A 71,012-nucleotide genomic window follows, 5' to 3' on the forward strand; every position below is an offset into this window, starting at 1 on the left:
AGCTCATCAGGGAATTTTGTAAAGGTATCTTCAGAGCTGCAGGAGACATTGTATACCTGTCCATTGGCTGTTTAGTGCTCATTTACAAAGGGATCAGAAAGCACAAATATTCAGTTACTTTACTTTCAATTCTCAGAACAGCTCTGTCAAAGTCAAAACTCAAAATCCTCCAAACTTATGCTTCCTTAGTGTTCGTAGGGTTAAAACAAAACAAGCTGCATTCACTTATTATGCTTTAAGCTGCAATAAACTTCCAGAAGATCTTAGATGTTTCCCAACTCTAGCTACTTTTCTCTTAACACACTGTGACTTTTTATGTATTTTATTGTATTTATGCATTTAAACTTGCTAATCTTTTTGTTTTTCTATGATCTGTTCTTTTTTTGTGTTTTTATTTAAAGCACAGACAGACATTATATTCACAAGCAGTCTGCATTCGTTTTGCAGATGATGCAGATGACGCAGATGTTACGAGGATGTCCACACATCTACCACATCTGCTCATAACCCAGGCCAGTTCCACATGTAGGCTAATGGGTAATGTGAGCAAGCTGGTTAAGACCACACAACATTTTAAATGCAACAACTTTGGAGTTACCAGGAGTTGTGTTTCTCCTCTCTTGATAGACGCTAACTGCCCATCAACTTCCAGCTAACAGCACGATCTCCCCGTTAAACACAGATCTGATATCAGCCCGCCATCAAACTCCTGGTATGACAGCTGTCAAGTCAACTCCTCAGTGGTCAGAGTAATGAAGCATTACTGGGACTATTGGGTTTAATGTAAAATTTGGAGTATTAAACCCTTACACTATTGAGAAAAATGATCACATTACTGTAATTACTGAGTAATCTTTTACTGCATTACTAATATGAAGTAATGTGTTACTGTCCAGCACTGACCAATAGACTAAACTTAATGTGTAAAAGATTTGGAATTCCTCCTTTAAGATTTCAGAGTTATTAACCACACCAACATACACTATCGAGATTTCCTCTGCATTGCAGTGAATCCAGTAAATCTAGAGTGCACTCTATGTTTTGGGAAGATATCAGTGATCAGCTCTGTTGGTGATTAAAGTCTAGTAACCGACAGTTAATGTGCTGGACAACCTTGACTTGAAGCGTAAATTTAGAAAGCCAATATTCCTCATTAACCACAATCCAAATGAAGGAGGGACCAGACTTAGCAACAATTAACTAATTACTGATCTTTTTTTTTTTTTTTTTTATCAATTAAGGACTTGTGGAGTTTAGACACTTAGAAATATAATTTCACATTTGGGAAAAAAGCTTATTAGCTTTTTTGCTGAGTTTAATGGGAAGATCGCTTATTTGTCATTTCTGTGTACCAAACATGAAGCCACACCAAGCAGCTGGTTAGCTTAGCTTACCAGAAAGACTGAAAGCAGGGAAATAGCTAGCTTGGTACTATCCAAAAAAGGGCTGTCACAAAGTCAAGTTTGAACAATTTGAACAAAGGTGTAAGTTGTTTGAACTCTTTTGAACACTACCAGTCCAGCATATTCAAGCCTCTTCGGTGTTAAGCTAGCAGGCGAGTCCTCAGACTCGTTGTCATAGAGTGCTGCAGGGATGACATTTTTTTGTAGGCCAACTAGGAAGTTAATATCACCCTGGCTCCTATTAGATTACATCAGAAAACAAGCTCTGTGATAAGTGAACATTTATGATACTTACAGTTTTGTTCAGCACAATAATCTTCACAAATGAACCACTTTTATAACGTATGAAGCCTAAATACAATCCTCTGTGGTAAAAAGCTAACGTTAGGCTATTAACGAACTACACTATGGTCGCATGACTTCAACGTCACCACCACTGAATTTCAACTTGTAGTTTGTAGCTCTGACCTCTTCTACAAAAGCCTTTCTTCTTACAGAGTTAGTGATAGTTTGCAAATATAATCACAACGAGGCTGTAAAGGTGGACTGGTGAAAAGATCGGTTTTCATTTCATTTAAACACTTGTTAGCAGAGATGTAAAAGCTGTAAGAAATCAGGACTGGGGTATTTACCGACGCATTTTATGTCGCAGAATAAACCGTGAAAATTTTTGAGCTTGTGTTAACCACAGACCTTATTTCAGCCATATAACCAAAAACCCTACGCAACTGGAAGCGCTAAAATGCTAACTCATTTATGGGCTTTACGGGCAGTAGCTTTTAACAAAGTCAGCCAACAGTGGTAATTTTATCATCTTGGTGTCACGATGGCCAAGATGACATGCAATGGGTCAAGCTGATGCATCACAAGGCAAATTACTTCAAATGTTCACTATGAACTTTGAATTCAAAGAAGACAGAGGCAGCAACGACACGCATATCCTAAAATTTGAACTGTTGCTTTAAAACTGGTATTGTACCCTAGATGCTCTTTGCTGTTGTGTCTCAGACCAATAAAACTGAGTAACCTCCCCACAGCAATCATAACTCTATTTGCTAAAAAAGCGGCCCCCCTCCTCCTCCTCAGATTTTCCAGCCTGTGGTCTGAATCTCATCACTGGCTCCTTTTCAAAACAGGCTCACAAACATCATGATTGATTCAGCCACTATCCTCCAGGATCTCTCAATGCCTGCCTGGGCTGGAGATTAATTTCCTTTTCCTCATCTTAATTTTTACTCATCGCCTCTCTATAAAAAGGCTAAATGTCAAGCATGCCTGACTCCTTCTAGTGACACGTCTATTCCAGCAGATAATTACCATAAGGAAATTGATGCTTTAGTGTGCAGAGGGGAATTTAATTTACTCTGACATCCTCACAGCATAATGCATTCCTAAAGAAAGAGAGTTTTTCAGTTTGCAATTGACTTTTTAGATAAATTGGACTATTTAATGTGATTATCAGTCTTGAACGTCTTTGACTTATTAAGGTGTTGAAACCAATTAAGGGTTACATGCTGCTCATGCTTCCAAATGTGAAACAGTGAATACTGCTTAAAGATCCATGAAATAAGAACCAGCCGGAGCCTATTGTTCGGTAGTACAGCCAGCTACGCTGCCTGATGATGTTTTGAGACTTGCCAGGTAATGATATTAATTACAGCAGCATGGCTTGCTGCAGGTTGTGGATTAACCCGAGGGAGCAGAGGGTTATGCGCGGTTTGATTTGGAGCTGTGGATTGCAGCCTGTACATGAAGTGTAATCGTAAATGCTGCAGAATTAAGTCATCTTAGAAAACTTTGAAGCCCTCTGCAAAAATAATTTGCAGGCATTTCCACATGACCAACAACCATTTACACGCTTTGCAGATATCAGGATGATTATCAGCGACTCAGCCCGTGGTGAACATCGATCCCAGTTTTGCAGTAACTTCTCTAAAATCTTGACTGAATCATTGTCCTGAAACAGTGTTTTGGCTCTCAACAGTGAGTGAGTGAAGCTGCTGTGTCACTGTAGAGGACAGTATCTCTGTGCCAGGGAAGACCCCAGTCATGATTGGACACCTCTGCGTTCGCTGATAGCGCTGAGTCACATTACAGTCCCAGCATTCCCTCTGTGTGGCCTCAGGAGTTCGCCCCATCCTGCAGCTTTTTTTTTTTTTTTTTCATACCTGCAAGTGTCAGAAAACTGCAGCCTCTCACTTCATAGACAACGCAGCGTCGGGCGCGAGGCTTTGAGGAAGTCAGAGAGCGTTGCTGCAATCCATATTATGGCCGTGAAGACACAGCACGCCACAGCACTCCTGCCCAAAGTTCCTCCTTTTGCAACCAACTGCCTGAATGTTGTGCTTCTTAGGAGATAAGGGCAGCCTCCCACGAAAGGTGACTCAGCAATCCAGCACACACAGCCTCTCCTGAGATAAGAGTGCTCTGTGGGGCCTGATGACAGTGGGATACTGGGAAAAACAGTCACAAGCAGAGAAAAGAGTGGAGTATAACCCCCAAGGAAACTGAATATAAACTCCTGTAACTCCATCAGCAGTGAATATATACAGTGCAGGGAGGGAAAAGCTCAAGCTTAATACTATAAGCTCTAACTTAAAATACAGTAATTATGGCAAAGATCCACTCCAGCAGATATTCATATGAGATAATAATGGCAGGACATATTTGAAAATGAGAGGTGAGTAGTTATTTTAGCCAAACGAGAAGTGTAACTCATTATTTATTTAGAATTTCCATCAATATTAATCCACAATTTATATTTCTTTTAATAAGTTCAGACAATATATAGGCGCCCATCGTTGTCTGGATTCTACTATAAAATTGCACAAGAGACTGACAGTCAGATTGGCAGCGTAAGAAAATTGGAAAGTAGTTATTAAACATCTTAAAAGGGTCTGTGTATAGTGATATGTGGCTGCCGCTGTCTTAATACTATCAGTATGAATGATGGGACAAGAGAGGGAGATGTATTATTGCAGCCTATCCAGAAATATGTAGCTGCAGACAGTAAGGCTAAGACGGTTTACTCATTTACATTTGAGCAGTTTCAAGTCACCTCCAAACAGTTTTGACTTTCTATTGTTAAAGTATGACATTGATGGAAGCATCTGAAACTAAAATATCTCTGATGGGTTAGGACTCACACTGTTGGTTTATACACTCCTGCGCACTAAACCAGAGGGAAAACCACATTTCAGTGAGAATAGTGCATATCTGCATGATGATCATCTGCAGGACTGAGTCTCTGACTCAGGGAGGATGCTCTCAGTTTACATGCGGCTTAAGACCTAAAGTAAGAAAGAGTAAAAATGTTGAAAAAAAAGAAAAAATTGTGGTCCAGTTCAGACATAAACCTGGTTCTGGACACCTGCCGATGTGATGATGTGGGACAGGAGGCTCTGACTCTGAAGGGAGCATCACTGGAGAGGAAGAGTAAAGATCATAGAGAGAAAACAACCTCATTATATGGGAAAGAAAACGGTTGTGTTAATTTCATGGACTGCTTCAGTGTGCCAGAACAGGTGACAGAAGGGGAGCTGTCCAATATGCAAGTGAGGAGTCCCCCTCATCAGCTTCCTCAGTGAGAATGAAATAAATAAACAATGAACGGTCCACTCTCCTCGCGCGCCTCATCCCATCTCATGCATGGCTGCCAGTAATGGTCTACTGGGTGTCAGCTTTTATTGGCACGGCACAAAGCAAGTGCCAAGGGCTCGGTGGCTCGACTCCCCATTGCAGACTCGGCCTGTGGATAAAAGCAAGCAAAATGCCTCAGACGAGCTCAGAGACATAGTCATGTTGGGCTGGAACGAGGAAGTGCAGTGGAGAGGGGAGGGACTCAGGGCGCAGCTCCATGGGGCCGCCGCGGCGCTGCGACCTTCTGCACATGGAGCCGGGGAGAGTTGGAAGAACTTCATACTGCAAACTCAAGGAATAGCAGGTAAAGTGACTTCCACCGCGCTTTTCAGCTCCACACTGATCTCAAACACATGGTCCAGACCTGTAAGACTGAGGTAGCTCGCTCTCGAGATTTTTTAGGAGACATTTGCACCTGACTGGAAAAAAGACTCCTTGTAGTTTCGGTGCAGGTGCGCTGCAGCATCAGATCCCGTTTGGTCCGCGTATTTTTCTGCTGATCAAGGACATGTAACAGATAACAGTACTTTTCAAAATTAAATACAGGAAAAACAATATTTTACCGCGATATTTGTTCCTGTAGAGCCAGTCATTTAAGAAAAATAATGGGATGTTCCTCATTTTCCATGCGTCTTTTTCTTCTGGGAACATGTGGATAAATTATTTTACATTGATTAACATTTATATAAAAATACTAATCTAATTTCTAACATGTCCTACTATTTATCTACGCTATGTCGTTATGATTTCAACCTGTTTCATACAATTTTACCCTCCTGTTGTAGCACCTGTTGCAACAGCTGTACGCACTCAGTAAAGTCAGTCTCTGTATCTGGACTTTCATTCAATATTAAACGATTTTCAGGAAATAAAAACTTTTTGATAAAATTTGTCGAGGGCCCAAAAACAAAAAGCAAAACAAAAAAAAAAAAAACACCAAAAAAAATCAAATCGAATGTGAAAATATTTCAGCGCTGCTTAAACAGGAAATCAGCACGCCCCGACTAAGGCTCCTATTTTCAATGTCTCAAATAAATCAATAATCGATAAATCTGATCATTTTGCCATACCGTTACGCTTTGTATTCACTTGTTCGAGCCACAGTCTCAGTTAAACGTCTGAACGTGTGAAGGGGTGAAAAAAAAAAAAAAAACGCGCACACACATGTAGGCAGGACTGCTGAAACTTTTTACTCTGAGGTGGAAAGTCTCTCATCAACGCCCAGACAGAAATGTTGAGGAAATTAATTGTTTGCTTCGTTTTTTTTTTTTTTAACGCGGGTAAAAACTTAAAGTTCCTGTTTGTGGACGCCTAACCTCTGTAGAAAATATTCAAAGTCCCAATTGGGCTTAAAAATATTTCTCAAATTAAGAATGAATCCCGCTTGTAATAATTGCGGCACTTGTATCTGGGTTTGTGTGAGGTGAAAAATCGAGCCAGAGAGTTGTCATCTCATTTTAAACTGTGAGACTACGAGAGCTTCATGTGCTTTATGCGGGCTATAATGTGTATTTTATTTATTTATTTTTTTTTAGAGGAACATTTTTAGTATGAACTAAAAGTATGATTATGAACTATTTAAATTTGTCATCGACTCAGTAATTTCACTAAAATCAGACTTAACCGCAAACGTTCGACAAAAGAAAACTCACACTTCATGGAGAAGTAAGTTCCAGATGTTAAAACTTGGAGATGAACCCGAGTACCTGCAAAAACAGGACTTGTTCATTGCTCAGTTGGAAAGAGAAGTACTGAAAGTGCTGCAAACCTGTCTGCAGCTACACTATCTTTCTTGTCAGTAGAAACAGAAGTAGGAGGGGGGCGGGGGGTTGCAGAGGAAGACAGACAGTTATTAAAATGATTGTACTGTCTGAATAGCAGAGTAGTGAAGTGTGTCAGATGCAAATGAAGGAAACTTCTCTCCAGCGCACCTTTACTCTCCCCTCACCCCCTCGACGGGCTCCCCACAACACATCCGCTAACGCTATCTACCCACTTACACCCATACATTTCATGAATTACTGATGAGAATCTCCATGTGCACATGAACAAAGGTGACCATGTACCACATTGCTTGGCAGTGTAGGACAATCTCTTCTCCTAATGGTTGATAAGGAAGCTGCCATAGCTTCGACACTTCTCATGAAAATTATTAAATTACTGACTCAGATATTTTCATTATTCGTCAGTAAGTTTACAAAGTGGAAACTTTTAGTTTATGATTAAAAACAATTAGAATTATGAGTCATATTGTTTGTTTGAGAATGGAATTAGAAAATTCTATCTATCTATCTATCTATCTATCTATCTATCTATCTATCTATCTATCTATCTATCTATCTATCTGTTTAAATGTTTTATTGCAGACAAAGTTAAAGTTATCATAAGCAGAAACATCTAAAAACATTTAACACGAGCCTCTTTGGTCTTAACTCACACAGTTATTTTTGTTTTAATGATTCATCAATTCATTAAAGGTAGCAGACTTAATCAAATTCTGGCTGTGGCTACACCTACTGTGTGAATATTATTTCTGTTTTTTAAACTGCAGGAATTAAGCCTCATTTAGTTCTAACTGAAACACTGAACAATAGCTGTTTTTGTTGCATCTTTTTCTGTACGTGAGTCTTCCTTCATGTGTTCCCGTATTTACTGCTCATGTTAAATGTGTAGTGTGTTTACTCCAGGGTACCCAGACTTGTGTGCTGGTGTGGTCCTCAGTATCTGTTAACGGTTTCGTTGTTTCTCATCTCCACCCTGCTCCCTGGTGTAGCTTTTGCACCTCACTATGAGCAGACGCCTCTTGACTCCCTCCCCACCCCCACCCCCCACCAGACTCACACACACACACACACGCACATGCGCGCACACACACACACACACACAGGAGAAGGACCGAGAATTCTGTCAACCCACAAGCCTCTTCCTGCCTCTCCTCATTTGACGTACTCAGACCAAAACTTTTCCAGTCCCCCCTGCACTCTGTGTCACAAGTCTCAGAAGTCTTTTCTGTGACTTCCACTTCACTGGCTCATAGATTCCACCTGCCCCCAGTTCACACACACACACCAACACACCTAGTTACAACCAGGACATGAGCAATGAGGGGTAACAATCCTGCTATTTTCATTGTTTCAGTTTGATTCAATCACATAAATGAGAAAAAAGCTCATGTGGGATGAAAAACTTTAAACTGCTTGGAACCTGCGTTTAGTAAAAAAGAAAACAAAAGTACCTTCAACTTTTGGCAAAGGTCAGTTCCAGTTCAGTTCAATACTTGGGGGCACAGTGTCTAAAGATTCAGGTACAATCACAAACAATACAGGAGGAAGTTTAACGAAAAAAAAAAAAAAAGTGACATAATAAAAAAAAGGGCACGAAAGTAGCACCACTTTCTCGAACAAAATAGCTACTTCCTGAATATTCTACGTGCACCTTACTTTCCACATGCCTACGCAAGTGGGTTGTGGCTGAATGTAGGAACTCTCTTTTTTATTTCTGTCGAAGCCCCCCCACCAACACATCCGTATTTCCCCTCGCAGCCATCTGCCCAGAAAAAAAGGGCACATGAGAATATACCTCCCTCTGTACCCGACCTCCAAACTCCAGATGCTGAAGAACGGCGCCGCAGAGTCAGAGCTCAGCACAGTGACACGCGACACCCATGTGTTGTGCTGAACAAATCATCTGCACCAGTGACCTTTGCCCCACCACCCCCTTCACACTTGCATCCTGGGCGTCTGCAGGCCGCCGAGCTCCTGACTTGACTCCGCAGAATATTGTGCGTTGCGACAGAGCGGCCCGGTCGCTTCCCACTATTTGTTCCAAATGTGTGGAGCCATCTGTCAGTAAAACAGGAAGGCCTAGGTTCCCCTTCTCCCTTGGGCTCGTTTCGCTATTTTCGGGAGCTTCACTTCTCCCTGTGTGGCTGCTTGGACTGGGCAGCGGCCCCACCGAGGGCTTCTTGAAGTGGCGGAGCTGGGGCTGAGGCTGTCGGGCCCATCTGCTGCAGGCTTGAGGGCCATCCATTATTAATGGGGCCACGAGCACTGGTGACTCCTCAGATATTCAGCCCTGGCCGGAGGATTGCTTCTGGACTCGACTGCCTCCACTTGCTAAAAAAAATGAATAAATAAAGAGAACTTCTCCGTCCCCTGGCCTGCTTTTCTGTCTCTTTTCTTTTCTTCGCTCCACCGTTCTGTTGCATTTGCTCCTCTGACTCCTTGCCTTCCCTTTGCTATCTGCTTCTCTGTCTCTACGGTATATCCATCTTCTCGCCTCTTCTTTCTTCTTCTTCTTCTTCTTCTTCTTCTTCTTCTTCTTCTTCTTCTTCTTCTTCTTCTTCTCCTCCTCCTCCTCCTCTCACTCTCTCTCCCCCTCTTTGTTTCTGATTGCGGCTTGCATGCATCTGTGCTCAGGCCGCGGGCTCAGCGATGCATGCTCAGTAAATTAGAAAGAACACGAGCACCGATCAGCTGGGCACGGCAAACACCCGCATCCTCGGTGACCTGGGGCCAGTTAATTTTCTGCTTAATTTTGCGGCAGTCAGTTTGCATTTTTGGATGATTACGTGGCAGGAAATTAACAATAAATAACAAATGTGGTCTGAAAGCTCATTCCCAGCAAAGTCGCGCCACCAGTGGGCCCCATCAGCCGGAGCCAAGCCACTTTCCAAGCCCAGTCTCTCTGTCAGACTTGTAATGAAAATGTCTGTAATTCTTTGTAATGTAATGTGGGGGACAGCGGTGTGTCTGCGGCTGTGACAAGAGCGATCTCGCTGAGGTGACGGAGTCATGCCGAGAAGTACACCTTTTACTCCACTCTAGCTTTTTATAATGTTGTTTTCTCGGCCTGCACTTGATTAAACTTACACACAAATACATCTCCCTCTCTCTCCCATTAGAGTACTTGCACCGCATGGAGACAGAGGAAGCCCAGGAAATGGCCCAGATGCCAGGTAAAAGACTGCAGCATGATTGAGCCATTGAGTGCAGAAAGTAGATACAATAGGCCCGCAGACAGGCTCTTACACCCGCCTGGGGGTAATTTTGCCTCTTCTGAATGAAACATGTCGAGGGGTTGCGCGGTGAGTGACGGGTGTTTGCTGGTGTGTGTCTCCCCAGGCAGGGACAGCCCCCCTGCCAACGAAGCATCCGAGGAGGCAGAGGAGCCCATGGCCGTCCCCGAGGACCTGTCAGCCGGCTCCGCCCACCAGCAGAACAACAGAGGGGACAAAGGTACGAGGCAAACGCACCCACGGCCAGTCAGAACATCACTGATGCTTGTGTAAATTAGTATGAGTGTGTGACTCCTACATTAAGTAGAGTGTATCCCATGAAGCGGCAATGAAAATGAGTCAAAACCACAGCGGTGCCTTTCCCACAGCAGTAATGTATTCACTCCCAAAGCATCCAAATCAGAGTAAAACGGTTACATGAAAGTAATGTCAGTATCAAAAGAATAACATATATATGTATAAAAAAGCATAAAAAGGTTTTCATAACTTAATCCCATACATGCACATCCAGTGGGAGAAATTTGCCGTTCCAAATCCCTTGGAAAAATTAATTTAAAGCTGCAAAGAGACACATTTAGGTCATTGGCAGAAAAGGTAAAAAAAAAAAAAAAAAAAAAAAGTCTTTGATCCATGGTATGTCGTTAATAAGCCGAATCTTAAGGAATAGCTAATGTGGCCTTGATTTGAGTTTGTGAGCATCAAGCCAGGGAATATCATGGTGAAAATAAGGATGAAGCATGCAAGTGGGGATTCACGTCGGCAGTGTAAATTTATCTCAAGTCCTCTAACGTGTGTGGTGAAATCATTATTGGTCATTAAAGGCTACATGGCAGCAAGACTTAACACACACAGGACAAATAAGTAAGTGTTATTTTGCTCGTTATTTTTATTGTTTATTCCTGACATTAATAGTCCATAAATGTCCAAATCCAATCCACAGTTATTGAATGAATTTATTAAATCTGTATTAAAAACAAAGATAGGCGATATATAGAATCAAGTGTGAGGAAATTCCTTTAGATAGAATATATCTTGTTTTCATCGAGACAAATGATTTTATTTCATGGCAAAAAAAACAAATAAACAAACAAAAAAAACACCAAAAAAAGAAGCATGACAGCTCAAGTTCGACGATCCTATCAGGGTTTTTCCACTTATCCGGATAACGGTGAAGATTAAGCAGCGCTCAGTCGAAAATAATATATGAGAGGAAACTGAAATAGGATGTGTAAGAGTTTCCTAAGAAGAACTTGCCATCAGACAGTTTCAACACTCCTGGAGATAAAGAGTTCAGGAAGAATGCCAAGCTGAAGAGAGATCAGTGCATCACTGCACCACATAGGTCACACACCTGCACACACACACACACACGCACACGCACACGCACGCACACACACGCACACACACGCACACACACACACACACACACACACACTGTTTTACTTTACAACTGTTGAGTTGTCATGCAGGAATTTCTGAACACTCGAGACCGAGTTCTGCGATGACATCTAAAGGATGAGACCGTGTTATGCAGAGTCAGGCAGCGTGTGTAGAGCCACGTTTCATCTCATCTCAGGCGACTGATGGACGTTTAGTACAATCTGGGAAAACGGGAAACAGTGATAACAGATGATTTAAATGTTTAACTTTCATTTGCGGCAAGTAAAGACAGTAAAGAGGGCACGGCCGGCAGCCGACTGTTCAATCCCTATTCAGTATGATCACTTCGCATGAGTGTGTGTGTGTGTGTGTGTGTGTGTGTGTGTGTGTGTACATGTGTTTATATAGGGAAAGAGAGAAAGAGCCCAAAGAGCGAAAGAAGGGAAGTGCAAGTATCTGGTACATCTATGCATCGCTGCCTCTGTGATAAAAGCCCAAATGAGTTATAATTATCACACAGGATCATGTGCTGCTCAGTTCTCTGTAATGAAAAAGGCAAAACGCAGGGGGGCTATATGTGGGACATGGGACCTCAAAGTATCGAAAGCTTGAAACCTCAAAACCCAGGTTGTTTCCTGTAGCAAATAAGTCTTCACAGCCTGGGATCATTATTGCTGCTGCGCATTCACGATGTTGCAATCCACACACGTATGACTCCGAGCGTGAGGGAGGTTCATATGTCAAAGTGAACACGATTTTCTTTTCAAAAATGTTACTGCTACTGTTCAGTAAATTGTCACAGACAAAAATCAGGTTGAATAGATTTGACTGTCTTACGCGGCTATAACACATTTGGTTAAAGTCACAAGATGGTCTTCGCAACATCCCGGTTGAACCATTTCTCTTTCACTTTCAGTGATTCAGACAGAGCCTTCGCTATTTCAGAGACATGAGACTGAGAGGGAGACTGAGCTGTCTAGTTCCCGAAAATATGGAGGCGAGTTTTTTTTTTTAAGTGTGAGGGGAAAAGCAGGCTGTTTTTGGTGTTCCTGCAAGTCGTGTTGAGTGTGCTTCTGGCGTGGTTTAACACATGTGGTTCCACTACCTTGCACATAGGGTTATTTTCAGGCAGTGAGAGCAGCACAAGTCAGTAACAGGAACCTCCAGCAGGCTCCCTGTGTCTCCACACTGCACAACTAACGCACTTGCTAACTTGCTTAGTATCTGCTATTGGTATAGCTTAATTATTTCTTCTCTTTTTTGGCCACTAATGCTATAGCTTTTTAAAAAAATATATTTGTTTGTCACAGCCTTTTGTCACCTGTAGTCTGAGGATTAGATCCAGACCAGGTTATAACAATTTTATTGCGACCTTTTTGTTTGTCTACTATGTGATCTGACAGTTGCTTCCCAAAAAGAGCTAATCAGGATGTGTGACCGTGACAAACATGATATAAAGTAAAAAGCCTTCTTCCTACTCCCAGTTTAGTCACAACTTCCCCAAATCCATGAGAAGCTTTCATGGTTCCCTTCTGTCTGCCTCAGCCGGCTGATAACCTGAGAGCCTCACTGCTGTAACAGATGTTTCAGGAACTGACAACTGCTGATAAACATAAAAGTTTTTTTGTGCATTGTTCCAACTGTTCATTTTCCTCAAATCAGTGAGAATATACAAAATGCCTCATGTACAGCACTCATCTGCTTGAGGGTTTAAACTGCTGTTAAATTGATTTTTTTGTGCTGGATCAGTGGCTGCAGCTACATGTGCAGAGAAATGCCTCTCACTAATACAGAGCAGGGCAATAGTCTGATTAAGCCTTTTTATTGATTTACATAATTTTACTACTCCCCGCTGACATTGGAAAAGTGCAAAAGTTATCCAGAAAATTGTGGCAATCAGTGGTGTTGTGGCTAAAACCAAGAATTAAATAAGGAGGGTTGAAGTGGTGTAGTTTTGCTTTCGAGCTCTGTGATATGCAAATGACCCGAACTCGATCACTTGCCCTCAAAAGTCCCTCCAGCTTAATTTTTTTTTTTCTGACAAAGACATCACTATTAAAGTGCTTATGCCTGACTGAAAACCTTAGTGGTTGAAGTGAGAAATTCATACGCATGTTTTGCAACATGTGCAAAGTAAAATCTCCGAAAGAAAAAAAAAGAAAAAAAAATGACTCTAGCTGCTCAGTGCAAGAGTAATTGTCTTTCACCTCTGCAAATACAGTGAGTAGGACACGTGCACAACTTGACTGTAGTTCACAAAATGTCATGGTAGGTGTAAATATGTCTAGGCTATGTGTAAAGATGGAGGATTAGCAAAATTCATTTGAGAAAAATAGCAATAACATTTTGAAAAGAAACAAAAAAAATCTTCATATTGAGTCACTTGAACACCATTGGTGAGAGTGTGTGTGTAAACTAGTTGAGAGAAGTTGAAACAGTTAGCTAAAAGTAACTGATAAACAGTTGAAGTAGCTAGCTAAAAGCAATGGACAGACAGTTAAAATAAATAATGTTAGCTAAATGTTAGCAGTAGTTTGCTAAAAGTAGTGTTGGATAAAATAGTTAGCTAAACGTAGCAGATAAACATATTAAAAAGTTAACATATGGTGGATAAATGGTGTAATATTTGAAAGTAATGGATAAATTACTTAAATATTTAAAGAAAAAATAAAGCGAAAGATAACTGATAAATAGTTAAAGTAGGTATCTCAAATTAAGGGGAAAGTTTAGTTTGCTAAAAGTAATACAAAAATAAGGTGCAGTTGGTGTAGATGAGTTCATGTGACAGGACTGTGAGGACAACTGATGTGAACTGTTGAGTACCAAGTCTTAAGTTATATCTGTTAATGCACGTACAACCAGACCATATGATTGCATAATAGTTTTGTGTAGACATATGGTAGATTTCCGTGTACATGCATTGTTATCCTCATTGCATTGTAATTACATCTTAGATGCACGTGTAGTATGTTTGGTAACACGGTTCTGCACCATAACTCATCGTCATCTTTTGCACTTTAACAGAATTTAAGCAGCTTTTTGTTTTTACACAGTGCAGCCTTTCCTTCTCTTTGCGTGCACAGTCTGTTTTTGTCTTATCTCATCTGCTCAGCAGAAAAACCAGAGAGCTTGTCCAAAAAGTTTCAGCAGCCGAGCAGATGAGGAGATTGTTTCTCCTGCGACAGAAAATAAGAAAATTCTTGTGTGGAGATGGATGATCAGATTATTTGATTTTGATCGGAAAAACGATTGAAAGCATCTTGTGATCCTGTCATCAAATTATGCTCCTCCTGTTGTCTATGGGAAACATTATATGTATCAGGGGATTTATGTTAGTGGCTCTCAGTGAAAATGAGACTCCTGCAAAAAAAAAAAAAAAAAAAAAACCAACAAACAAACAAAAAAAAAACCTGTTTCAGTTACAGGCTGTTTTACAATTCCTTTCCCGTGCTTCCCTTTCTGTCACTTCTCCATAATTCTTGGTATTTCAGTTAGGCAGGCCCTCTTTCTGAAGCTTCCCCTTTTCCATAGATTCCTATATTTCATGATTTCCACTTCTTCCTCTTCAGTTGTACAAACAGAGGTAGAGGCATGGGGAAATCAGGCTGCCAACATGAAATGAAAACCACATACTGGGACTTGCAAGATCAGTCAGTTCTCTTAAATGTTTCTAAAGTTCTCTGGTGGGAAAAAGAGGGAGCTAGCATTTTACACTTACAAGGCACTTCTCTTTTCTGATCACTTTGGGAACACCAGAGTAGAAACAATAGATCTTTTTTCTAATAGTTCCAGATGAGAGTTGCCATTGATGAGTCGTACAGCGTTTACTTTCTGTTCTCTAAAAAACTGGAAGTGTCAAAAGTAAGGCAGATCAAGACCCCTGTAAATGTACAAGATGGTGAACAGGCTTTATGTGCATATGTGTGTGTGTGTGTGTGTGTGTGTGTGCGTGCGTGTGTGTGTGTGTGCGTTTGTGTGTGTTCGTCTGTGTGTGTGCGAGTGCGTGTGTTCATCGCACTCTGTTGCTCTGATGCACACCGCTGTCGTCCCTAGTTTCGCACTGCTTCCTGTGTCTCTGTTTCCTGTTTATCTTGCTGTCATTTCTTTCACCAAAAAAAGTGTGATTGTGTGAGATGATCTGTGTGTTTCTTCATCTCTCATCACTGACGTGCTCAAACAGTAGAAATGCTGCTCCACCTGTGTATCCTTATGAAATCTACCATGATGCTTTGAAACAAATAAGCAGCAGCAGTGTACAGTTTAAATGTGTCGGCTGTGGGCCGATCTTATCTGATGTTTGTTGACTTTTCACAAAAATGCCTGAAACAGGAGGGGAAGGTTCTTGAAGTTTTGATGCAGCATCCCGGTAAACATGAAAAAATCGTATTGTGCGCTGAAGGAGGCCTGTCATTACAAAGCTGTTGTTGCCCTAGTTTATAGTATAGTGGGTTGCGGTGCTGTTACGAGAGAAGAAAGAGTGGATGAACAGAGCCATACTGACTTCAATACTGTGCTGAATGAATCCAAATAAAGGCATGGCATTTTTTTTTATCATAATGAGTTTCAAAGTTCAGTTTCATAGCTATAAATTGCAGTTCGAAGTCTTTATAAAATGAGTCAGTAACCGTGTAATTTATAAGTAATGAAAAATACGTGTCTCATTCAGACAAAAGAAAAAAGGGTAGGTGAGATAAAAACAAAACAAAAAACTTGTTTATCAAAGTATCTCAACAAGATAAAAGGCCAAACAATAAGAGAAAGAATAAATAAAAAAAAAAAAGTAAATTATGAAAAAGATTAAATAAGTTTAAGAACAGCTCTAAACAACAATGATAATGACTATCAAACTCAAACCAGGCAAAATGAAAAAGGGGTTCATCTGTAAAGCAAAAGAAATTCACATGCATTTTCAGAAGTGATCACTTATTATTCTCATGTCACAGTATCAATATCACACTGATAAACTGCCCATCTTCAGCATATAACATCATGAAAGAAGCATGCTCGTATTCTAAACCGTGGCCCCCCCCCTTGCCCTCTTTTCCAGCCTGTAACATTAAAGTTGAGGCTCGCAGTGATGAGGAGAATGGGCTGGCCTGTGACATGAATGGCGTGGAGGAGGACGAGTGCGCGGAAGACTTGCGCGTGATCGATGCCTCGGGGGCCAAGGTGAACGGCTCACAGCCGAGCCCCGAAGCCAAGGCCTTCTCCTCGGCCGGCGGTATCCGGCTGCCCAACGGGAAGCTCAAGTGCGATATCTGTGGGATAGTTTGCATTGGCCCCAATGTGTTGATGGTGCACAAGCGAAGCCACACTGGTAAGCCACCTGCAATACTTCTTGCCCTTCCTTTGCACCCATGTTCACTGTCAATATCAGAGAGGTGTCCTCCCTAGATTTAGAGCAGTTCTTTTGACTTTAAATGGCGAAAATGAGGAGCTCAGAGTTGTTGTCTCTTATTATATTTTGGCATTAACACAAACAGTCTCACAGTAGCAGCTTTTCCTACACATAACAATTAAAATTACTTGTAGAAATAAGACTCCAGAGCCTGTTCTTATGTTTTCAGACACCCTCATACTCAGTTGTAGTTGGCTCTATGCATGTAGACCCTCCTATCGTGCGTGAAATAGACTCTGAGCATACCATTAGCATTCATTATTGTTCATCTAAATGACTCTGAATCACCACAAGACAAGCAACAGCAACTGATCAAATTATTGTGCGATAAAGTAGCAGAGACGAACTTGGTCCTAAAAAAAAAAAAAAAGAAAAAAAAAAAAAAGAAACACGCCCTCAGTTGAGAAACAGGATATCTGCTGCAATTAATGGGTATCTCCATAAAGTGACAATTATCTGGCTATTAAAAGTTTTTCAAAATCCAAAATTGATATTCTATTGTAATGAAGCCAAACCAGTGGTGGGGAACATTTTTGAAAAAGGCACTTAACTGTCAAGCTTTAGAAACTAATGAAACTCAAAATGGAAGAAAGGAACACTAGACTAATGTAAATGCAAAAGAAAGTACAATAAAGGATATAATGAAGTGCCTCCTATTTAAATAGAAAATATTCTGTGGTGAGTCTTTGCTCCTGAAATGCATTTTTAATGAATTTCCTTTTTTATATATTTTTGCTGCTTCACTGGTGACTCTTATTTTATGGGGGGCCTTTGAAAAAAAAAAGAAAAAAAAAGCCATATTAAAACGTTCTCACAGAATGCCACAACACTCGGAGAGAGGCTGGATATTGGTTTATTCCAGAGGCGCTGATCAGGAAGACTGGCTCTCAACACAAAGTGTTTCCTTCGCTTTATTCAAATGAGGCTGAATTTGCATTGTGATGTGCCGCTCTTATTTTAGAGACGAAGAAGAGTAAAAAATGAGATTTTCAGATCAAATTGACCTAGGCAATGGTGCATTACGGAACTGGCAGGCTGAGTCTGAAAGGCTCTTGTTCGATCAGAGTGCCAGAAGTCGGTGGGGCAGGGGGAGCATGGAGAGATGGAGTGTCACTCTGCTGTGAAACCCTCCCACAGGCTGCTGGATCGCTCTCTGCCCCGGAGACGCTCCATCATCCAGCTTGTTCTGGCGCTCGGGATGCTTGTAATGCAGTGACCCCGCATTCCCACAGCCGCAGCTTTTTCTCCACGTAGAGAAGACAAAGACTTTTTTGTGCTTTTATTGTTGTCATCGCAGGGATCAAACATGGTGAGATTAGGGAGAGCAGTGCGATCGTGAATCATGAATTGCCTGATACATAAAAAAAAAACATTAAAAAGAAACTAGGGTGCCAGTTAAAACAGACAAGTTCTCATTTCTTTCTGTTCTTTTTCTGTGTGTTATCTGCATCTTTACAGTAGAGTGTGCGTCTGTTGTGTTCTTGTCCCACAGGAGAACGCCCTTTCCAGTGCAGCCAGTGCGGTGCCTCTTTCACCCAGAAGGGTAACCTGCTGCGCCACATCAAGCTGCATTCGGGGGAGAAACCCTTCAAGTGTCACCTGTGCAGCTACGCCTGCCGCAGGAGGGACGCCCTCACCGGCCATTTACGCACCCACTCGGGTGAGTACGCAAAGGTCACACACACACACACACACACACACACACACACGCACACACACACACACACACTGCAAACTTCTGCACTCATGGTAATTCAAGGGACACTGGGTGGAAGCCTTTACAAAAGGCATGACATGTTCTGCAGTGCATACAGCGACAGCCAAGGGCGATATAAGGGGAAGTTGACAGGGTGTAGATATGGTGTCACTTTTTTTTTTTTGCAAATGCTTTGCAGAAGTATGTGTTAATGAAATGTTTTGGGTGTAAACAGTACACTTACAAACCTGCTCTGAATAGCTGAACTGAAAAGTAAAAGGTTAAGCTGCTGAAATTTAGATATAGATGTGGAGATTATTATGCACAATGCTCACAAAAATAAAAGTAGCATGATCAGTTTATTGAATTATTTGTCTCAAGCACTTTTTAAAGTCTCCACAAGTTGGCATGCTCAGGTTACTGAACTGAATTAAATGAAAAGCAAAGGCTGCATGTAAGGTAGAGCATTGCATTCAAACTGTGGCAGCCTATGCTTCAAGTATATATGAAAATAAAATAAAATAAAATAAAATAAAATTATCATTATATTAATATTATTTCTATTATAGAATGAAACTATTTTTGTTATTGTTAAGAAATCCAATGAAAAGACCTAAAAACAATAGTCTGTCTGTCTATACATTTGACTTCCCTACTTTGGCACTCAACACTGAGCTCATTGTTTCCATGTAAATCTTTAAAAACAGGTCGCAAACAGTAGAGTTTTGTTTGTTTTTTTCATTTCCTAAAACAGCTGAGAAATGTAGTTTTTTTTTTAAACAAATTTTACTGAAATAGGAGTAAATAGTGTATTTGTGTGGAACTATTTTCAGCTGAGGATGAATACATGCTGGTGAGAATTTATGACACCAGTTGGACAGTAACAGCTCTATGGCTCAGAGAAAAAAGCTGCAGTAGCAGTAGCAGCTCACACCCAGGGCTGTAGCCAGAGTTTTAGAAGTCCCCCAATCCCCCCCAACCCTAAATTTTATTCCACAAACTGTGGATCTAAATTTAGTCCAGGACTATATTTTTGTGGAAATACTCAATCCCTTATTAAAGTATCATGATCAGTTATTTTGTTGGTGTAAAAATAAAAGTAAAATTTGAATTGAGTCTATTGAGGAATCAGCTTATAAAATACCCACCTTATGCATGTTCTTATTTAGACAATGTAAAAATCCCCTCAAGTTGCTTCCTGAATTCCCCCAAGAAATACATAAGACATGACCCTGTTCATGTCATCCCAAGAAATTAAAATATCTGCTTGTGAAGTTTTTCCACTGGACTTTCCAGAGATCATCTGTGGGCAGAGTGGGCGGGACTGTCGGGTCTTCTCCGTGGGTTTCCTGTAGGTGGAGCTCTGACTCCTGTTCATGCTAAACACCCAGTTTCTCTTCTATTTATACAAATCAAACTGGAAATGTTAAAAAAAAAAAAAAAAAAAAAGTGTAACTAAACCAAGAGAATATTCCACTGCTCTGTTTGCTGATAAAGTGTTGTTTTGTTTTTTGTTTTTTGTTTGTTGTTTTTTGTTTGTTTTTTTTATTGTTTTTTTTGCAGTTGGAAAACCCCACAAGTGTGCTTACTGTGGGCGGAGCTATAAGCAGCGCAGCTCTCTCGAGGAGCACAAGGAGAGGTGCCACAACTACCTCCAGTGCATGGGGTTGCAGAACAGCATCTACACAGGTTGGTGCCTCGTGAGACGCTCACTGCGCCTTCACCCAAATCTGATGACCTACTTTACCCTGTGCGCAGGACTCTGTATGCACGCGACAGCAGCGCACCATGCCGACAATGCTGCAGTTACTAAACACTCAAACAAGTCATATTAAATTCATGTCATTCCCATTCGAGTACAGGCTCCCATACATACTCTGCAGTCATGAATTAAATGAACACACTATAGAATACTTGAGATATTTAACATGTAAAAGCCTAGAAACACATCTACACTTGATCTGTGAGCATGGACAGATCCTATATTTACAGACCAAGCGCTTCACATGTGTCAGAATAAACCGCTCTGTGCTCTGTGAGGAAAACACCATCAGGCATGTGATATCATGCAGCAGTTCATCGCTTTAAACCCGACAAACTCAAACTACTTTGACTCTGAAATCTACTTCTCTGTCTTGCTTTCCAGTAGTAAAGGAAGAAAGCAACCAGAATGAGCAGAGGGAAGACTTAAGCCAGACGGGATCTGACAGAGCCTTGGTGCTAGACAGACTAGCTAATAATGTAGCTAAACGTAAGAGCACTATGCCACAGAAGTTTGTGGGTAAGGGCTGAAATCTGCTTCCTTTGTGATAAATGCAATGTTGCTACTTTTTGCTGAAAAAAAAACAAGTGTAACTGCTGCACCTATGAAAGCTGCATAGGTGAAGCTGCTGTGTGTCTTGTGTTAATTATTTGAGCATTTTTCTTTGCTGCCTTGGCTCTGCAGAATGCATGCAGTATTTGCCAGATAACAAGTCTGTTTTTGCAGTTCAGCCTGATCAGGAATTTTGCCTTTAAATTGTTTAACTGCTGTTAGAAAAGATTTTGTGTTGATGTTTCCTGAGTGTTTAATCCTGGATATTAATTTTACACTAAAATTTAACTTCACAACATGTGAGGGAAAGATAAAATATTAAGAGGCTGAAGGAAATGTTAGTATAAGACCAGAAACAGAAGAAACATTGACAGTGAGTCAACCTCAGCTAGAGAGGAGCAGGCTCAGTGTAAAGATAGTGAAATCACAGTGTGTCAGTAAAGTAGAACCTTCACGTCTCCTCTGTCTCTCAGGTGACAAACGTCTGTCAGACCTCTCCTACGATGGAGGAGCAGGCGAGCTGATTCAGCCCCACGTCATCGACCAGGCCATCAACAGTGCCATCAGCTACCTGGGGGCCGAGTCGCTCAGGCCCCTGGTCCAGACCTCCCCGGCCTCCTCTACTGATGTGGGCCTTGGATCCATGTACCCTCACCATAAGCCGGCGAATGACGGCCATGTGGGGACGGGCCACGGCCTGTCGGCCAAAGACAGTGCGGCTGAGAACCTGCTGCTGCTCTCCAACTCCAAGTCTGCCTCCAGCGAGAAGGACGGCTCGCCCAGCCACAGCGGCCAAGACTCCACCGACACCGAGAGCAACAACGAGGACCGTTCAGGCGGGCCGGCCCCCAGCCTCATCTACCTGACCAACCACATCACCCCCGGGGTGAGGAACGGCGTCCTCCCTCTAGTGAAGGAGGAGCAGCAGAGGCAGTACGAGGCCATCCGGGTCAGCATGGAGATGGCCTCCGAGGGCTTCAAGGTGGTGACGGCGGACGGGGAGCAGGTGAGGGCGTACCGGTGCGAACACTGCCGCGTTCTCTTCCTGGACCACGTCATGTACACCATTCACATGGGCTGCCACGGCTTCAGAGACCCCTTCGAGTGCAACCTCTGCGGTCACCGGAGTCAAGACCGATACGAGTTCTCCTCTCACATAACACGAGGGGAGCATCGCTACTGAGCCCCGCCCACCAGGGAGCACACACATGCACACACACTTTCGCAAAGATAAACAGGTGTACATATGGAAAGGAAAACCCCCACACATTCACTCACAGACATACACCTGAAACAAGTGCATAAAAAACAAAATGTAAAATACACTGTTGATGTCTGAAAGTTGTGTTTTTTATACAAAGTATGCATGTTTGTTGATTATTACACAATACAATTCTATTCATTTCAAATGCCATGCTCAAAAGAAAGACCAGTTACTCATTTGTCTTTTTTAAATAAACAAAATATTGTGGATTGAAGACGACACAGCTGAGGCTCTGTGCCACTTCATGTATTTACAGTCGCCACGTGTATAAAATGTATAAATGTGACTTTTCTTTTGGAAAACGAGGCAGCAACTTTTTTTTTTTCCTAGTTTTGGAATAGAAAAGATTTTCACCCATTCACTTAAACATCTCTGTAGTGAAGTGTCTGAAACATCAGTAAAAGATTCTGCAGCTGTTTTTAGTGCAGGAAAAAACCTACTTTATTGTCGGCAACCAATAAAAACTTAACAATCAGTGTAGATAACCTCACATTTCCCTCCCAAAGTTCAAACCTATTCTTGTATTTGTATCAACCTACATATTATTTATATCACATTTACACTCCTGTCTGTTTCTTTGTATTTATTATAATGATCGTTGTTTGTCTGTAGGTTAGTTTTTAAAAAAAAAGTTGCATTTTTTTCTGTTCGACTGTACTTAATGTATTTGAGGTGAAAACATGACTGCTGCTGATCCTGGCCTTTTTGTTTTATACCTGATGGCTGAGAATTGTTTCACTCACAACATGAAGGTGAGCCATTTGAAGGGAGCTTTATGCTTGCAAAATATCAATAAAGGATATTTTATATATGCACAAAGAGTGTGTGAATGTTTTTTTTCTATAGCTGATGAGTGTAGAAATAAGATGCTTTAATTAACAGAGGACTATTCCTAGCAGAACTGCACATGGGTCCGCCATCATTATACTGTATATACATGCAAATGTTTCATGGACATGCAGATGTTTCATGGCAGATGCGTGCTTTTAATAGGATAGTTTTTCTTAACTGGATCATAATATTTGACAAGTAGAGTTAATGGAAAGTTTCTCTGAGTTTTACTGTATCATTTTGCCTTTTTAAGAAATATGGAGATTTCATTTCACTCTCTCAAACCTTGTGAAATAATTAATGTTGGATGTCATTCAAGACGCGGCTCAGTCCTGCCTGTCAAGGAAGAGCCAAAACAGAGTGAATGACTGGCATTTGTGTGAAAAATACAAAAACACTAAACACACTGAAAAAACATTTAAAGAGGGGGAATAAATAAACACCTCTCCGTGTATATGGAGGTTATTGGGTTATTTTCCAAAGCAAATATATTAATTTCTTCAGTGTTTTTATAGTTTTAACCCATAAAGTCCATAATTTCCAATTTGAAATATTTATATAATTTACTGAGGATGCCAAACTGTCAGATAATACAAGGCTAACACCGCAGTGGCAGTTCTGCACAGAGACCCTCATGTTAAAACTGTGACATCAAGAGACTAGACACACACAACAGCCTGCCGACATGTGCACGCGTCCAGGACCTGAAGAGTCCGACTGGTCCTCAGAGGAGCGGCAGCGGCAGCGAGCTGGGACAGAGACGATCAGCCACTGGAGCAGAAGGCCAGGTCCGTCTGGAGAGGCCCAGTCAGGGCCGCCATAGGACCTCAACGGCGTTATGCGGCGACAGCCTCGTCCAGATGGCTGCTGTGTGATTTAGCAGAAACGGGAAGCAGCTGTGGCCAGCGACGAGTCCCCCACGCTTGACTGGGACCCAACAGGGGAGGGAGGGCATTTGCATGAGAGGGATAATCTGGCCAACCAACTCAGGCCCTGCCAGGATCCAAGATCTCACTTCTCCTTTCAGCCAGCTGACTGAAACAGTCCTTTAAGAATCACAATTAACCAAATCCAATTGTTCTGTCAACAGGATCCAACAAGATGTTACTACTCAGGGTTTTTCTTTTCCGTCCCTTCACATGACTGTGTCCCATTGATGGATAACACTATATTCAATACAAACCTTGTGTTCAGGTGTCTATGAGTTGTCAGTAGTTCCACTAAAGAGTCATTTCCCCTCTAAACTTCTCAGTTGGTGCAATTTAAATAACTGGTAAAGGTCCAAAGAGGTTAAATATTTTACAATAAAGAAAAGAAATTAATTTAAATTTGTTTTTTCTTCTTTCCTCCTCCATAAATGATCACATAGCTCCTCATATTTACCTTGTGACCCAATCATAATACAGATATCTGTATATATGCAATGGTAGTTTAAACTAGTAGTGACATCCTACTTCCACACTGATGCATCAACAACCTCATAATGTAATATATAATAGTATAACACTCACAGGGACCATTTTTCCAGCGAAAAGAGTGTGTTTATTTTTGATCCTTTAAAGTTTTAATCTTTAGGATTTCGGTCATGGTTGTTTGGTGACAGTAAGGGCAGTTTTAAACAGCAGCTGGTTTATCTATCCACAGTGCAGTCAAACTAACTCATGTAAGTCAGTCAGTAATAACTGCTAATAGAATCTGACCACGTGTTACACACAGCACATGTAGTAACAATGGATCACATGCTGCAGTTTCCTTCATGTGTGTGAAGGATTTCTGACTCTAATGAAGAAATGACACCAACAATGGAAAGAAGTAATTACAGTTAAATGCATTCAATGACTATTGATTAATAACAAAATCAGGGTTTGATTTCATGAAAATATTAAAGGTTGTAACATTACATCCATTTTATTGATTATACCTCTATAGTTTCACTCAGGTAAACATTTTGACTACAGGACTTTTATTTGTGATTGAGTGTTTTTTTGGGGGGGTTTTTTACATGTTTTATTTTGGAAAGATTCTGAGTTTTTCTTCCACCACTGTCTACACCTGATCTCTGGCAACAACACACAGTATTTAAAGCAGGCATCATAAAGCAGTTCTAATAAACCACCAACATCCAGGTTTCATGACACTTCTCTACCACAATGTCAAATGTCTGTGTTTTAAATTTGATTAACAAGAATATAGGTACTAAATTTCTTTTCTTTTTTCTTTTTACAATGAATGAACTGTGTAATGTGTACGTCTGTGACCACACAACCCCAGATGTAACCACTGCTGCACAGCCACAGTCAAATGGAGCTACAAGCTTACACCATATGGCACAGTTCTCAGTCCGTACTCTATGGACTCTATGGATCCTGCCAGCACCAGAGGAATATTGTGCATCTGTCCTGGTCCAGCTGTGAGGAGTCCCCGTGTTCGGAGACGCCCGGGGGGGGGGGGGGGTTTGACTACTTTCACTGCTGGCTAATTCAACAAAGTTTCAATACAGTGGCCAACCACACACATGTGAAATATTTATTAGGGACTTGACAAAAAGATGAAAAATAAATGAAAGTCTTTTTTCATGGTCTTCCAGATTTTCAAAGATTGTTTCATGAAATTTACATGAGAATTTCATTTCATGTGTGCACAATCTATAATGGTCCTCCTCAGTAATAGTGTATGTGTGACCAGTGTGGCATGCAACTAGAAAAACATCAACATTGTTGACCAGAACTACCACTGGGCAATAACACAAGTTACTGCTGTGGAGGAGACAAGTGTCTGTCATATTTCTTTACAGTGATGACTCAGATAATAACTGGACAGAGAGTTTGACATGTGTGCTTCTGCACCAACCACAAACCCTGTGGATCAGAGGCATTACTTAAATCATGGAGCGCACAGTTGTTGTCTAATAAAAGGGATGTGTTGCAGTAACAGATTTTCCTGTTGAGTCCACTGCTGTCTTAATCACTAACAGGAAGAGAGCAAAAGTTTTCAGGTTTCTTTAAACACGAGACCCAGGATACTCTGTGTGTTGCCCAACTTCCAGGGACACGATTAGCACACTGAGCATCAGGAACATTTCAGCACAGTGAGACCTACAGCTAAACGTTATAGCAATGTCCAAATATAGCTCTTAACAGTGATCACACCACCCTCTATGGATTAGAGGGGAAGGAGGATGAAGTGAGGAAATCCACTGGAGATAAACCCATTACTGCTTTGTTTCAACTCTTAGACATTCACAAACTCATGGAGACTGAAGGCACTTTGCAAAACTTTAATTTATTTAGGAATTTTTTTTTTTTTTTTTAATGTTATTAATTAAAACAAACTACAACAATGACAAAGTCTTGACATTAGTGATATAGATGACTACTTATACTGAATGTTCAACCTAAAAGTATTACAAAGAGGATGCTAATTGCTATATAGGAATTTAAACAGATCAATGTTTCATCCGGAGCACACAACAGGGGGCTTATGTTTACAGAAAAGCGTAAAGAAACAATAGCATAAATATCTAAACAAAACAGTCTAGCTGCTGCAAACCTCTGAAAGTAATTTGAATGCATCATGTAAAATTGCCGGGAACAATCTTTTATTTTCTCACCACAAAGATTCCTGTGAATAAAGATAACGTCTGCACTTCAGACATTTTCAAGAATGATGCTTACATATTGTTTTCCTGTTCATTTGTTCTGTCTGTTTTTCATTCAAGTTATAAACAGCCGGAATGCAATGAGTAAATGTTCATGGATCCCAAAAAAAGAAAATCAGACTGGCTGTAAAGAGATAAAGTCTACAGGTGGAAAAAATAACAGCAACAATTGCTCAGTTTAATGCAATCTAATACAAATCACTGATTTAGAAAACTATCTTTGTGAAACCATAGTGTGCGGTGCTCTATATGTGCTTTATGTGCACAGCACAAAATATTCAACAGCTTTATAACTTTTTCCCAACTCACTTCACAATAACATCCATAACTGTAACAGAGGTAGAGGAGAATCAGGATGAGGAGCCACAGTTTAACGGCCACATCCAAAAGTGCTGTTCCACTCTTCATACAGCTCCAAATCTTTTGATGAGACACTGGGCCTCACCGTCTTCAGGGCCTCCTGGAAGTCACAGTAGAGGATTGGTCGCACCTGATCTGCAGTGATGGTGGCGATGTCACTGAGCTGGATGCTGCGGATGGGCCCCAGTGCCGCTTCTCGACACAGCTGAGTCATATCGGCGCCGGAGAAGCCCTCTGTAGCTGCCACCACGCTCTCCAGCTCTTGCTCTCTCAGCTGGTTCTTCTCTCGAGTCATGAGATTAGTCACGATCTGCTGTCGGGCGGCTGCTTCAGGCAGGGGGATGTATAACCTCTTTGCCAGGCGTCGACGGGCAGCCTCGTCGATCTCCTGAGGCCGGTTGGTGGCGCCCACCACCAGGATGCGGTCCTCAGCTGCGGTGGCTGCCCCATCCAGCTGAACCAAGAACTCCGTCTTTATCCTACGTGATGAGTCGTGCTCCCCGTCTGTCCGCTGGGACAACAGTGAGTCAATCTCATCAATGAAAATGACAGCAGGCTGGTGGCACCGGGCGATAGCGAACAGGGCTCGCACCATTTTTTCTCCTTCGCCCACCCACTTGGATGTGAGCGATGATGCGCTGATGCTAAAGAAGGTGGCGCCTGATTGACAGGCAATACATTTTCCTATCAGAGTCTTACCAGTTCCTGGAGGTCCAAACAACAGGATACCTTTGGGTGGACCACGGAGGCCAGTGAAGATGTCAGGTCGCAACATGGGCCAAACCACAATCTCCTTTATGGTGGTCTTGGCAAACTCCAGACCTGCTATGTCATCCCAAGCCACAGGAGGTCCATGGTCCATGATCTCACTCATGATCAGCTCAATAATCTTTGGCTCAAAGTTTTTCAGACGCTCATCCAGGATCTGAGGCTCCTGGTTGGAATTACAGCTTGCCCCACCTTCTTCCTCCTCCTGTCGTGGAATAGGTGACACAAATTTAGAGAATGCACCTCGAGACCTGTTAGCACCCAGAGATTTTTTCACCGTTGCTGTCATCCCAGGGGTCTGGCCTCTCTGGGGCTGATGGGAATGTTTTTTCTGTTGGTCAACGATGAATTGCTCACGAGCAGTTTTGAAGTTGCTTCCAGCTCGTGGGTCAGCGGCTGCTTGACCTCCGTGTGGCCCCCTGCCAACATCCCCTCCATCTGGGTTGTTAAAATTCTTCCGCTTAGATGGATTGGAGGTGGGGAAGGAGGAGTGGTAGTTTTGTGTGCCACCTGCAGGGCCAGGGTTTCCCTGTGGAGGAATTGAAGAAGGATAACTAAACATAGACTGTGGTCGGGCTGGAGGTCGGGAGAATGAGTTTGGATTTACTGAGATCCCCTCAGAGCCTCTTGGCCTCGCTGCAGAAATATTAGCAGGATTACTGGCACTGTTGTTAACCTCTGTTTTAGGCTGTGGTGGTCCTATAGGTTTCAACAATGCAGCCTCTGACCTGACACCAGTAAAGGGAGCAGGCAGGGGGCTGCTCTCTTGTCCCACAGATACGTTAACATCTGCTGGTGCCACAAGGGAGCCTCCTCCCCCTGTCCCTGCCTGAATCATCTTCTGCACGCAGGGCAGCTCCAGCACACTCTCCGTGGTCAGGGATGATTCCCATTTGTCGCTGTGGTTCCTCTGATTGCGGGCCAGATGCAGTGCACTCTCTGCATAGTTGTTGAGCCCTGTGCGGGGGTCATCCGAGTCCAACACTGCGGCATAGCGCTCCGAGTAGGTCCTGAGCAGGCTGGCCATGCCGACCTGAGAGAGCTGGGAGCTTGCCCATGCATACTGAATGGAGAGGATGTGGGCCCGGTAGGCATCGGCCGTCTGTTCAGGTGTACAGTTGCCAGATGAAATGTCAAAGGACCTCCTCTGCCATTCGTCCAGGTGTGCGCCACTCATGCCTGGCCTGCTCCAGCCTGGTGAAGGAGAGGGGACAAGAGTTATTAAAAATACATGACCTCAGTAAAAGCCATGGCACACATCACCTCTGACCCATACACACACGTAAAAGTTATATCTTATTACATTCCTAGAAGGTTTTATATGGATGTTTTCAGAGACTGTCTATCTTCCTATGACTAATAAACTGAATATGTATGAAGAATCCTTCTATAACTATATGAATGAGGCTAAAGCGATTAAAGTTCACGAGCAAAGCTGCTGCAGTGTCCTTAAACTTTAGGTTATCATTGGCTCGACTGACAGGGACGTTTAAGTTAGCCTCCATTACATACTGTGATAAACAGCCTATGGACAGGACCCACTTGCAGTGTTTACTGAAAATACTCCGCACCACACAACAGGCCACAATACTGAGGATGAGGGACGTCACTTACTATTAGTGATATCTTCTTGTCTTTGTTGATATTATGCCCAAAAGTTGGTGTTACACTATAGACACGTTGACTTATTTACTTGTTGATGTTAACACAGTTCCCTTACTTACACTCGCGGTTTAGCTGTTCCCGCCACCTGTTTCTTCCTCAACAGTACGACTTCCTGTCACGTTCCAATTCGTTCTTCGAAAACCTAAATTAGTCTCTCCGCACCGCTCTCACCAAATGTAGAAACCAAGCTAAAAACGGACCGAACTTTATCTTTTTTCAAATGACACATGTCGACTTAAGATGAACAGACGAGAAAAATAAAGAATACAGCTAAAGCAACTAACTTCTTTAAAAATATCGGAACTGGACCCATAACTTGTCACAACTAGGGAGTGCTTCATTTATCCTCCCGGTTCGCCCACAGACCAATCAATGTCAGTTAATGTGTTATTATACTGCGTAATACTAGACGTAAGTCCTTGATTATTGAAAATAATCAATTATAAATTAAGTGAGCGAAATTAAGTGAGCGTGTTTCCCAGAGGAAAAACCTCTTTCTTGAGTTTAAAACTTATTATCTCCGGGTTATGGTTTCAACACCGCTCGGGTCCCCACTGCTAAGGTCTACGATGCCATCTTGTGGTCACAAAACGACAAACAAATGCAATGATTAAATGGTCGCGCTAGTACGTCTCATTCTGGGAAATGTAGTCTATATGTTGTTGAAATTCAGTAAGTCTCTGAATTCCGACATGAATTATTTTAAAGCAATTATACTTGTACATGAAATATATCTAAGGTTGTCTTTGTTTACTTTCATTGTGAATAAGAAGCAAAAAAAAAAAAAACTACCCGTGATATCAGTGTAGCTGTGAACTACACTAACCATAACCGGGGAGGTTTATGTTTGTGCTGTCGACAGTGGATGACAGCGGCCGCTAAGCTTCAAAGAATAAAGCACACGCCGCTGGTGGAAAAATAGGCTGCGTTTGTGACATTGTGCAGCTAACTAGCTAGTTAGAAAACGCCCTCCGCTCTTCCTTATTTAGGTATTAATCTTTGAGGAGGGATACCGGAAGAGTTTCCTGGATAGCTGTCCACAGTGGTCCCAGTCCCGTTAGCTATAGCTAAACCGGAGACGGGATGTAAATTAATCCAGACGGGACCAGCCCCAGGAGCCGGCAGCAGCAGTCAGTCACACCCTTGTCTGGGGACACCGGAGGAACCCTGTCTGTTGAGCAACATGAAATTGCCATTCTTCATATGTTATGCTCTTTTATACAAATCCGTGTTAGCCTCAAACTGCTGAATTAGAGTTTCAGAGCACCAGTGAGAGTTAACTGGGAAGTGCGGACTGGATATGACTGACTCATCATCATGGCACGGACAGAGGAGATAACCCTGCACAGTCTCTCTTCTGCAGTGCCAACCAGGCAGCCTCACAACTAGCCTGACAGCTAAGTTATTTACACATTCAGTCGTTTTTATTATAGTTTAAGGCCTCGCACTCAAATTGGCATTATGAATACCCCCATGTACACCTTTGTCACCCGTGACGACAACAGCACTGTTTATGCAGAAGTTTCCAAAATCCTGCTCTCAACTGGAAAATGGAAAAGGCTGAAAAGAGACAATCCCAGATTCAACTTAATGCTTGGTGAACGGAACAGACTGCCCTTTGGACGTTTAGGTAAATTATATTACTTTCCTTATTTCCTTTGATGCTAACAGCAGACAGAAAAGTCTGTATGAGTCTGCTATATTTGGAGTCCACCCACTCAGGATGAAACAGCTGCTGTGACTGTGCAGGGATGCTTGCTCCAACATCCTGTGGAAAGATTGTGTGTTTTTTTTTTATCTAGAGGCCCCAAGTGATCACATATGGGTATTTGAATAGATTTTAAAATGACCTCACTTGTACTTTACAGGTCATGAACCAGGACTGATGCAGCTGGTGAATTACTACAGAGGAGCTGACAAGCTTTGCAGAAAGGCATCTTTGGTCAAGTATGTATTTGCCTTGTTAAAAGGAACATCTATATGTTTTGTCTTCCAATCATCCATGTCAGTAATGCACTTATAGTAAATTATTAAAAGGGAATTACATTAGCTGACCATTTCCTTCTGTACCATCAGGCTAATAAAGACCAGCCCAGAGCTGTCTGACTCCTGTAACTGGTTCCCAGAATCCTACATCATCTATCCCACTAACCTCAACACCCCTGTAGCTCCGGCTACAAATGGCATTAGCCATCTGAAAAACAATCCCAAGACAGATGAGCGGGAAGTTTTCCTGGCCTCTTATCACTCTAAAAAAGAAAGTGGGGAGGGTACAGTGTGGATCGCCAAGTCTTCTGCTGGAGCTAAAGGTAAAATCTGTTATCCATGTTTCTGGCTTAAATCCAAGATACAAGTAAGCTTTGGTCAGACATTTTCCCTTTAGTGTCTTCTTAGATTTACTTGAATCAAAATGATAACTTGTACTTTCTGAGCTGCAAAACACAACAATTTCAACCATTTGAGGACGTGGTAGCTTAACACATTTGTTTTGATTGCAACAGGTGCTGGTATTTTGATATCCCATGATGCTAATCAGCTGCTGGAGTACATTGATAATCAGGGTCAGGTTCATGTCATTCAGAAGTACCTGGAGAAACCTTTGCTTCTGGAGCCGGGACATCGGAAGTTTGACATCAGGCAAGTCTTTTATGTTGAACACAAACCCACAGAGATTGTGCCAGTCTGTATGGACTCAGTAACTGAGACTCTTACGGTTTATGTCATGCTACTGCTAGGAGCTGGGTGCTAGTGGACCATCAGTATAACATCTATTTATACCGGGAGGGTGTGCTGCGGACGTCCTCGGAGCCCTACAACAGCTCTGACCTCCAGGACATGACCAGCCACCTGACCAACCACTGCATCCAGAAGGAGCACTCCCAGAACTACGGACGATATGAGGAGGGGAACGAGATGTTCTTTGATGAGTTCAGGCTGTACCTGCTGAACACTCACAATGTCACCCTGGAGACCACCATATTACCTCAGATCAAGCAGATCATAAAGTAGGTCCTTCTTGTTTTGCTAAGAAGAATAAGATACATAGTGTTTTCGTTAATTAATCTGTAACACAAAAAGTAGCATGTTCGATAAAATACCATTGAATCCCAACACTAACCAGATCCAGATCAGTCTAGTTTGTGCTGCTTTGTATGTGCATGTTTCAACCTGAATGACACGTTTAATACCAATTTGTTAAAACTGCGTCAATCAATTGCTAATGGTTAATATGCAGAAATGAAAATAAGAGCCACTTATGCTCACACACACACACACACACACACACACACACACACACACACACACACACAACCTTGCCTTACTATATTCATGAGGACCTGTCATTCATTAGCATTCCCTTACCCTAACCTCAACCATCACAACGGAATGTATAATGCTTGTCCGGTGTTCACACACACACACACACACCCACACTGAGGTCTTTGCAGCAGGAAAGAAACCTGCAGCTTTTAAACCAGCTTCCTCTCTGCTCTAACAGCATCAGCAGCTCAGTGATGTGAACTCACAACCAGTTAGAAACACTGTAGTGTACAGCATACACATACTGTGATTATTATTTACAATATGTCTTTTAGTCTATTACTCTTGGTTTATAACCATGTACCTGCAACACTGATGACATTTCAGCCTCAGCTGTACATTTCATGCTACATCAACATGCTAGCGTTAGTATTGTGGACATGTTAGCATGGCTGACCTGTGTTTTAAAACATTTCAGCTACTGAAGCTCTAGGGGCTGTTGCTTTGTCATTAGCTTAGCTGCATTTTAAGGTTTAAGCCTGTGGTGTCTGGGTCAAAGTCACATGATCACTTAAACTCCATTGCTGTGTCCTCACAAGCTGCAGTTTAAACTGCACCTGTAGTTTAGACTGAACCCGGCTGCTGTGTCCTGTAGAAACCACCTAACTGTATCTGAGGTGTAACTTAAACCTGCTGCAGACATGGTTTTACTGGGATTTAAGTTTTATTTAAGGTTTATATTAATGCAGTCCAGATCATTTTTATTAATTTCTAAAATGCCAAACCTTTCACCATCTCTGTACAAATAATCTTACATGTATGTAGATTAATTCCCACAGTTTAGCTGCAGTGCTAATACTGTATTTTTGACATATTATTGATACTGCAGAAATGAAAGACAGTTGCAAATGTGCTATGATATGATGCTATTTAAATATTCTCAACATTACTTAATGGTGGTGAAAATCATCATACTAGCACAAGTGCAAGTACACATGTTCTGTCAAGATGAGGTTTTGAGATAGGGAAAAAAAAACTTAATCAAGGAGACAGTTTCTCAATCAATGTGATTGATTGATGGAACAAAATTTATCATCAGTGTTGCATAGTGTCATCAGATGTAGAGGATGACCTTGATGATTGTTAACACAGCATCACCCGCGGTGTAATCAGTCACTCTTATTAATTCATTGTACAACAATATGGAAATATGGGACCACAATGCAGATCACAATAACACCATTAACAGCACAATAACACTTTGCCCCAGTGCATGCTGGGAAGCCTTATTGTGCATTTCCTTTCAAATAGTAGTAAAAGTCAGCGATTACTTAATTTCTGAAATGTTTGTAATGAACTGTATCATGTGTTTGTGTACGGCATGAAGGTGATCAGGTGTCAGATGGTTGGAAATGATTTTGCTGTGTGGTTTCACAGGAGCTGTCTGACTTGTATTGAGCCGGCAATCAGCACCAAGCACCTGTCCTACCAGAGCTTCCAGCTCTTTGGATTTGATTTCATGGTGGACGAGAGCTTCAAAGTGTGGCTCATTGAGATCAATGGAGCTCCAGCCTGTGCACAGTCAGTAACATTCAGCTCATCATCCATGTTAAAAATGTTTCTTTCTCGGCATCTCGGTCAGTTTTACCTGTGTTGTACTCAATCTTCTGTTAACGTCGAGTCCTCCAGGACTTTTTTGGGTTCTATGCAAATGAATATTTTATGCTAGATTTTGAATCAGTCACAGCTGAGTGCTTTCAATTGACTTAAATTAAACTCATTAAGTCAGTGTCACACTTCTGTTATTCTTTCCTTCTCCAGGAAACTATATCCAGAGCTATGTCAAGGCATTGTGGATGTGGCCATTTCCAGTGTCTTCACCCTAAACAACAGTGTTGACCCCTCATCTGCTTCCTCCTCTCCTTATTCCTCTTCCCCGTCCTCCACCTTCAACACCAACTCCTGCTCCTCTCCCAAACTGAGGGCCCCTCTTCACGTTGGCCCTTTTACTCGACTGTAAGATCGCGCACAAATATTCCCCTCATCTCATCCCCACTAGAAGCTTCCTCATGCTCTGTCTTCACTCCTAAACTGCACCTGAGAAGTAGCACACTCCAGCAAGCCGAGCCTTTAACCGAACCTTGCCTGTGACGCCTGGAAGGAGTCTTTCTTTTTATGGAAACCAACCGGACGGTAGGAATGATCTCTGCTCTCCTCATTATGCGTATTGTAAATGTGAGGATGCTGATCTGGTCAACAAACTTTGTGGGAGTTTCTGAATGAGGACAGACGCCCTTCTATCTCAGTTCCACCACCACCAGTGTTCTCCCTAAGCAGATTAACAGAGGTCTGAAGGATGCAGAGATGCTCCAAGTGAGACTGTAGTGCCTTACATTTCCAGCCACGCTCCCTTAAAAGGACTGCCAGTTAGCTTGCTCTGTTACCGTGACTTGTACTTGTTCTATAAGCCTTTGCACTGTTGCTCAATGCGGTCATAATCCGTCTACGAGAGTTAGCATTAAACAGATTCCTTGATATTGGAGATCTTAGTGAATTTGTTTTCTCATCAGACATTTTTCTTATTTTTTTTTTTTATCCCTTTTTTATAGCTTACCTGCAGCCATCAGTACCCATGCATTGGAATGAGCAATGCTAACAGTGATCAACAAGTTAAAGGGCCGATATGATTTAACTTATGACTCCCTTCTTATATTCTATTAGCTAATATACTAACTGTCTGATGAGCTAAACAGTCAAGATGTCAAGGTTTGCCTTGAATAACAACAACATTCCTCTAACCCGACCATGTGGACACTACAAATTATTTACACTGAGGGCAGCAGGGTGAGCAGGGACGCCATTGTTTCGCTCAAAAACCCAAGTTTACATCCGTCCCAACAAGCTCTGCCCAAGTGTCCCTGACCTCTGACCTCTATGGCAGAGAGGAAATAACAAAATGACTCCCGTAGTGGGATCAGTGAAGTATTATCTGACATTATTTTGTTCTCAGCAAATTCATCGCAAAATTTAGTTCATCTGACATTTTATTTGTCATTTGAAGAGAGCATGTTTGTGTGACAGCATGTAGTAGTATGCATCCTCATAAACAAGCACCTTTTTGCCATAGTTTGTGAAGAGCTGCCCTAATGTTCTGTGTTCGATTTCTGATCTCTGAAAAGATGGACTCTAATTGTAAAGTGTTGTCAATAAGTGTGTGGACTACGATTTTTGAACTGTTGAAATGAAAGTAGAGTAGCTTGTACAAAGTGTGTTATTGATTATTGAAATAACAAAGTGTGTTATTGATTGTTAAAATTAAGACCCCATGAAATAAAACTGATTTGTCCCAATATACATTTGTTTATAAGAAGAGCTGATGGAGACCAGAAAAATACGACCCCACTTCATGCTTCTTACTCTGGTCTTGTAAACATACTGTGTCACATGTGATACAGACAAAGGTCTTCATCAGGTCACTGCTTCTTCTTCATTTACTGTCCCATTCGCTTTTGTTTCATGGGGTCATTAAAATAGTTTAGTTCCTCACTTTTATTTTCACTGCATCTCTTTGTGAATAGCTGAGACCTGAGGTGTAACTGTCCAAGATGACTTGTGTCAGATATATTTTATGTCACTGTTTTTTTTTTTTATTATTTAGAAACGAGTGTTTAGTTATTCCTTAGATATGAAACTGTCAGTTAGCACGCTGAATAGATGAACTTCCACTGTCGTGTATCCAGGGGCTCATTTTAAACAGTCATTAGTCTCTCATCATGTTTGAATCCCTGCTGTTCCTCTCTTTTTTAACCTCAGCTCAAATGTGTGAGGCTTTGCTCCCCATGCTTTGAGATACATTAAGGGACACCATAAGAGCATTTATTTATGTTTTTTAATCACTGTGTATTTGTGTTTACAAGATGACTCTGAAGAATGAAGGACATGTGAGTGGCTGAAGGTCAGAAACATGAGATGGTTACAGGGGCAGGTTACAATGACAAAAAGAAACTGGGTTGTTGTAAGATTAATCCCAGTAACTAAGAACATACAGAGTCCTGCTGTAGCTGAAATTATGTTTGACACTTTGGAAAGATAATGTAGAAAAGTAGAAAATGGATATTTGGGTCACGATTGTGTTGGTAAATGGGTTACAAGTGTTTTGATAGCTGATTTGGAAATTTCAAAGGCAAACTATCACTATTTTTTTAATTCAATTTCTTGGGAAATGTCTTTACATCAAAGGGACGGGTGCCTTAGAGGGAATTGCATATTGATAAAAAAAAGCAAAAAAAAAAAGCAATGGACCTCCAGCATTTCAATGCACCTTCATTTGTTTGTTTGTACTGAAGTGAATTTGCTTCATCCATTATTAGACCTCTTGAATTCAATGATGTCTTCTCTTCTTATTCAGAGTTTCTTTGCACATCTGATTCATTTTCTCATGTTTTTCTCATATTTCATAATTTTCCTCATCTGTACCAAAGATCAGATTCCTGCTGTAAAATGTTTTGTAGTTAAAATAATCTGGACATTATCTCATCAACTGGCCAACGGGATCTAAAAGCAAGTGTCATGTTCAGAGGGATGTCTGTGCTGTGCTTTTGTTAGGTGATGTTTTATCCAAAATCTTGCATGAACATTTGTCTTTATCAGAAACAATATTGCTAGAATAAAAAAAATACTACAAATATCAAGCTTCTGTCATGTGCATATTTATGATCTACATGGTAACTGTATCTCAGACTGTATTGGACACAGATGAAAGTGATTATCCATCTTCTCATCTGACGCTTGGTAAGACCCAAAAACAAGTGTATGTGACTGTGACACCTTTAATTGTAATTAAAGTCATTTAAACAATTATATATGTTTAAATAGAGCTTCCTTCACAAGAACATACATGGTGAAAGTTTTACATTTCACAAATTAATAAAAATGATGTGATCTGTAGAAAACTGTCCATATACTTAATAGACCATAGACCTTAAACCTCAGTTAAACCAGGTCTGCAAAAGGTAAATCTTCATGAACTGTTCAAGGCCAAAATATTAACTTGTACACAATGTTGCATCACCATTTCGTTTAAATACCTTTGGCATGACATGTTAAAGGAAACAAAACATTCAAATTTATTTTGTGCCTGTTGTAAATCACTTCAGTTCATGTCAGTCTTTGACATGATTTGCCATCTGCGCCCTCAGAAGGTGGAGGACTGCCACCTGAGGAAATACAGCTCTGAATCCAGGGTGAAATTGTCCAAGGGAAAGAGAAATTCCTTGACTAACTGGAATGTCATTAATACGAGGAAAGGTGTGATCAGAATGTCGACTTTGCTCCGTTTCTCTCAGATAAACCATTTACACATAGATCTTTTTCAGAGTAAGATCTGTATAAAGTCCATGCAGTCATGGTTTAACCTCTTGAGGTCAGCTGCTGGGCGTCAACCGATCCACCCCCACCTCTAGCCCTTTGTGAATGTTGCTCTACCAACAACCTGCAACTGTAACCTGCAAACTGAGACAGACAGCTGCAGCCTTTCCCAGTTCCCCAGCCCTCACCCTGCAGCTTCTGGCAGCCAGCTGCAGTCTCAGCCACGGCCTTCAGCCTCTACCAACCAGCCCCAGACTTCAGATGCTCACTGCAGCTCCAGTCTTCAGGTGCAGGTGACAAGCATAGATGCATCCACAGTCTCATCCAAGCTACAGCTGCAGGTCAGTATCAGTCAGCTGATGAAGGAAATCACCTTTGGCACATTTTGAATTTGCATCCACCTGGAACAATATCAATCATTTTAAAATGCAGAATATAAATGGAGAACTGAACATTGAATTCAATAACTACCACCACAAGATGGCAGCAACCCAACAACCAAGATGCGACCGGCCACAAAAACCCCAGAGCGACGAAGAAGACGACGACTGGATGTACTTCCTGTGTCTCCATGCACATGTGGTAAACAAGCATATGTATCCCTGGCAGTGCAAGCATGGACTATTCAACAAAGTGGAGTAATTTACCAAAAGCCCCGAGTCTAAAGAATCTGACACAGGGAGGGTTTGGGGTCCTGAAAGAGGCTCAACATGCGGCTGTTCAGGATTTGACTAAAGCCCACATCGAGTCTTTTGACCAGGCCGTCACTGACGGACTCAGCCGCGTTGTACAGGTCTGTTAAACTTTTAAACAAAGTTATTTAAATTATTTACGCTGTATTTTTGAGAAATACAAGAAACTGTGTATCAGTTTGCCATTTCAGAAAGCTGGAAAGTCTCGTCTTTAGAAGCTGTTAACGTTAACTGAACTCACACCTAGCTAAATTAAATATAACGTCAGTCTTTGAAGCCAAACGTACGAATGAGCAAATGGTTTTTATCTGAGTTTGCTAACGTTTGTTTTCAGTGTTTCTCCAATTATTATTATTAAGTATTTTTGCCATTTATTTGAAAAGCTAACACTTAATAACCATTTGGACACATGGTACATAGCTAATATATAATGAGCAAGACTCTTTAACCTCAGTAAATTTTAAAAATAAAAGGCTGTACTGTAACCCTGGTTGGGTTTGCAGGGTACTAACTTCACTGCGTCCTAACACCAAGTAGCCTGTTCCCCTACTCTGCGCCCTTGTCTATTTTTCAATGTGACCTCGGTGTAATTTTTTGTGCTCACTCAGTTTGTTGCTTAAGCTGAATTTCTGTTAGTGTTTCTTCTGTAAACTGTTTCTGTTCTCGAGGTTTCTCGCTGTTTTGAGACGTGACATGTCTTTCTCAGGCCATCCCTCCCCTTGAGTTCACAATAAAAAATGACAAGATCAGCCTTTCCTTCGTGGAAGCCACAGTCTACAACCCAGTGGTCGCCAAAGGGAACATCTGCAAGGAAATGAGGGTGTTTCCTGCAGAGTGCAGGGGCAGAAGATGCTCATATAAAGGAAAGCTGGTGGTATGACTGAGATTCATTTACCCTCATGACATGACATTTTTCTTCTAATTTTTATTTCACCAATCACCTGACTTTTACTGTAGCACATGTAAATTGGCAGCCACAACCAGCCAGACAAGTGGTAAACTACAGGACTGGCCAGTTATGGATCTAAACAACATGTGTGAGAGTGAATAATAGATTTACAGTTCTTTAATTTGGTACTTTTTGCATCATCTCAGGCAGACATCAGCTGGTCGATCAATGGAGTTCCCAAAGGCATCATCAAACAGTCCCTGGGCCAGGTGCCAATCATGGTCAAGTCCAAGCTGTGTAACCTGCATGGTATGTCTCCTAAGGAGCTTGTCGAACACCATGAGGAAGCAGAGGTAAGACACATGATTGTAATATTTGTAAGATGCACAGAAATGCATTATATGCATCCATATTTCTTCAATATTTAACAATTTCTTCTTCAATATTAACAGGAAATGGGAGGTTATTTTATTGTGAATGGAATTGAGAAGGTTATCCGAATGCTGATCATGCCGAGAAGGAACTATCCCATTGCCATGGCAAGACCGAAGTGGAAGAGCAGGGGCCAGGGATACACTCAGTATGGTAAATATGATCATTTGAGATAACGAGCAGAAATACAGTGGAAGTGGCAGTGTAATAATAGTCTAGACTCAACAATTAAAGCTGCATATCTTTTAAAATGGATGTCATCATCTTTTTCTTCTCACAGGTATTTCTATGCATTGTGTAAAGGAGGAGCACACAGCCATCAACATGAACCTGCATTACCTGGAAAATGGGACTGTGATGCTGAACTTCATCTACCAGAAAGAGCTCTTCTTCCTCCCACTAGGCTTTGCTCTCAAGGTAGAAATCAGCCTTCATGTATTTTAGGAGTAAATATGTCTGCAGCACACAGTTTTGAATTAAGAAAGAAATCACAGAGTATTTTATTAAAATTTAATAAACCAGACTATGCTATTTCTGGAGAAATTGGGGCGATATTGTTGGTTTCTGGAAAAGCTGACACTGAACTGCATTGCTAGTAAAGAATGATAGATTTTTTTTAATTGACATATTATATATCCTCACAGTCACCATCTTTTATTTTGGTTGACACTGTAAAAATCTTTTGAAATTGAATCTCAATTACAGAGAAATAGCAATTTGTATGTGTAGAAGCACCAACTGAAATTTCGGACTAAAACGTATTTCCAGTGAAAACTGTTAAAACGTGTGTAAATCCATCTGTGTTGTTGTATGTGGTGGGAACATGTGGTGGGAACAGTCTGTAGCTGGACTTTAACAGAAATGTAAGTCAAGTGTTTGATAAACACTGTGGACATCAGAGAAGGTGTCTAATCAACTGATCTGAATCAGCTGTTTGTCCCCAGCTGCACTCAGAGGTCGCCATGGTGATTTTAAGTGCTTTGTTTGTACTGAGTGAGACAATGATTCAGCTGAGAGACACCTCTCGACCTTGGGCTCACCGCTAAAAGACCATAACTCCTATCGTTAAAGTGTTATCGTTCAGTGATACAAAATCTTTGTTTCTGGTGTAAAAAAGTGGGAGCTACAGCAGTTATAAAAACGCCCCACTTCCTGTTTTCAGGAACAGAATATTTGTGTTACATTGAATATTTTGGAAATTATAAAACATATCACCAAGAAAATAATAGAGAAAATTTTGGGACTCAGAAGAACATATAGTTGCTTTGCTTGCACAACAGCCTCACGAAATATATGGTAGAAACTCCTCTGGTGCTGTATCATTTTATCAATACAGATCATTTTCTTTGCTGTGTCCTCCAGGCCTTGGTGGACTTCACAGACTTCCAGATCTACCAGGAACTGATCAAAGGCCGCGAGGACAATTCCTTCTACAAGAGCTGTGTATCCGAGATGCTGCGCATCGTCACGGAGGAGGGCTGCACCACCCGCAGCAAGGTGCTCAATTACCTCGGCGAGCGCTTCAGGGTTAAAATGAACCTCCCTGAGTGGTACACCAACGAGCAGTGTGCCAACTTCCTGCTGGAGTAAGTTTTTATGGCAGGTGGAGGTGGCTTTTCTTTTTTTAAATGGACAACCTTGCAGAAACGACACACAAATGTAGTATTTTATGGTACATTTACTAAAACCACATGTTCTGTTTTGATCAGCGAGTGCATCTGTGTCCACCTGAAGTCAGACGTGGAGAAGTTCTACCTGCTGTGTCTGATGACAAGGAAGCTTTTCACGTTTGCCAAGCAGGAGTGCATGGAGGAGAACCCCGACAGCATCATGTGTCAGGAGGTGCTCACTCCCGGCCAGCTCTACCTCATGTTTCTGAAGGCAAGTTTTTTAAGTTTATCATTTGAATGAGCGCTGAGCAATCTTTGTCATTTTTTTGCCTCTGTTGCTGAACAGAAGGAGCTGTAGTGAGATTTAAAAGGCAGAAATATATAGCAGCTATTAAAGCAAACATTAAATGAGCATCGACATGGGTGAGTTTTACCATATCCCATCAGGGATTTTATATGTCTGTTTTTGCAGTTAGAATTAGTTTTTTGAAGAAAGCATTTCTCTTTCTTTACTGAGAACTTGAATGTCGGTGGAAAAAGCTGAAACAACACATTTCTGATCAAATGTCTCAAATTTACTTTGGGTGCACCAACTAAAATGTTTCTCATAAATTCACAAGTTGTTAGTGATTTAAACCCCAAAATATCTTCACAGGAGAGACTGGCTGCCTGGCTGGTGTCTGTGAAGCTGTCCTTTGACAAGAAAGGCAGCAGACTGAGTGGAGGATGGAGTCCTGAAAACATGATGAAGATATTTAACATGGGCACTGATGTGACCAAACCCTTTGAATATCTGCTGGCCACTGGGAACCTCAACTCCAAGACAGGTATGACCACATAGTATGTACAGCTCAGTATGCGAAGTTGTTATGGTATTAAAAAAAAAAAGTAGTTCATCTATTAAATAAACCTTGTTCTTCCCTCTGACCCCAGGTCTTGGCATGCTGCAGAACACAGGCCTGTGTGTCGTAGCTGACAAGCTCAACTTCATCCGCTACCTGTCCCACTTCCGCTGTGTGCACAGAGGAGCAGCGTTCGCCAAGATGAGGACCACTTCTGTTCGTAAGCTTCTGCCAGAGTCCTGGGGCTTCCTGTGTCCTGTCCACACTCCGGACGGAGAGCCCTGTGGCCTTATGAACCACATGACAGCCAGCTGTGAGATCGTGGCACCGACCTTGCCCACCACATCCCTGCCTGCTCTGCTCTGCTCTCTCGGTGAGTTCTTACTAATGTTCCATTAAGCTGTGAGGCACAAATTAAACTGTTTCTGACACAAGTTTTAAAGTTTTGCATTTTACAAACTCTTTCTGTCTCTGGTGCCTAAGGTGTTACTCCAGTAGATGGATCCCCTGGTCAAGCCTATTCAGACTGCTACCCTGTGGTCCTGGACGGGGCCGTTGTAGGCTGGTTGGAGGCTGAATTAGCCCCAGTTGTGGTCGACTCACTGCGAAGGTTCAAGGTATGATAGTGAAATATTAAACGGCTGTACTGTGCATTTGTGTGTGTGTGTGTGTGTGTGTGTGTATGCAGAAAACTGACATTAAAATCAAATACCTTCAGGTGCTGAGAGAGAAGAAGATCCCTCCCTGGACTGAGATTGTTCTGGTTCCTAAAACAGGCAAGGCCAGCTTGTACCCAGGCCTGTTCCTCTTCACTACACCCTGTCGTATGGTGCGGCCTGTACACAATCTAGCTCTTGGAAAGGAAGAGTTAATTGGGACATTTGAACAGGTAAGTGTAAACTACAATTTAAAAAAAGATGTTACGGTAGCTATCAGACCTTTATCTGAAGAACGCAGCTGAAATGCATATTTAATCTTCTTTTTCTATCTTGCTGCAGCTTTACATCAATGTGGGCATCTTGGAGGATGAGATCGAGCCAGGAGTGACCACACACCAGGAGCTTTTCCCTCACACCATGCTGAGCGTGGTGGCTAACTTCATCCCCTACTCAGACCACAACCAGAGTCCTAGGAACATGTACCAGTGTCAGATGGGTAAGTCTGAGGCCGCCATTAATGGTCCCACACACCTACACAGATGATGAGGCTTAGTAGATCGAAAAATATTCCAATTCTTTCATTGTGTCTGTCAGAGATTAAACCCATTCTCTTTGCAGGTAAGCAAACAATGGGTTTCCCCCTGCACTCGTTTATGGATCGCTCAGATAACAAGCTGTACCGGCTCCAGACCCCACAGAGCCCACTGGTCAGGCCCTACATGTACGACCACTACAACCTGGACAACTACCCCAGTGGCACAAACGCCATCGTGGCCGTCATATCCTACACGGGCTACGACATGGAAGATGCAATGGTAAATAAAACACAATAAGTAGTTAATATTTCCCCAAATAGATACTGAACTAAAACACCAAATAACTTTTTAGTGTTTTTAAATGGAGTAAAATCCTGACAGACTCATCACTCTTCTTAGATTGTGAACAAGTCATCATGGGAGAGAGGCTTTGCCCATGGAAGTATCTACAAGACTGAGCTGGTGGATCTGGCAGACAAGGTGAGGGGAGAAGACAGCGTGGTGTTCGGGACCAAGTCAGGTGAGGTGAATGGAAAACTGGACGCTGATGGACTACCTCACATTGGCTCAACACTTCAGTATGGAGACCCTTTCTATAGCTACATCAACCTCAACACTGGCCAGACCTTCACCACCTACTACAAGTAAGTGTCAACATTTGTGTGGTAATGTTTTTTCATCAGCTCACTAAAGGAGGCATTACCTTATCTTTTCAAATAATGATATAATGATTTTACTTTGAGAATTATCTCCATGGGCGGCACAGTGCTGCAGTGGTTAGCACTGTCACCTCGCAACAAGAAGGTTCTGGGTTCGAACCCCGCTTGGGACTTTTCTGTGTGGAGTTTGCATGTTCTCCCTGTGCCTGTGTGGGTTCTCTCTGGGTTCTCCGGCTTCCTCCCACAGTCCAAAAACATACACGTTAGGTTTATCTGTGACTCTAAAGTGCCCATAGGTGTGAATGTGTGCGTGGCTGGTTGTTTGTCTCTGTATGTCAGCCCTGTGATAGACTGGAGACCTTTCCAGGGTGTATCCCGCCCTCGCCCAATGTCAGCTGGGATTGGCTCTAGTCCCCCCGCGACCCTATTAGGATAAGCGGTGTAGATAATGGATGGATGGATGAAATTATCTACATGTTTAGACAAACAAATTCTTCAATAATATTCAGTAATTATATTTTGTATGCTAAACCTTTCAAATCACAATCAGTGATGTGTTTCCTCACTGTTTTCTCCTAGGAGCCAAGAGGCCTGTGTAGTCGACAACATAAAAATCTGCAGCAATGACACTGGCTCAGGCCATTTTAAACGTATCTGCATCACGGTACGAATACCTCGCAACCCCACCATTGGTGACAAGTTTGCCAGTCGCCACGGTCAGAAGGGCATCCTGAGCCGCCTGTGGCCGGCTGAGGACATGCCCTTCACAGAGAGCGGCATGACTCCCGACATCCTGTTCAACCCCCACGGCTTCCCCTCCCGCATGACCATCGGGATGCTGATTGAGAGCATGGCCGGCAAGTCCGGCGCGCTGCACGGCCTGAGCCACGACGCCACACCCTTCACCTTCTCTGAGGAGAACTCTGCATTGGAGTACTTCGGTGAAATGCTCCGGGCTGGTGGCTACAACTACTACGGCACAGAGCGGCTCTACAGTGGAGTGAGCGGTCTGGAGCTAGAGGCCGACATCTTCATCGGAGTTGTCTACTACCAGCGGCTGCGTCACATGGTCTCCGACAAATTTCAGGTGAGGACCACAGGAGCACGAGACAAGGTGACCAATCAGCCAGTGGGGGGCAGGAACATCCAGGGGGGCATCCGTTTTGGGGAGATGGAGCGAGACGCCCTCCTGGCGCACGGCTCCTCCTTCCTGCTTCATGATCGACTCTTCAACTGCTCGGACCGATCAGTGGCTCAGGTGTGCATTGACTGTGGCAGCCTCCTCTCCCCTCTGTTAGAGAAACCACCACCCTACTGGTCGGCCATGCGCCACCGCAAGACTGTGTGCACCCTGTGCGGCAAGAGTGACTCTATTGACTCAGTGTCTGTTCCTTATGTCTTCCGCTATTTTATAGCCGAGCTCGCAGCAATGAACATCAAAGTCAAATTAGATGTGAAGTGAATTTTGCTGGAGGATACATGCCTTAAATATGACAAAGTACAAATCAGAAGAATGAGTCTCAGTAAAGCTGCGTGAATTAACTGTGCAACAGAAGACAAATGCACTGTACAGCCATGATGTAAGTAACTGCTTTGTCCAAAGTGTTTTATTAGCCAAGACTGAGAGAAAATGACCACATTAGCAGCATATGATGGAATGAATGTAGTGACATGTTCTGTTGAGGTGTGTAAAAGTAACCCAAAGGGCTTTTGTACAGTCATTCTGAGTGTTGAATAAAAATGATGTGCTGTACCACTTTCCTCTGTTCTGTTGCTGATTCTCATGGTGCTACACCATGTGTGAACAATTGTGGAAGTACAGTATTCAGATCCATTGTTTAGGAAAGAGTACCGACTCCATACTACAAAGTTCTGCTTTAAAATATCAGTAATATCATATAATATAATGACATAACATAATGACCCCCGCAACTCATATTTACATATATTAGATTGTTGATGCATATGTAGCATTTACTGCTATAGGTACCTGAGGTGGAACTAGTTTAAACTACAGCATACAATGTATTAAACAGTTGTATTTTATAAGCTTTGATCTGAAGAGTAACTAGTTGTCTTGTGGAGTACAAACAACATGTCATGGAAATCCTCAAGTAAAGTACAAATAACAAAATTGAATGAAGTACCTGAGTAAATGTACTAAAACACCATAAAATATTTGAACATTCAAACATATCCATAAGAATTCAAATTTCCACAAAATCCCACTTGAAGTGATGTCACACACGGCTTCAGTCCCCAGTAGAGATGCACAATTAATCGAAATATAATCAAAATCTGGCCAAGTGCAACATCCAAATTGCAGGAGCTGCAATCAACATTGTTCATTTTTTGCACGTGTGTGTGTTGTTGTGCTACAGAGATGCCTTGGCCTACAAATCATATTTTTCAAACATGTTTTGTTGGTACGAGCCGCAACTAAAATCACATCATCTTTTTAAAACGCTTTCATGAAAATCAAATGCAAAAGTGATGACAAAGCGACTCATATCATAATTACAATACCTGTCAAAAATAATCTCAATATGATTATATATTATATTTTTGCATATTGTTCAGCTCTAGTCACGAGTTGTCCTTATTCCAGTTGTGCCAGAACATGTGGCAGGTCTAACACAGTGGGGACGGTGTAGTCTGGTTTCACTGAACCATCTGGCACAGCACCACCTGCACTGCTGATCCAAACTGTAGCTCGTACTCTGGCATTAAAGCCCCCCTGAATATCTGTGTCCAGAGAGTCTCCAACCATAACGCAGTCCTGGGCCTCTACCCCCAGCATGCTGAAACACAATGTGAAGATGGAGAGGAATGGTTTCTGCTCTGCATGTTCTCCCCCAATCACGATGGCATCAAAGAACTCCTCACATCTGACAGCCTCCACCTTCTCTCTCTGGGTCTGAGTTTCCCCGTTGGTCAGCAATAGCAGCTTGTATCTGCTGCGCAGTTGTTTCAGGAGGTTGCCTACTGGAGGGGACAGACTGAGAAGTTCCAGGCGACTGTTTTTCCACAGGTAGTAGCATTGAGCTGCTAGAGAGACAGGGGAACTACTGCCCACGGTCTCCTGGATGCTCTCCTCCCAGTGACCCACTCGAACATCATCTATGGATCTGCCTGATGCTGGGTCAAAACTCTCCTGTAGAAGCTTCTGCTTGAACTTGTCACAAATACTGCTGATGGTGTTGTCATCGATGCCCAGTGTGGTCTTCAGAAGTTCACTGGTCTGTAACACACAACAGATTACCTCATTAAATGAATGAACAAAAATGCATAAAAAGTCAGTCTGGGGTTAAGTAGGCACCATTAATCACACATATTTTGGTGGATGTGGGGATTTAACAATTTGTTTATGTGTGTGAATTTACATTTTTGGTTAAAACAAAATTACATTGTCAGATCCTGTTAACAGTCACATATTCAATCAAAGAATAAAATGAACAATATATACTGTACATCGGCCTACATGTCTATTTTCTTCACATCTTTGCTTGCGAGTTTTGTTCATACTGAAGTTGGGCAGAGTTCTCCTAATATTTATATAATATATCACTGAACTCCATGTGCTAATGTGAATAAATAAATAAAGGTGTGAGTTGTCCACCACCACAGGTGCAAATAAACTAACACGGATGTGTGAGGGGAAACTTTTTGACATTTCACAGTAGGAAAAACACAGGTGTATATACTTTAATGAAATCAAAAATGGATGACTGAACAGCATTTAGCTGCTTCAGAGTCAAGGCCCTAGTATGTGCATGCTGGACCAGTGGTACATTTTAATGACTGCATTGGTATTTCATTCCTATACTTATGTACCTATACACAACAATACAAGAATGCTCCATTATAACTAAAGACGTTACATACACAGAAAAATGTACTTGAGGTATCAGAAGTAAAAAACGGCTAGGCCACTTTAATAGAATAGAGCCATAAGTAGTTAGTTAATTAATATCTATGCTTTTCCTGCACTCACCAATCAAAATGTCTGTCATGACATACAGATGTAGAAACACAAGGAAAGAACACAGTACTTAAAGGTGGAATTTCCTATGCATCGCTGTATTATAAGTGAAAATAATGTGTGAAAGTAAGGGTCTTTAAGTGCAGTAAAAGTACCTCGAAATTGTAATGAAACACAGTAGGCTACATGACAACAGTAAGACGCCATTATAAAAACAAAGAAATGTTTGTTTAGTATGAGCGTAAAACTGTCACCGGTGGTTTTCAGGCTAAATAAACGGTTTTTAGATCAGCTGAACAGCGGTGTATCGCCCCCCCTACTCCCTCTGCCCTGAATGACCAAAGGCTGACGTTACAAATACGGACGCTAACCTTAAATATTACATGAGGAATATCTATATGTATCACCTTCTGTATCGCCACTCCACCTGCCCGACTTGTCTCAATGAGTGTGTTGTCCAAGTCGAACAGTATTGCCTTCACAGTTTTCCCGTCCATTGCCGGAGGAGCACAGGTTACATTAAAATACCGGCGGTTTAAATGCGGAAGCACTACCGGGTGAACTGCATGTTGGGAGTTGTAATTCTTCTAATTGTTCAGTGCTTGCAAGTGTAATCCTCTAGAGGACGCCAATTAACAAAAATACAGTGATTTTTTGCAATTAGTTCACAAGATTCTGAGCGAGCTCTGCCCACTGATTTCAGCTGTTCCAGTTATAATAAATCATTAAGACTAATTATATTTGAGACTTTGGTGTATTTTTTAAAGAACATGCTGCAGACTCACTAAAAACAAAATACAAATAAATTAGTAAAGGGAAGCCTACTACAGCTGTGAAAAATACTTACTATACTTATACTAATAATTAATGCTAATATAATTATAATACTAAAGTAATTAAAATTTGAAAAAATACAATTTATAAAACCTCCCTTGTATGGTTTGTGGAGTCACTAGAACACATATTAATTATTTATTGTCCAGGTCATATTCAAATTAAAATAAAATAAATTAGAAATAAAATAAAAATAAAAATAAAAAAGTAAATAAATGTACAGAGGACTAGTAGACACATGACATCTATTTTGAATATTTTAAAATAGATTCCAACTTACTAATGATTTATTTCTCATGATCACTTCTGATTTATTTGCAGTAGTTTACGAAATGTCTTATTTTCTCCTCCTTCACTTCACTGTAATGACTGGGCCAGAATCAGTGAAATTGAAAGCTCAAATCACAGAGTCTGGACCATCACACATAGACCGTCTATCTGCACTGTCCATGGGCTTGTTATGGCAATGCAGGTGCAGGCTCCTTTCTCTTAAAATTGTATTGATTAATAGGACCATACTTAAAAAGTAGTTGGACCAAAGGAGTTTTTATATGTTCTAAATAAACTAGCCCCAGTTTGTGCCTCTCATGTATTTGAATCAGACGCAGACATCCGCCAAGACCAGTGTCAAAAAACCTACACCAGATTTCAGAGAAAAACCACTCCAACCATCCTTTCATCAAGTTTGGTGCAAATCAATTCAGTACGTTTTGTGTAATCCTTCTGACAAAAAACCAACAAGCAGAAATGGGTGAAAACATAACCTAGTAATTGATGTGATGTGATGTAATTTGATGTAATGTTGGAAAAACCCAGACATTGAAATCACTTATATTTATCTGAAGGTATTTCCAGAAGCCCCAAAGATTCTGTAACCATCTGGCTGAAAAAAATATTGTGTCTGCATGATGAAAAAATGATCTGTTTCCCAAATTGGGCCTCTGTTTCAAAATCAAAACAAAGATAGCAGCTTGATGGCCACCTGGATAGGACACAGAGTTGCAACATGGGAAACAGGTTAAAATATTTTTCATTGAGCAGCAGATGGAATACTTTTTTAAAATCCAGATGGTTAGAATAGTCTTTGAGGATTCTGAAAATACCTATAATACAAAGGTCAAAATGACATTTCATGAACTTGGACTAGGAAAGGATAGGAGCCATGTGTCATAGTGTATAATAACTGGCTTGAAAGGGAGCGTATATTAAGGGGATACAAGCAGCACTACAGTGAATTAGTATTTGCAAAAATAGCCAGCATTAATAGAAAACATAGTATTCTGTATGTACTTACAATGATGCTAATTACACATAGTGCACTTTATATGTGAAACAGGAAATTCAGTTCAAGTACCTGGTGGCCTCTGTCCATGGTGCTGATATAACCTATACTAAAGCCTATATACAGATTACAGTACTGTACAACTATTGTACAGTTATAGGCTTCATACTTAATAGCCTAAGTAATAACGTATGCATGGTGGATTTTGAACACCATACATACATTTTTGTTTGGTTTCCAAACCAGCGGACTGTCATATACTACTGCTGTCAGCCACACACAGGCATCGGACACCAAATATAAACATCTGGTTACAATTTTCTAGGTGATATATTTTTAATATCTAGCTTACTTTCCTTACATTTAACTTATTTTTCTCACATTTGAGACAAAAAAATTAATGTAAAACATGTTGTATATAATTGTTAACCATAGGTTTATATGTAACAATAACCCTAAATCTAAATGTTCATATGTATACATACTAAATGTTAAATCTAAATCTAAATGTTAATACATTCATACTGTTACATTCTAAATCTTTGCTTTCAACTGCTGGTCTTCTCTTTTGGAGGAAATAAAAAAATAGCTCCCAAGACTCCACAACCTTGGATTTAGATTTAGGGCAAGAAGAATCATTATTGAAAACAACAAAGGCATAGAATAAATTCACTCTTCCTTCACTCTCTCCCTCAAGCAGTCTCTATAGGCCAGCTGCTTGTGCATAACCACAATATTATGACAGTTGTTCGACAGAATACAGTGATGAATTTAACATGCACAACACAACTCCTCATGTTTATGGCTCAATGTGACTAATAACTGACAATTTTCATTTCATGTCCCAGAAAACACGGCTTGTAGACTTGTAGAGGATGTTAAAGAAATGAGAGAAAGATACTGGTGAATCCAACTTTCTCTGAAGCACATGTTCACTGCTGCTTTGGTGACACTTGGAACTTCAATTCATCAGTCCCTTGTGCATAGAGAAATGTACCTGAAAGTATAATATCTTTTGGGAAATAGGACATTTTTGTGGCGTTGGAATTGTAGCCCAGCTTTGATTGTTGTAGCTCGCTCTCCTACAAGCTGCAGCTGACAGGCTGCACACTCTAACCTCTCAGCGAGGTAACCACTCCTTTCACTGTGCTGTTTGCAGACTCATGACGTGTGCAGGACAAAATCAGACTATGGTTTACTCACAGAATGATGGAAAAACGATTAAACAATTATTGCCTAACTTCTTCAAAATTATAATAGTTTGTTTTACTGTAGTATTAAACCTGCCGTCAACACCAATAACCACAGGTGTCGCCAAATCAACGATGACTGACACTATTTGCAGGAGCTATTTGAAAGTTTTGCTAACAACATTAGCATTAAGAGATGTTTACTTACCAGTCTAGAAGAAATGTTGTGAGTTCAGCATCAAACTTTAATCTGCAACATCTGTCTCCAGTGGTGGAAAGCAACCCTCTTGTTTTGCCTCTATTTCTTTCACTTCTTTTCTCCTACAGAAGTTAGAATGCTAATCAGATAGCTTCGGCCTGGTCAGCCCATCTCGTCACTTTCCAATACTGAGTCACTGTACCGTCCAGTCTGCCCTGAAGAGGGCGTATTACAACCTCTGGTACTGTAAACACAAAATGACTGAAGCTATTATCAAGACTGGTAAGTAAAGAGGTGTTAATGCTCATGTTGGCTTGTAGCGATAGCAAAAATCTACAAATACTGTAGCCCCTTTAACCTACTGTTAATAGCGAGTTAGATATAAGATTTAGATTTAAGATTCAGATTTAAGATTTAGATTTAGCATTTGACAAATAGATATGGATTTGATATTTTGGTTTAACATTTAGATTTAATATTTAAATTCAGATTTAACATTTATTTTTTGCATATAAGCATATTGTTAACAATATATATAACATATAACATGTTGTTTTACATGAATTTCTGTCTCAGATGTGAGGAAAATGAGCTAAATATTCAAAGTTTATTAGCTAGAAAACTATAATCAGATTTTTATATGTGGTGCCCCATACATTTACACACTATAACAACATGGAGCAGCTGGTCTTACTTGACTCCATTATTATGCTGTGTTTCAGACACCACCCATCATTTCCATATATTGGTGACTGAACCGTGGCTGGAGCGTCCTTATATTACTCTGCAAAATTATTTTTAGAAAGGTAATGATCAAAATGGATGTGAAACAATCAGTGTCATCACTTGTCAAATTAAATGGCCTACGTGACTCTTGACTATGGATATTGCCAATTTAAACACATATTCCGTGACACACACTCTTTCAAAATCAAAACATACCTCAAGTCTTATGCAACTCTTCCTTTAACTCGCTCGCTCATCTGGCAATAAGCCAGAGGTTCACACGCAACAGTGTGCAGGCCTGTTGCACTACTGTACCAAACCCAATCAGAAATCACAACAATCTTTTCTCACATTACCTGACAGGATACTGGTTTCAGATCAGGTGCTGGAGTCTTCTACAGAAGCCTGACCTAATTATCTCAATTACCTTGGACAAAAAAATGGCAAAGATAAACTATAAATCAAGAAATGGTGTGAGAGGCTTAACCTGCTATTATCTTTCAGAACAAACAACACCTGCTGCTTGCATGCAAAGGAAGAATATTCTTGTTTAAATGAGAGACGTGCAGCAAATGAACGCCAAACCCTTTTTTTTTTTTTTAAATCACACTTGCTCTTAAAAAGGGAAGAGAAACATAAACAGTGGATGTGTGAAGAGCAACCTTACACATGTTAAGATGGAAATTCCCCTCTGATGTGGAGGAAAAGAAAAAAAAAGAAGCAAATGACTTCCCAAACAGTGAATGTGTGACTCTTCCAGAAAAGTGCAGGCAACTGAAGGACCGGTGAGGCCTCGTGTCTTTGTCTGCACGACACCATTCCTCTTTTATCTATGTGGGTGGCCGTGGCAGAACATAGTCACACGCTATCTCTCAGCTGGGCACGAACCCCCTACAAAGGCTAATTATTAAAGTGTCATTCCACCAAACACCATACAGCCTCTTAACAGAAGGAAGATCAGCCTTATTTTTCCATTAACACTTCACCCACACCTATTGTGTTCTTGTGACCCTCCCTTGGTTCTTTATAACTGGGGTGTTGGTCTGGGTGTGTTTCTGATCTATGGGTGCGGCTGTGTGTATGGATACAGGGGGCAGGTCTGCTTGTCTCTCATTACTAATATTGGATCAGGCCTGGATGGGACAAGTGTAAGCCAGAGGGACGAGTGAGTCTTTAGGCCATCGGACGAAGGAGCTTATTATTTGGGATTCAGAGGACTGGGTGCTTGTGGTTTTTAAGTGACAGTTCAGGTTATTTGGGTACTTAGTCAGTATAGTCAGTGTATTACCTGCAGTAGATTTAGATCAGCGCACTCCCACTAAAGCTGAGCAAAGTGCTGCTGCAGGGCCCCTCTGCAAAACTGTGTTTTAGCCACTTTTAAAAAATGCCCCCAGAAAAAAAGCTAATGTTAAGTTGAAGTGTTTGCTTTATTTTTTATATTTTCACTACTTTATCTTGCTGTCAAACAACGCTTTCCTTTGGAACTACTGTTTGTGAACCGTTGAACTACCGTATTACTAAGCACAAGGGCACCTACGGCGAGCACTGTATTCCTCCACAGATCAGCTGTTTGATTCAGAAAGAGCCAAGCATAGGTGAACTTGTGCGTATACGGTAGTTGAGAGAATATCGTTCCAAAGGAAAGTGTTGTTTGATGGCAGGATAAAGTGGTGAAAATATTCAAATTAAAGCATACACTTCAACTGGTATTAGCTTTTTGCTGTGGCCATTTTTTCAAGGGGCAAAATGCAGATGTTTTGCTGACACCACAGCAGCACATCACTCAGCATCTGTGCCGATGCTCCTGCTGCATCTCTAAGCTGGCAGCACTCTGATCCAAATCTACTGCAGGTAATACACCAATGCACTATACACTATAGATAACTACCTCACTCAACTCCACATCGAATAATCTGAACTATCACTTTAAGAGAATGGAGCTTTCAGTTTTGTTGGCAAGTTGTGATCTGTACGTGACACCAGGAGTGAGCAGGTCACTTACAAATCAAGATATGAGGATTCCCTCACACAGATATTGCTCATCTGGGCCATCCTTGACCGGGTGACACGAATTCTTTATCGTCAATCTTTAAGCCGTTCTAAAATATTGAACATTCTTCACATATGAGAGATATGGATCAAATATTCAGACGATGCATGTGTGAAAGAACAGCAGAAACGGGAAACTCAGCTGTCCTTTCTTTGTCAAGGTGCTCACATCAAGCCTTGCTTCTGATACAAAGACAAACTCCAGCCACACACACACACACACACACACACACACACACACACACACATAGATGTGAGATTTTATCGAGGCCAGGGGAATGTATGAACTACAGTCTAAATAGAGAGACACTGGTGTGCCTAATGGCACTTGTCATGGTAACAGGGGGAGTCTGGCAACCTGCACGTACACACAAACAAAAACAATCTGATCTGGGGCAGGATGGTGCCTCTTCAGGCGGTTATGCAATGCTCTCCATGATCATGGAGTGATACGCTTTTCTGTAAAGCTTATATAAATTGTACGTTAGGGGCCTTTAGAAACCTCTCATCCATAGACATCAGTGTCATTATCAAATCATACGTATTGCATTTAGTTCTGTCAGTTCTCTTAATGGTTGCTGCTAAATATATAATGGTCTTTTCCCAGTAGGCCTTTGTAGATGGGTGTTGTGCATCATCTGATGTATACGTACGCAGAGTATTCCTGCTCATGGAAAGAGACTGAACCTCGTAGTCGTCTGGCAGGTTGCCAGAGCTTCCTGCATGCGCTGTGTGCTGATACACCTGAGTTCTCCTGACCGGCCACTGAACCAGTGCAGCAGCAGGGAGGGAGGTAAAGTATGTGTGGTCACTGGAGTATAGCCCTGGGAGTCTGGACCCTGGAGGATCATCCTGTCCCGACCCACTTCTGGCTGATGTGCATACAAAACACTATCCAGAAGGGGAGTGTGTGTGTGTGTGTGTTAACTTGTACTACTTACACTGTGGGGGAAAATCTGTTCATACAGCCACATTTTGGGGACTTAATTACTAATTAGGGTTAAGTCTGTTTTTTGGGTTGAGTTAGCATGGCATCTGTCTGCCATAGGTTAATTTTCACATGGTGAGTGTGAACACCATTGCAAATTATCCTGTGCAGTGGGATTGGAAACACCACCATCATGAGTGAGGTGGCCATGCAACATTAGGTTAAGGGTTGCAGTTAGGTACTGTATGTACTGTTAAGTCTCCAGGTAATGCATGTAAGTGAATGCAAGTGTGTGAGTGTATGAGTTAGCCGACAAATCTGTATATTTCTCCCATACTGTATACATGTACAATGAGATACTGTATGAGAAATGCATGTAAAGGGCTGCTTTTAATAGAGCTGGAGGACTTAAGAGACAGATTGAAAGAAGAACGGTCAGGGGAAATCCAGTTTTTAAGTTGCTTAGGTGATAACTGCAGCTTTTGTTGTCATCCTCCCGCTCTGTCCATGCCCATGTTTCAGGTTAAACTCTCTTTCTCTATCAATAAGGACTACAGTCTTAAAAAAAAAAAAATGCTCAAAAGTTAAACAGGAGAGTGAAAAAAACACAAATATACATACTTAAGACACATATGTAATAAAAGAATAAAGTCACCATTACATTCTTTTCATCTTGTTAGTTCATTTTCTGTCATACTATAGCCGAAATATCTTCTTTTTGTGAAGTGAAAGTGATGAAAAAAAAACGAATTGTGCAATTTATTGTAATTAATTGTTAAATTGAAATAATAATTTATAAAAAGTTGTTTTTTCTAGCATTCTATTTTTTTTAGTACGTTTACAGAAAAATACCAACCAATAAATAAATGTCAGATTTCTTAATTGGGATGTTAAAATACACTTAACAAAATACTGATTGTAATCTTTGACTCTTATTCCCATCAAAGACCAACAAGTTACAACAACCTGAACATTTCTCTGACACTGGCACTGATTGTAACATCACGTTATGACAAGAGAGAGACATAAACTATCTAAATAAAGAGTGGTCTGACAGAAATGTCTGTTAAATATACAATAAATTATTACATAAAATACTGTGTCAATGAAAATTATTTTTCTTTCATTGTTTGTTGAGGTGAGTTTTAAAGGTCAGAAATCTCAGCACATCAACTCATCAGCCCTTTTTTATCTTTATTACTTGATGATACATTTTGGAAACATCTGAGATGTGTGACTCATAAAGAAACTAGAAGAATCTACAATAAACAGCAGATTGTGTGAAGATAACTTTCTGTTTGAGCCGATTCATCCTGAGGAATGAGTAGCCTGGAGTAAATCAAAATGATTGCGTGTAAGTGTATATGTGTGTGTGTTGGAGCTCTGCTAACCTACAGGAGTTATGCTACAGATTCTACATCCCAAAGGTGCAATTTTCAGGCTGACTGGACTAGCACGAGATGGGACATGCTGAGACAGGTGGGTGGACGAGGTGTATCAGAGGCTTTGATGCTTCTCTCTGACACACGCAAGGCAAACCACAACACAGACCCAACTCGCTGTTGGCAATACTGTAGACTGTGAAAAGCGATGTCATTTCTTATCAAAACATATTAAGTGTCAGGCTTTTAAGACCCAACCCGGTTGTATTAACATCAGAGATACAGTTTTGATCAATATAAATGATGAAACTACAAAAACACTGATAACATATACAGTTGACTTTGTGGCCAACAAGCCTTCATCTGAATTTGCTTCCGTGTGTGATTTTGAAACTCTGACATCATGGGTTTGCACACAACATTTGCCTTGGAAAATCCCTGGAGGGACATATAGAAAGTTGAAACGCTTCAATCAAGTGATGGCATCAGGTGTCAGATGATAACTCTTACAAAGTTGCAAAGCATAGCTCTGTTTCAAGGTGGTTGCTTTTATACTTTTTTGTTTTGAATTAAATAAACAAGCTGTAACATGTTGATGTGGGAAGTTTTTTTAAGCTGTGGACAAAGTCAGGCTATCTGTTCCCCCATGTTTCCAGTCTTTATGCTAAGCTAAGCTAACTGGCTGATGGCTACAGCTGTATTTTTACCATACAGATGAAATATAGTGTGATATCAATCTTCTCATCTAAATTTTGAAATAATCCTTTCATTGTAATTAATTAATTAATTAATTAACTAACATGACGTTTACCAATCAAAAAACTATTTCCTCTGTTTTACTTACTTTACAGGAAACTTTTTATGAAGGTAATCAGGCATTTTTGTTAATATCACCAAAATGTTAATGTTAATTATAAATCCTGTCCATTTAATACAGTTCTAATTGTTTTACAGCTGAAGCCCAAGAAGAATGAAGCCAGTTGATTTGAAAAACAGAAGAATCTGACTAATTAAAAATGTAATGAACCAATTGCAACACGTCAGTAAACCCTTCATTAGAGAGATTCAATTCTTATATATTTTTCAAATTAGATTAGATCCTCCTGGGCATGAGATGATCTGCCATTTTTCACAAATGATTCTTCTCAGCTGCTCTTTGCTGGAGGGGGTTTGTTGCTCCACCTTTAAAATACTCCATATCTGATTAAAGTCAGAGGACACACTTGTGTCACCTTTCTTGTGGGATTTCCTGAGTGTGTTTGGGATCATTGTCGTGTTGGAAACGTCCTCTCCTGCCAAACTTCTTCAGACTGGGAGTCATCTTGTCTTTCAGTATTTGAGTACACAAACTCACATTCACACTGCACACTGCACTCATGTAGCCCCTTGTCAGCACACTCTGACCCCCATGTTTCACAGTCAGCACTATATGCAGTCAACATCCTTCAGGCTTATTCTCGTGTTATTTGGCAAAGTTTAATTTTGCAGATTTGTGCTGTTTTGTGGGTGATGATTTTCTTCTTGGAGGTCAACTTTATGTGATGTCCTTCCTGCTGACTGATCAGTCGCTGAAACACCACTTTCCACAGATAATCCTTTTGCCAGAAGCACTTACTCGTCTGTTTTTCAATACAAGGTTGAGTCATGTTTCGAGGACGGCCTCTGCACCTTCTGTTATTGGCTGTATCGCTCTTCCTATACCTCCTCTACTGCTGCAGCAGCTGTGTTTCAGCTTATGTCACAATCTGGTTTCTTTTTTCACGCAGTTCCTCACCATGTGGAGTTGTTTCGCGTCGGACACAACCCAGGCCAAAACTGAGGAAACTGTGGTGTACACAGGTTATTTTATAACCTCATTCATCCAATTAGCCTTCATTGGAAATCACAAGTGTACTCACATTTGTTGGATTTGGGGCATATATCTTTGATGAAGTCTATCTAACCATTTTTTAATTATACATATGGTCAAATACTTAAATTACAACTTAAAAGTATTACATTACATTATTGGAAAATGATACAGTTTTGAATATTGAACATTTAGTTATATTACACAGAAGTGTACCAGTTTTGTTGTGTACCAAAGACTTCAGATTCAACAGTCTGAGAAGGGAAAAATCAATTGCGTAATACATGCAATACTATTAAACTGGTGATAATGAGTCACATTGCTTTGTTCTAAGGGGACACAAGCCAGAAAGGTTGGGAGCCACTGGTTTTTTTTTCATACCCTGCCATCTGCCCATGGTTTACGCTGGATATTTCTGCTCAAGGATGAGAAAACAAACCCAATCAAGTCCCCCTTTCCTTGCGCTCCCTGATTTGATCATGATGTGCAACGCTGAAATACAGGGAGTGGAGAGAACAGATGGTGCGTAGCTGCTGGACTCTGACTGTACCGGGTGCTGACACTTTCCATTTGAAGCCCCCCCCCCCTCCTCCTTCATCAGGGAGGAGTGTTGATGACATGACATGCCCCGTGTCAATTGCAGAAGTTTAAGAGAGGCTTCCAGATGGAGGGTCTGGCATTGACGTGGAGGAGACATGACTCCATATGGATTCTGTGTGTCATTCCTGCCTGTCCTTGTATATGGGTTCACAGTGAGATCATCCACCTGTCACCTCCAATATACAGCCTTGGTTTGAGGGTCAAGATGAAGAAATTTTTTTTTTTCTCTTTGCATATATTGTAGCATGAAAGAATATGTCACAGTAGGCATTTTTTTCTGCCTGTTAGTGTTCATAGATACACTGCTTTTCAAACAAGTTCAAATTATTTTTAACAGTGTATCAGCCTGGAAAAATAACCTGCGCCTGTCTACCGTTATGACCCACATTTAGGCTATGTCCACACTACTACGTTTCAGTTTTAAAAGGTATCACATGTAGATTTACGCCTGGTGTCTACACTACTCTGGAGTTTTCAAGCGCCTAAAACAGAGACTTTTGTAAACGCTGCTAACCGCGTTTCAGTTTGAAAACCTTCGGAAACAATGACGTAGACACCCACGGTCGCTCCCTGATTGGGTCTCATCAGTCACATTTAGGGTCACACATAATGAAATACAAGTGTTACTGACCTTGTTGTCTTTGCTCGCAGCTGTTGTGCAGTTAAATTCTCCATTTTAACACTGCAACTCTTTGCTGCTCCTTGTTCGTGGTATTTTGTGCAACTCATTAATGCAGATCCAGATAATCTGGTTCCTGTTTACACCGGCTTGTGCAGTTTATGTGAATGGTCATGTGATATACGTTTTCAGGTGTGTTAGTATGGACGGAGATCTTTTCTTTTTTGGTGATTTTTGTTGGGTTTTTTTTTTTTTTGCTCTTGAACATTTTATTTATGGTAGTTTTACAAAGTTAAAACTCAAATAATATAGACAAATACAGGACTTAGAGAAAGAAATAAAGTTAAGTTAAAAAGTGTTTTGGTTTTAAACCAAACGTAGTAGTGCAGACATAGCATTAGTTACATAGATCTTTTCAGCTAGTGATACAGATTGTTGTTCCCATGCTGATACGCTTCTGTATCTAACAAACAGCTCAGTTTCTGTTCTTGGTGCCAAATATGTTTAACATGGTATTGTACGGGCTACTGCTCCAACTGTTAGAGATAGATTGTCCAAGCTGGTTTGATCATTCTCTTAGAAATAAATACAACATCTCACCCACACAAACACACAGAGACAAAGCACAGATCTGCTTGCAGACATAGACACACAAACACACATTCACATGCTACATATTTCTCTGTTAAACAGCACTGGAAATAGCAACCTTCTCTTGCAAAAACAGACCCATGTATCAGTGGAAACACACATTTAATGACAGATGCATATGGACCTCCCTGCCAACAGAAAACACTGATACAACGTAAGTAAATGAAAACCGTCTGCTATTTTGTTCATATTTTGGGATATTTTGGGACCTGTATAAAAATGACATAATGGCACAATTTACTCATATGATGCACAGAATAGAGGTGGTGGCAATGTGAAGTGTGCGTGGAGTCATGTTTCATATGCATCCTTCCCCTCGGGGGAGTTGGAAAACTTCTTGTAGCAGTGACTATATGGCTTATGTTATTACATAATTGGATCAAGTAGATTTTGTTTCCATGGCTATGAGAGAAAGCATGCTCCAAACTATAATAACCAGTCCCCATTAACACACCACTGCAAATACTGTATAGTATAGGAGAATGTATGAATGACTTCACAATTTGTAAGGATACTCTTACATCTAATGCCTCAGTGGAAGACTCTCGGGAGTGCTAGTGAATTACATTCCACACTGAACATCCTGGGGGTCTTTTCTCAAGGCCTCATGAGAGATGAGGCAGGTTCTCAGATGCTGATAAGGGCTGGTGACAGACGGCCACCTGGGAGACTGATAGCCAGACCCTTCTTTTATCTCACCTGGCTGAGAAGAACGAGACCTCTGATCAGGCCTGCAGAGGCTCAAGCAAACCTTTGTTGTCAGTGTGACACGGCTGCACCGATGGACAACAAAGAGGCTCTCTCTGCTGGGCAGCAAGCTTTTCTTCTCATCAGTAACATGTGATGTGAGGACAGGTACACCTGTGTTTCTGTAGAGTCTGTTCGTGATGTGGGTAGAGCTGCAGTGTTTATCTGCTGTTTCTATGTCTGAGGGAGATCAAATGATCAGCCCTGCTATGGCCCACTGAGTTTGCACATCACAATATGGTAATAATAATAAACTTACAGCATCCGGTTCTCAAGCAGAGTGTGCAATGAGTCTTATAGGAAGGTGCAAAGAAGTTGGTGGTTGGGGTGAGGTGGAAACATGATATAAAATAAACCGTTTAAAAAGTTTAGTTTAACTTCTAGATAGTCATTAAAGCTGCATTATTAATGTTTTTATAACAAAAATGGATTCATGTGTGACGTGAAAGGGTTCTCCCGTAGTGATTAACCCACAGAGAACCATTATGCGATTGAAACTCCCCTCACATCTATGGAGTGTTTTATATGGCAGCCACTGCAAATATTCACAACTCACAAGTGTTTTCAGGGGACAGTGACGAAGTGATGAACCTGACTGGGACACACTTGTTGTTCACTGCTTTGTGACTTTTGAAGAGAAAAGCATTGAATTGAATGATTGAATGAATTTGCAGCACGTGTTGTCAAATTGATGAAGATATTTTCTTTATTTGCTTGTGTTTTATCTGTTTGCATTTGTTTTCTTAAGTGTTCTTTTCTTGAACCCTAGACAGACAAAATTAGCTACTAGCTCATGAATAGCAAGAAGCAATTATAGCTACAGAGCAAGATATTTCCCTGAGGAGATGGTAGAGACCAGACCGGAGCTGAAAGGTTTAACATATGTCATTTCCCGTAAGGAAATCGCTGATGAAACATACCCAACTACCCATCTCGACAGACAGAGGCGAGCTGCCTTTGTAAAGATTATAACTTGTAAGTGCTGTGGTAGATGTTCAGTTGTCTACAGAAGCTAACAGCACAACAGCTATGTCAGAACTTTGTTAGCTTGTCCCTGTAATGGGCACACAGTGCCGGAAATTAGCTAGCATTTTAGCACTTCCTGTTTCCTTGTCCCAAAGTCTGTCCGTTTGACTAAGTGGCTGAAATAAAGTCTGTGGTTAACATAAGCTCAAGACATTTTTATGTTTTATTCTACGACATAAAATCCGTCAGTAAATACCCCAGTCCTCATTTTTTTAAAAGGTTTTACGTCTCTTAAAAAGGCAAGCAAGTGGCTAAGTGAGACTACAGAGGTTGTTGGGAACGTTAAACGTCGCTCACTGACCAGTCCACCTTTACAGCCTTGTTCTGTTTATACTTGCACTTTTGGTGTAGTTCACTTATAGCCTAACATTAGCTTTTTACTTCTGGTGATATTTAGGCTTCAAAAGTATAAAAGCATAAAAGTAGTTCATTTGTGAAGATTATTGTGCTGAACAAAACATGTCAGTATCATAAACTTTTGTTTGTCACAGAACTTATTTTCTGCAGTAATCCAACAGTCAATGTAAAAATCCTATTGGCTTTTTCTCAAAGGAAAAAAGTTGATGCTAAAATCCTGGTTAGCTCACAAAAATACATCCTTCATGTTGCACGCTATAAACAACAACAAAAGAAATTCTATGCAGTTCTGCTGCCCCCAAGTAGTCTGAAATTTTATTTATTACTGCTTAGAATTAAAGCAAGTATAGTGTATTTTAAAGTCATGAAAGTAAATAAATAGTAACAACAGTACATACTGAATTAGCTAATGTTAGCATAGCTTGCTAACCGTGACCTTTCATCATCCTTGACAGCTGATGGCATCAGTGCTTTCGCTCTATTTGTGAGTTAATGACATTTATACGAAGCATTTTCTTGCAATCTGACTTAGTTTAGTCTTATCATGAAAGAAAGAAATCACCCTGTGGAGTAAATGCTGACAGAGAGCCAGAATCAGCATTAGCAATGATTTCTGAGAATTTGTGACTCTGTACTGAATGGTTTAACCTGAGGGCACATAAAGTACGTGTTAAAAATGATTTTAGGACTTAGATCATTTTCCATGACTAAGCAATGGTGAGTAAGATGGTGATGATGTGTTAGGGCTTGGGTTTGTAATGGCTGGTATGGTGTAATAGTAAGCTGACTATGACCCAGACTATGGTTACATTCCTGGAATGATGTTAGTGACTCAAACTGGCTCGCACAGGGAACATTGTGTTTGGAGCACAGATAATTGTTGGGTCTTATTGCCTAATCCCGCCACAGGATTATCGTTCTCATGACATGTGTGTGTTATACAGTAAATATGTATGTTGTATCAGGTTGAATTACCACTGCTCTGTACTGCGTAGTTCCACTTCTTCAACGTACTAACAGTGACAATAATGGTTAATACTGACCTGTTGATACCTTATTTGTGGATGTCATTTTATTGTATTTTAGGCTATGAGTGATCGCTTTTTATTTCTTTTGATTAAAATGACCCAAGATGAAGGTTTTTAACTTAATTATATGTAGCATCTCTTATCTTTAAATTCCTCAGATTAGGTTGTTTAGGTCCAACTGTATAGTGAAGCCTTCTTTCAGGTCAATTACAGCCCTTTACTAATAGCACAGTGTTGATACACCCATGTAAATGGATGCACACACATTCCCATGGTGCATTTGACTTCAACAGAACTGAAAATTATGTGAAAAGTTAAAGGTTTTTTTTTACCCACCCCCCTAAATCCAAAACCAGGAAGCTGCAAATGGTTTGATAAAAAGAGACAGACAAAATGGCACCATAGTGTTGTTTACTTACCTGTCCTGACGCTTACTTTCCAACAAAACATCAAAGCAGCAAAACTGAGCCAACTGTGCAAACACAATGGCAGCCACCAGCGAATACATCAGTGTTAAAAATAGAAATGTGGCAATATCACGTACTGCTCAGGTAGACCATCAATTTTTTTCTTTATAGGAAATATGTCAGCTGGTACATGGGGGTGGGTGGGATATGCAGACTGGGAACACAATGAGTTTTATTTTATCACCATTACAGGGGAGTTTTTCTTTCTTAAACTCCAGGTTCCAGTTGAGGTGCATTGCTTTATTCCCCAGGGTGGGACAGAGATTACTTTAATACACCTAAATGCTTGTAAAAACACACTATCCATGGTGATGACATTGTTGTATGAAACTAGAGTCACGTCATACTTAAGTGAACTCCTTTCAGCTCTATTGGCTAACAAGATAATTGAGGTTTGTAATAAAAAATAATGCACATTTAACACATGTAATATTCACGCCACTACTTGATAAATGGTCTGTATTTTATTAATGACCTTTGACCTTATGTGTTGCATGTTCTTGTGGTCTTACATGTTATATTTGACCTGCTGTGGAGGGAGAAAAGTAGCAGATGTTGACATCAATTAGCAACGAGTAAACACATGAAAACAAAGGTCTGTCACTAAGTTCTATGGAAAGTGTTAAATTCAGCACACACATGTCAACAGTGAGAAGGACTGGCAGGGCTTACACAACACAATGGGAGGCTGTCAGTGCCACCATCAGCAGTCCGGTAATTACCTAACACTTATTTCAGTTGTACTGTAAGAAGAGCCCGGGCTCGAGTATCACTAAAAAGGCCTTGATCAAAGAGATCACACTTAAGTGGTGACTCTCAATGAAGCAGCACAAATCTTAGCATTTGGAAATGAAATGAGGCTGGATTATGGTTAACCATGATGTAAACCCAGCAGAGACATAACACAAGTCAACAAATACTTCTCCCAGGTAAAGTGGTAACAGCAGGTACTGTCTCCTGAGGACATCAGTCTGGAAAAAAATACTTTGATTATGATTTTTATGATTTACAAAATACATTATCATGTCAGCCCAGTATCCTTTATGCGCATATTGCATGATTCAGCACCTTGTAATGGTGGATGAAAAGAATTTTTTTCCCTGTTCAAGGTTTTTTTTTTTTTGTGGGAGTGTTTCCTAATGCAAATAGTGTCTAAAATTTGAGGGTGTGATAAGCCAAACAGTTTGTGATGCAATTTTGTGGTTTTGGGCTATATAACGAAAATTCACATGACTTACATTTACTCAAGTACTGCTCTTAAGTTCAATTTTGAGGTACTTAAGTATTTCCATCTTGTGATATTTTATATTCCTATTTCACTATATTGCAGAGGAAATATTGTCCCTTTGTCCCTTTATTTAACAGCTGTGGTTACAAATCAAAAGCTCGGTATGATTTGTGTGGTGTTTTCATTTGATGCTTGATGAGATATCTAGTCACGCAGACATTGGGTGATGGTTTTCATGGTATTAAACTACTAAACAGAATTTGCTCCACTTTGACCAACAACACCATAATGTGCTTTTATTTTTAATACTTAGGTAATTTTTTCTAAAAATACTTACCTACTTCTTGAATAATATTTTAGGTATTTGTAGGTATTTTCCTTGTAACAGTATTTTTTACATTGTAGTTAATGCAATCTTACCCTTATTCTATCTACACAAATCATGTTTGAATGAAATCATCCAATTCCTTTACTGGTGATGTAGTAGGTCGTGTAGTAAGTGGTAAAGGACTTCATTAATACAGCACTTTTATCTAAAGCCCCTCACCATTTACTACCCACCTACCCACAACCACACACACACACACACACACACACACACACACACACACAGATGGCAGCCACCAACCCTGTGGTTAATGGACGACCTACCCCATGTGGTCTGTGCCATAAGTTTCAAACCAATGTAAAATAATAATTGCATATCTCATATAAATCTCCTTTAAAATACCTAATTTCCATTTCTGTTCTGTTCTCGCTCTCTATTCTGATACTGAAAACTACACCGTCACATTTGGACTTATGAAGGCTAATGACAGGACTCACTTTAATACCTCAAGTGTAAATGTAGGCTCTAAGAAAGATACTGCTGGTTCTTCTTTGTGTGGTAGTTAGACGGACAGGCAGTGTATATAGTGTCCCTTGTTTAAAAGACAACACTGGTTTATCCAGGCTAATGCACAATCCTCGACAGTGTTCCAGTGCGTAGACGGCTTCCACAGATAACACGTAAAATGCTTGCATTTGACTTGAATACTGAGCACACCATCAAGCAGCTGGAGGTGTGTCCAGACTGACGAGAGTATCCAAAAGGAATCAGTCAGCAAAAAGTGTTACATAAGATCTGACTATTATTAAAATGACCCGTTTCCTTGTTCGACCTGTAAGTGACTGAATAATCTGTGCAAAAGTGTCTTGAGAGTCTTTTTTAAATTAATGATGTGACAATCCCATCAACACTTTCATTCAGATTCTACTTTCACTTTGATATGTGATTCTGCCTTGAGTCAGTGAAACGTGCTCCCTGTGAGGATTCATTTCATTTTTCTGTTGTGCTGTCACCCTCCCCACTCCGCCTGAAACACCCTTCCAGCTCTGTTGAGGTTTTTCAGAATCTTGATATCCATGCCAGCTCACCATTTATCTGATGTAACAGACTCTAATAGCTACTTCTGAGAGATTCTTCATTAGATACTGCGTCGCGCTGCAAATCCTCCCCTCCCTCGCTCAAACTTTTCGTGAGAAGACGGTGCAGCAGAGAGTTGTCAGGGCAGAGCCACCACACGTGATGGTTGTGCTGTTACAATAACTCGTCGACAGCTCATCTTACCACTGAACACCCTCATCTGCTCCCATTTAGTGAGCAGTCGAGGCCAACAAAACAGGAAGGTAATGATATCAACATTTTTGCGGTGTATTGAATGCATTTATGGATGTAGAGCAATTCCCCCAGTGGGTGCGTTTACATCCATACATGTGTGCTTTCCAGAGCCACAAGGTTACAGAGCATCGCAAGCTTCTGCTGCTACAACCTCGTCCATCCAGTTTGGTTTGTTGTATTCAGCCCGACACACACTCTCCATTACCTGGTGACAAACAGGAATGTAAACTACAAAGAATGTCAATGCAAAAAAATAGAAAAAAAAAAAAAAAAAGACACTCAGACACATGGGGCAGAAGACAGACACTTTTATGAATGGAAAAAGCCTTACTCACATACCATTCATAAATCCACCTGAGCGTACATGCATCATGAGAGCCTGAAGAGAATAAATCTGGGCTGCAGAGAGGGAGAAATTAAACAAGCTGCAGAGTTGTGAATTAAAATGACTTAATGTTGCTTTTTTGGCCACTCGCATCTCTCAAGCTAAGACAAGTAGCCCGCACAGCTCACACATATAAAGCTTAAGTTGCAGTGGCTATTTTTTCCTCCTGGAAAAGTTGCACTGTAAATGCACTTGCCAGCTGAATGTGTGTCCTGTCCATGGGAGCCAATCCAAACACAGAGAGGAAGCATATGTTCCTCTAGCTTGTAAAAGTTATCTGAGGCTGTCAGTGCACATCAAAGCCCTGCTGAGACAGAAGTAATCCAGAGTGACAGGCCAGCCTCTCACCTCTCTGCCAGAGTACCAAAGCCATGACAGCACTTCTTTTTTTTTTTTTTTCCAATCTTAAGTTAGAGAAACAAAACAATCCCAGACGATCCGGGCAGTGCTTTGTACACCTTGTTAGTGCCTTGGCAACCATGGCGCCTGGCGTTACACTGGGAGTGGATACATAGCGTGGCAGCATGGGAAAGTTGCAGATGACTCCAAAAATTACACTGTAAATGGATGGTTGTTCTGAGGTTTGAATAGGCATTCTCAGTGGATGAACCATGATGCATCAGGGCCATGAGATCTTATTGTATCATCAGTGAGCAGTTGGAGGTCCTTCTGTCAATCCAGACAAGAGGGAGGGACTCACTCCGACCAAATGAAGACCTACCAACGCTGAGATCTAATTAGAGTTCAGTCTGAATTATTAGAGCATGTCGACCGTTGGACACACCCAAACAGAGTCTGAGGTCAGACACACATTTGACCACAATTAGACCTGCCAACATTTCTATTGTAGGTTCATCTACACCATAATGACAATATATATAATATAATACACAAGCGTTTTGTTTTTTAATTAGCCAAAGATGTAAACATGGCTTTTTTAGGAGAAGTGGTGTCTTAATCCCTGGAAATACAGAATTCAGTTTAAAATCAAATTCAAATAGTCTCCAGACAGACACAGACTATCAAAATTAAAATGGGACCATTTTGTTTCTAAAAAAGTAAAAGTTACATTAAAAAAAAAATACAGGAGGAAGACTGTATTTGTACAGTAAATTTAAAATACCATTTAGATAAAGCAGCTTTAATAGATTCACCAGCTAGTTGTTAACTTTCTCTCTCTGCTGTTTAGTGCCAGGAAAACAGGACAGTGGGTTTGTCAAAGTTTTTTCAATAAAAACCATGGTGGCCCTGAGAGATCTGCACACTGCAACTCAAGAAAACACATGCAAATACTCACAACACAACCAAATACAGCGAAGTGCTGCAAGTAGCACAGATGACAACAGAAGTGTTTCCAGCGGACACAAAAAAGATGATGAACCCGACTGGGATGCATTTGCTGTTAAATGCTTTGTGACTATCGAAGTTAAAAGCATTGAATAACAACCGCCACGCAAATACAAGCAAATACAGAGAAGTGCTGCAAGTAGCACAGGTGACAACGGAAGTGTTTCCAGGGGACACCTCCATTGTCGTCTGTGCTACTTGCAGCACATTTCTGTCTATAGTTGTGCTGTGTGTATTTGCAGCGCACGTGTTGTCAAATCGATCAAGATGTTTTCTTAATTTGCTTGTGTTTTGTCTATTTGCATGTGTTTTCTTAAGATGACGTGCACTGAGCTCTCCTGACCACCGTAAAACCCAATGAGAGCCGTGAGAGTGAACCAGAAAGGTTAAGTTGTGGACAGTAAAATCAAAACAATGTGCTGAAAGATGCTGTGATGAGTTTGTATGGTTGAGGAAGTCAGGTGATAATTCCACTCCTTTCAACTGCACATGATCAATTGTTCAATTATTAGTGTCAAAACATTTCGGTGCAGTTCAGTGTTAATTTGTGGGATGGCTCTAAATGAAAGAAGTCTCAAAGTGTTGAAAGGCGACCATTGTTGCACCACACCACTGCCGTTGACAAAATGGTTCACTGCTCACTCTCCCATGCCCCCAAAATCCTCTGCTGCTTTTCAGATTGGTTGCCCAAGTGCGCCCGGATCTCCGCTGTCACCTTTATCTGCAACATGTTGCAGAGCTGTGACATTCTGACAATGTTGTGGCAACATGATGAGAACGTCATGCTTGAGAGATCTGTCGCCACGGTTTCACAGTTAGTTTGGGGTCTTTTTTGTGGGTGTGTGTGTGTGCGTGTGCGTGTGTGTGTGTGTGTGTGTAGTCTGTGAGACCGGTTCCTCCCAACACAACAGGGGACCGCCACGCTTTATGGGTTATTTACTTGGCGACGGTTCTTTTGTCGTGTCTGGGCCAAATCACCACTATTCTTCTATCACAGCCATCTGGGGCCTGGAGTCTGAGTTTGAGCTGTGATTAAAAGCAAATTGGATTTTGAAGGACTGAAGATTAAACTAGTTAAGTCTCTTGATAATGAGTTACCAGGTTTTACCACAAAAAAACGAATTGTATGAATCATTGTTGATAATTAATACATGATCATTTATATCTGCTTTGTTTCCACTTGATAATCGCTGCCATTAAATACCAACCTGTGTCTAAATATAACCAGGACTGGACAAGCACATGTCTAACAAGTTTAGAAGCTGCACTAGAAGCTGCACCTTGTTCCTATTATTTGAATGCAAGTGATTATATTTCACTATTCATTAGAGAAAGTGTGCCATCCAAAATAAACATACGTGTATTCGTATGACGTGGGTCGCTCTCCTAATGTGATTAAAAAAAGGGCAACTTTACTGAAGCAGCTGCTTCACACGGGTCTGTTGAACTGAACCCTGATCACACGGCACACACCCTCTCTAACACGATCACTAATGATAGTGATAACTCTTATCCTGAGATCTGAGCAGCTGAAGCAGCAGAAAGAAGCACCTTGTTGCCAAATTTAGCACGACCTTAACAGTTTTTAAACGAATGATACTTTAATCTGAACGGTATTTAATGATGAATATATGAAGTTTTTGATCCAGAATACATATAATGATTTCATTCAATTTAAACACATAACTGTCTGTTTAATGTCTAATAATGAGCTGTTTTCCCTCCAACAGTCGAATCATTTTTGATCAAAAGTAAGCAAATAAAAACAGAAAACTCAGTGACCTCTGTGTGTGTGTGCGTGTGTGTGTGTGCGTGTGTGTGTGTGTGTGTGTGTGTGTGCGTGTGTGCGTGCGTGCGTGCGTGTGTGCACTGCATTTGGTTTTCAGCTCAGATGATAAGGTATGTTTTGCTGTGTTGCTCTCTCTGTATTCCTCCACCCTTCCTTCTCTCAATAGAATCAGATCCGCTGGGACTCTATTTTATTTCTGTCAGGGGTTTTTAGTCATTGGTGGGGGAAGAGGGATGTGGGTGGAGAGGAAGTAGTTTGTTTCCACCGTAGGTTATTGACACATATTACGCAGTGGTATTTATTTGTCTTGGTAGGTCTTCTTTTTTGAGGGTAAAGCACCACCCATA

General features: G+C 41.0%; 5 protein-coding genes across 11 annotated transcripts; 3 read left to right on the forward strand and 2 right to left on the reverse strand.

The window, feature by feature from the left end:
* The first annotated feature begins 5,201 nt into the window (after positions 1 to 5,201).
* On the forward strand, positions 5,202 to 22,916 carry ikzf1 (IKAROS family zinc finger 1). Of its 6 annotated transcripts, none has more exons than XM_022743787.1 (8): positions 5,202 to 5,346; positions 9,946 to 9,999; positions 10,166 to 10,279; positions 16,487 to 16,756; positions 18,330 to 18,497; positions 20,097 to 20,222; positions 20,683 to 20,814; positions 21,321 to 22,916. In XM_022743787.1, exons 1-8 carry the CDS (start codon positions 5,202 to 5,204, stop codon positions 22,028 to 22,030), a joined length of 1,719 nt encoding a protein of 572 aa, XP_022599508.1. In that variant the 3' UTR covers positions 22,031 to 22,916. The 6 variants fall into 6 exon arrangements, with proteins under 6 accessions (XP_022599508.1, XP_022599507.1, XP_022599509.1 ...); XM_022743786.1 differs by having other exon boundaries at positions 5,203 to 5,346; positions 20,680 to 20,814; XM_022743788.1 differs by lacking the exon at positions 20,683 to 20,814 and having other exon boundaries at positions 5,204 to 5,346.
* A 3,381-nt stretch (positions 22,917 to 26,297) lies between these two features.
* Positions 26,298 to 29,604, reverse strand: fignl1 (fidgetin like 1). Of its 2 annotated transcripts, none has more exons than XM_022743770.1 (2): positions 29,453 to 29,604; positions 26,298 to 28,922 (listed from the first exon to the last, which is right to left on the reverse strand). In XM_022743770.1, the coding sequence occupies exon 2, from the start codon at positions 28,903 to 28,905 to the stop codon at positions 26,971 to 26,973; it is 1,935 nt and encodes a 644-aa protein (XP_022599491.1). In that variant the 5' UTR covers positions 28,906 to 28,922; positions 29,453 to 29,604; the 3' UTR covers positions 26,298 to 26,970. The 2 variants fall into 2 exon arrangements, with proteins under 2 accessions (XP_022599491.1, XP_022599490.1); XM_022743769.1 differs by having other exon boundaries at positions 29,343 to 29,604.
* Positions 29,605 to 30,277: 673 nt separating this feature from the next.
* Positions 30,278 to 37,465, forward strand: ttl (tubulin tyrosine ligase). The gene is made up of 7 exons (XM_022743773.1): positions 30,278 to 31,023; positions 31,262 to 31,340; positions 31,470 to 31,702; positions 31,895 to 32,030; positions 32,129 to 32,398; positions 34,092 to 34,235; positions 34,476 to 37,465. The coding sequence occupies exons 1-7, from the start codon at positions 30,855 to 30,857 to the stop codon at positions 34,672 to 34,674; spliced, it is 1,230 nt and encodes a 409-aa protein (XP_022599494.1). The 5' UTR covers positions 30,278 to 30,854; the 3' UTR covers positions 34,675 to 37,465.
* Positions 37,466 to 38,637: 1,172 nt separating this feature from the next.
* Positions 38,638 to 46,096, forward strand: polr1b (RNA polymerase I subunit B). The gene is made up of 15 exons (XM_022743766.1): positions 38,638 to 38,814; positions 39,420 to 39,587; positions 39,809 to 39,955; positions 40,055 to 40,187; positions 40,315 to 40,451; positions 41,397 to 41,620; positions 41,744 to 41,915; positions 42,300 to 42,471; positions 42,578 to 42,859; positions 42,970 to 43,103; positions 43,205 to 43,375; positions 43,485 to 43,641; positions 43,764 to 43,960; positions 44,081 to 44,325; positions 44,920 to 46,096. The coding sequence occupies exons 1-15, from the start codon at positions 38,638 to 38,640 to the stop codon at positions 45,800 to 45,802; spliced, it is 3,399 nt and encodes a 1,132-aa protein (XP_022599487.1). The 3' UTR covers positions 45,803 to 46,096.
* Positions 46,097 to 46,763: 667 nt separating this feature from the next.
* Positions 46,764 to 48,849, reverse strand: nanp (N-acetylneuraminic acid phosphatase). The gene is made up of 2 exons (XM_022743778.1): positions 48,730 to 48,849; positions 46,764 to 47,581 (listed from the first exon to the last, which is right to left on the reverse strand). The coding sequence occupies exons 1-2, from the start codon at positions 48,817 to 48,819 to the stop codon at positions 46,940 to 46,942; spliced, it is 732 nt and encodes a 243-aa protein (XP_022599499.1). The 5' UTR covers positions 48,820 to 48,849; the 3' UTR covers positions 46,764 to 46,939.
* Between the last annotated feature and the right edge of the window lie 22,163 nt (positions 48,850 to 71,012).

The sequence above is a fragment of the Seriola dumerili genome, unplaced genomic scaffold (assembly GCF_002260705.1).
Source record: "Seriola dumerili isolate Sdu_G_001 unplaced genomic scaffold, Sdu_1.0 BDQW01000073.1, whole genome shotgun sequence".
NCBI classification, from domain to species: domain Eukaryota; kingdom Metazoa; phylum Chordata; class Actinopteri; order Carangiformes; family Carangidae; genus Seriola; species Seriola dumerili.

What these genes read in the sequence shown, in the direction of transcription:
- ikzf1 (XM_022743787.1), top strand. Translation starts at nt 5,202, where the DNA reads ATGTTGGGCTGGAACGAGGAAGTGCAGTGGAGAGGGGAGGGACTCAGG. An exon ending in GAACAACAGAGGGGACAAAG is followed by an intron (nt 10,280 to 16,486) that starts GTACGAGGCAAA and finishes CCTCTTTTCCAG; the next exon opens with CCTGTAACATTAAAGTTGAG. An exon ending in CCATTTACGCACCCACTCGG is followed by an intron (nt 18,498 to 20,096) that starts GTGAGTACGCAA and finishes TTTTTTTTGCAG; the next exon opens with TTGGAAAACCCCACAAGTGT.
- fignl1 (XM_022743770.1), bottom strand. Translation starts at nt 28,905, where the DNA reads ATGAGTGGCGCACACCTGGACGAATGGCAGAGGAGGTCCTTTGACATT.
- ttl (XM_022743773.1), top strand. Translation starts at nt 30,855, where the DNA reads ATGAATACCCCCATGTACACCTTTGTCACCCGTGACGACAACAGCACT. An exon ending in ACTGCCCTTTGGACGTTTAG is followed by an intron (nt 31,024 to 31,261) that starts GTAAATTATATT and finishes TGTACTTTACAG; the next exon opens with GTCATGAACCAGGACTGATG. An exon ending in GTCTTCTGCTGGAGCTAAAG is followed by an intron (nt 31,703 to 31,894) that starts GTAAAATCTGTT and finishes TGATTGCAACAG; the next exon opens with GTGCTGGTATTTTGATATCC.
- polr1b (XM_022743766.1), top strand. Translation starts at nt 38,638, where the DNA reads ATGGACTATTCAACAAAGTGGAGTAATTTACCAAAAGCCCCGAGTCTA. An exon ending in CCAGGGATACACTCAGTATG is followed by an intron (nt 40,188 to 40,314) that starts GTAAATATGATC and finishes TTCTTCTCACAG; the next exon opens with GTATTTCTATGCATTGTGTA. An exon ending in ACTCACTGCGAAGGTTCAAG is followed by an intron (nt 43,104 to 43,204) that starts GTATGATAGTGA and finishes AAATACCTTCAG; the next exon opens with GTGCTGAGAGAGAAGAAGAT.
- nanp (XM_022743778.1), bottom strand. Translation starts at nt 48,819, where the DNA reads ATGGACGGGAAAACTGTGAAGGCAATACTGTTCGACTTGGACAACACA. An exon ending in GTGGAGTGGCGATACAGAAG is followed by an intron (nt 47,582 to 48,729) that starts GTGATACATATA and finishes TGTGTGTTACAG; the next exon opens with ACCAGTGAACTTCTGAAGAC.